General features: G+C 43.1%; 4 protein-coding genes across 4 annotated transcripts in view; 1 reads left to right on the top strand and 3 right to left on the bottom strand.

The window, feature by feature from the left end:
* Positions 1-1,398: 1,398 nt before the first annotated feature.
* On the bottom strand, positions 1,399-45,156 carry LOC120536347. The gene is made up of 22 exons (XM_039764673.1): positions 43,975-45,156; positions 40,439-40,534; positions 39,980-40,213; positions 39,733-39,889; positions 38,888-38,947; positions 37,864-38,387; positions 31,037-31,132; positions 30,498-30,695; positions 30,284-30,404; positions 29,203-29,448; positions 27,092-27,163; positions 22,077-22,657; positions 20,840-20,935; positions 16,938-17,171; positions 16,684-16,843; positions 14,668-15,039; positions 10,455-11,035; positions 9,075-9,170; positions 7,597-7,830; positions 7,353-7,512; positions 7,187-7,246; positions 1,399-2,042 (listed from the first exon to the last, which is right to left on the bottom strand). The coding sequence occupies exons 1-22, from the start codon at positions 44,560-44,562 to the stop codon at positions 1,525-1,527; spliced, it is 5,484 nt and encodes a 1,827-aa protein (XP_039620607.1). The 5' UTR covers positions 44,563-45,156; the 3' UTR covers positions 1,399-1,524.
* LOC120536515 (tripartite motif-containing protein 16-like) lies at positions 14,115-22,667 on the bottom strand. Its single transcript, XM_039764909.1, has 6 exons — positions 22,077-22,667; positions 20,840-20,935; positions 16,938-17,171; positions 16,684-16,843; positions 16,500-16,559; positions 14,115-15,039 (listed from the first exon to the last, which is right to left on the bottom strand). The coding sequence occupies exons 1-6, from the start codon at positions 22,662-22,664 to the stop codon at positions 14,498-14,500; spliced, it is 1,680 nt and encodes a 559-aa protein (XP_039620843.1). The 5' UTR covers positions 22,665-22,667; the 3' UTR covers positions 14,115-14,497.
* On the bottom strand, positions 27,250-32,530 carry LOC120536516 (tripartite motif-containing protein 16-like). Its single transcript, XM_039764910.1, has 6 exons — positions 32,085-32,530; positions 31,037-31,132; positions 30,498-30,695; positions 30,284-30,404; positions 30,098-30,157; positions 27,250-29,448 (listed from the first exon to the last, which is right to left on the bottom strand). Exons 1-6 carry the CDS (start codon positions 32,163-32,165, stop codon positions 28,907-28,909), a joined length of 1,098 nt encoding a protein of 365 aa, XP_039620844.1. The 5' UTR covers positions 32,166-32,530; the 3' UTR covers positions 27,250-28,906.
* Positions 45,157-47,271: 2,115 nt separating the features above from the next.
* The window catches only part of LOC120536514 (tripartite motif-containing protein 16-like), an 11,771-nt gene continuing 1,088 nt past the window's right edge, over positions 47,272-57,954 (top strand). The window contains exons 1-6 of the mRNA XM_039764908.1: positions 47,272-49,083; positions 53,228-53,323; positions 53,718-53,951; positions 55,102-55,261; positions 55,387-55,446; positions 57,019-57,954. The exon at positions 57,019-57,954 is cut by the window's right edge and continues 1,088 nt beyond it. Of these exons, the coding sequence (XP_039620842.1) occupies positions 48,496-49,083; positions 53,228-53,323; positions 53,718-53,951; positions 55,102-55,261; positions 55,387-55,446; positions 57,019-57,560 (1,680 nt within the window). The 5' untranslated portion in view covers positions 47,272-48,495 and the 3' untranslated portion in view covers positions 57,561-57,954. The remainder of the gene's footprint in view (positions 49,084-53,227; positions 53,324-53,717; positions 53,952-55,101; positions 55,262-55,386; positions 55,447-57,018) is intronic.

Genomic DNA, 57,954 nt, shown 5'->3' with positions numbered 1-57,954 from the left:
ACTTCTGGATCAAGCGGACATTGTATAAAACAGGGAGGTCTTTTCCTGGCCACACATAAGGACCCTAACAGGGACACCCTCCCAAACTACAAGTTCCAGGCAACCCTGCAGGTGTCCAAACAAGAACCACGCCAGAGGAACACTGCCACCTCTCATGTTGGGCGAAAAATTGTCTCCAACATCCAGATTCCTATAGTCCTTCCATTATAGCCTCTCCCCAACTGGGATTAAAACTGGGAACCTTCCTGGCTGGGCTGCATCTCCATCCATGTGCTCCCTGCTGGGTAAGGTATTGTGCTTCCTTCCAGTTGGGATGCCTGCCCATCCACAATATTGAAATCAAAAAAATAAAACAAATGAGAAGACAGGAAGTCACCGTTAACTATTGGGCCTGATCTGCTAGAACCACAGTAGCCTGCAGGAGAAACAATTTGGAGGCAATCTATTTCGGTTCCATCCTTCTTTTATTTTGTTAAATTCTGACTTAGCATCGCTACTTTTTGATTTTTGCCCTTCATGGTAACTTCCTTCATTGATCTCCACTCGAGGCCTGTTTTTTATTTCTATAGCAATCTGATTATTTTTTTTTTACAGGGTGGCATATGTAACCAGAAGCTCCACCAAAGGTCTCATCACATTAGACACCACAAGGAAAGCAGAAAATAGGCCATCATTAAGAGATGTGGTGCTGAACTTCGGAAAAAGAACTGAAGGAGACATGGAGGTCCACAGGGAAGAAGACTATGAACTGATCATTGTGGAAAGTCCTTGTGGAAGCTTCATGTGCCCGTACATTACACTATGAGTTCTGATTATGGTGACCAATGCTATTAAACAGGGATCATTCTGCGAGACCCCAACTCTTCACCTTGTTCTGCCTCAGTTCTCTTCACATCTCTACACTTGTTGATCCTTTGCCATTCTTAGCGGACACAGCAATAGGAGGCTGCTTAGATTGGCTATGCCATGATCCAGCATTTCCGACAAGTGTTTCTCCTCTAATAGTAACAAATGGCTTTTCAACAGGGGGAATAATAACAGGGAAAAAGAAGCAGGATTTGGTGTCCTCTTCTGTCCCATTTAGTCGGGTCCCATGCGTGAGGTTCTCTTCTGTCCAAAACAACCTATTTTAATGGAGACAGAGAGATGGGTTAGCAGTATGTGCCAATACAGTGGATTGCTGCACCCACAACATGACAAACCAACTCAGGATCCCAGATTAGGACCCAAGTGCAGCACCACACTATTTCAGATGGAATGGAACCAGTGTGAGACTTTTTATGGTGGCTACAGTGCCAATTCTGCCATCAACCCCCAGGCTGGAGGGCCTACTTGTAGATTAACGTCATACACAGGATGGAGCAATTGCAGGTTAAGGGCCTTGCTCAAGGGCCCAACGAAGTAGAGTCACTTTTGGCGTTTACGGGATTCAAACCTTCAACCTTTAAATTACAAGTGCAAATCCTTAGCCTCAGAGCCACCACTCAGCCATAAAGGTGACAGGAAGAATGATAATTTTGTGTTTCAGATTGAAAGGCTAGAGTTTGGTCCGACCCCAAAGCCCAGATGTACTGGTTCACTAAAGGTTACCTGGAACTTGTGCAGGAGGGTCATAGAGTCTGAGATGCTATAAAATGACAGAAAGCCAGCAGGACAGTCCAGATACATGGCAATTCTGTGACTGCTAGCAACCTCAATTTCAGTAACTTTGTCACCATGACGTGCAAAATAACCGTAATCGGAGCAGAACAATCGCCAGGACTTCTCATTGAACCCAAGCAGACTCTCCTCGCTGTTCCCTTTCCTGCTAATTCCTTTGTAGGTCACTCCTATCACAACCCAGTTGCCACTCCACTGGAGCTCCCTGTAGCAGCGAGTCCCACTCAGAGCCTCCCTGCACAGAACCTGCGGCCAGTAGTCAAATCTGTCAGGATGCTCAGGGTACGGGGACTCCGTCGTCTCATACGTCACCTTCATGTCCCCATCAGAAAAGAGAAGGTATCTGTTTGCCGTGTTGGGGTCCAATGTGAGTGGACAGGAGTCTGAAAAGACAGAAAACAGAACAAATGAGGAAACGGGCCATTCACAGACATGTTGGACCATTACCTGCAGGGCTCCAAAGGAAGTGGACAAAAGTTCAATTGCTTGGAATGGTTTTGCAATTTGTAATACATAAATCTAAAAATTTAAAACTCTGTTTTGCTGCAAGATGAGTCCACCTTGGTGATCAGACAAGAGTGGTGAAGACCTGGCGTCTCTCTCGTATCCTAGGCTAATATACAGAAACATTCCCAATAATACTAAAGTTTCTTATTCAGATAGTTGACGAAAGAGATATATAAATGAAAAGTGGATGAACTGGTGAAATTGGTTGGGGGTTTTTGTGATGGGCTTTCCCATATAAAATAATGAGTATAACTTTTCGATGTCTCATTTTTTGGTTTTCTGACCTGTTTTCCATTTGAAATCAGACAGTGATCGGTGACTGTCATTCTGTATTCTGTCAGTTCTTATTTCATGAATCAATGGCTTCCTCGAGCTATGAGGAAAACTCAATGCAGGATGAAGTGTTGGCATCCTCAGGGTGGTCCCTATTTAATCTCAGCAAAGGCAAAAACAATTAAAACACTGTGAACACAATTGTTCATTGATAGTCGGCGATCTTGGTGGGATTGCCTCTGTGGGTGGTCTGGCTACAGCAGTCACAGTCTATGGAATGAACTCTAATTTACGGTCTGATCATTGTTATGAGTTAGATGATGTTAATATTTTTTTGTCTGTTATTTCCTGCTATTCTGTCATGATCAGGGCCTTTTCTGTATCAGATGCCATTTTGCATAGCCGTTGTTAGGATCGTGTTCCACGTTTCTAGGGGCGTGGTCTCTGGGGTTGTGACCTCGAGTTTATCAGGCTCAGCAGGATAAAAGGTCAGCATTTGCACCAAGCTTATCCAGTCTACCGATAAATCCTATAAACACAAAAAGCTAAATGTTCTTCATAACTTGCGTGATTTTTGACTTTGATTCTTGCCCCTCGTCTGGGTGTATTGGTTACTTTGTTTATATTTTATTTGCATTATTTTGTCTTTTGCACGAATCTCCTGGGTTGTCTAAAAAAATGAGTCATCTGTTTCTCGCCAAGCCAGGACATATTCAGAGTTAGCAGACAAAAAAATGGGCTGGTAACACATAGGGCCCTGTAGAAACTTCATATAATGTTGACTTATTTTTAATGAAAAATACCTTAAAATGTATAAAGCTCTGTAGATCACAAAAAGGCAAAAAAAAAAAGTTGTCTAAATGGCAATCCACCGAGAACAAGTCCCAAAAAATAAAAACCATAAAATTAGAGTCTTTAGATGGAGCAAAAATGGTGAAAAATGCAATTAATCTCAAAGTATAATAGGCAGCACGTTGATGCAGTGGTAGCGCTGCTGCCTCGCAGTAAGGAGACCAATGGGTTTGCTTCCCAGGCCCTCCCTGCGTGGAGTTTCCATGTTCTCCCCGTGTCTGCATGGGTTTCCTCCGGGTACTCCAGTTTCCTTCCACAGTCCAAAGACATGCAGGTTAGGTGCATTGGCAATCCCAAATTGTACCTAGTGTGTGCTTGGTGTGTGTGCATGCGTGCCCTGTGGTGGGCTGGCACCCTGCCTAGGATTTGGTCCTGCCATGCTAGCTGGGATTGGCTCCAGCAGGCCCACATGACCCAATGATTGACTGACATAGTATAAGAGAGACCACAAAGAAACGCTCACCAAACTTGAGAAGAACCACCAGGAACTGTGGGAGACCCTCACCATTATAAGGCTGAGGGCAGCCCCTGGCGGTGATGGGCAGGTGGTCCGACCCACAAAACACATGGATTATAACAAAAGCTACCCAGATCAATTTAAAATAAGTAAAATATGTAAATAACAAGATTAACATAAACAAAAGAGCCAAAAATGAACAAAGCAGACATTCAAGAAAACTGAACTCCAGCCAAGGGGGACATTCTGGCTGAAACATGACATTAAGAGACTTAAAAATGATTAATAATTTAGGACTACATTTCATCTATTACTTGTGAGTCATTATTATTTAGGTACATATTGATTTATTCTCATTTGCTATTTTTGATATTTCTTGAATTTGTTATATAATAATATATACAGTATATTTTGGTATTGTTTGTCTTGCATTTTTTTCTTTGATCTATTGTAAAACACTTCAAACTACATGTCTTATATGTACTGGAAACATACATTTTGCTGTTGTCGTGTTTTGAAGATTATTTTCACCAGGGAACAATGTGGGAACAATTTAATTAACTATTACTGATCCTCAGGAGCTATGTGTAATTTTGTTAATGTTGCGTTTTTTTGTTTACCGCAGGCAAAGTCACTTTGGGACTACGTTGCTAGGACGTGACACTCTGTTGCTGGGATTCAGTTCCCAAAAGTCATTTATGAGGACATCACTAGTGATTCGAAAAGTTCCCTGCTACAAGTCTGAGCTGGACAGGACGCGCCCCGAGGAAGGTCACGCATGAAGAGCGTTTTTGTTCGGTTTGTGCCGCATGCTCACCGACTCTCCGTGTTTGTTTGCTCTATCCATTCAACGTGTGCTTTCAGAATTGCTGTGTGTTGCACATTGCTGGCAAATTATGTTAGTCTGTCACTTGTAATAATGAACGTGTTAGTGTCATCTGAGTTTATAAGAAATACTTTCACTTCTGTCATTTATGGAGCAATACACTGTACTTTATTGTGTTTTCAAGATTTGAATTTTGACCACTGCAGTGCCCTGCCCAGGGTTTGTTTCCTGCCTTATGCCCTGTATTGGCTCCAGCAGACCCCCGTGACCCTGTAGTTAGGATATAGCGGGTTGGGTAAAGGATGGAAAGATGGAATTTTGACCTTTTTAATGTACAAAAATGTATTAAAGTGTTGTGGGTATCCAAACAATGTTCTGAAATTGTGGTAATAGTGACACCTGTTGGGTGTCTTAAGGAATGGCATTTTAAGTTCAAAATAATTGTTCATTAAGATGACTAGAAGATGTGTCCCACTTACAGGGGGCTCACACTCCTCCACCTCCCAGGTAGGGCCTATGCCAGGATGCTGGAGAGGACACTCCATCCAATAGCTGAGTCTAAGTCACAGGATAAAACATGGATTCCATCACGGCCATGGAACAGAAGGCCAACTCTCTGCAAGGTGTATGGGAGTTTGATAACTGATTTGGAAAAAGTATCTGACCATGTCCCTCAGCACGTGTTATGGAGGGTCCTGTAGGAATACAGTGTGAAAGAGCCACTCTTGTATGCTATTTGTTCTCTATTTGACAAGTGTGTCTGAATACCTGCCATTAAATTGAATTTGTTCATTATGGGTGTCGAGTGTCAAGTGCTGCTGTTTGTGGTTTTCATAGACAGGATATCAAGGTAGTGGGTTGGCACCCTGCCCAGGATTGGTTCCCGCCTTGTGCCCTGTGTTGGCTAGGATTGGCTCCGGCAGACCCCCGTGACCCTGTGTTCGGACTCAGCAGGTTGGATAATGGATGGATGGATGGATATCAAGGTGCTGCTAAGGATGTGATTGTGTCCAGGTGGGGAGGCTAAGAGGAGCATTGTTGCTTTATGCAGATGATGTTCTCCTCTTTGCCTCATCTGACCTTGACCTTTGGTATGCAGTTAAATGATTCGCAGCCAAGTGTTAAGAGCCTGGGATTAGGGTCAACACCTCCAAGTTTGAGGTCATAGTCCTCTCTCAGAAAAGACTGGATTGCACTCGCCAGGTTCAAGTATCTTTGGATGCTGTTCACAAGTGATGGCAGAAGGGAACGTGTGATTAACAAGATGACTAGAGCAGCAGCTACTGTTCTGCAGGTGCTGTACCAGTTCATGGTGTTGAAGTAGGAGCTGAGTCTAAAGACACAATTCTCGGTTTACCGAATAATCTGCATCCCTATCCTCACCAATGGTCAAGAGCTGTTAACAATGACCACAGCAATGATTTGGAGAGTACAAGCGGCAGAAATGAGACTTCTTTGTATGGTCACTAGGCTGGAACTCCATGGTAGGACGAGAAGCTCAGCGATGATGTAGAACTTCAGAGCAGAGACCACCTTTTCCACCAGACTGAGAGGAGCCAGTTGAGGTGGTGAGGGTATGTTGTAAGGATGCACCAGGGTGTCTCCTCCTAGGCTACCATGAGGCAGACCCTGTGCACTTTAGAGGGGGATTATATCTCTAGGCTGGCTTGGTAACATCTGGGAACTCTCTATGAAGAGCTGGAATCTGTAAAGTCTGGGATGACCAACTTTGCCTGCTATTACCACACCTTTGACCAGAAAACATGGTTCAGAAAATGAGTTGAATTGAAATTGATGGTTGTAGCTACTCTTCCGAGGTAACTAATCAAGCTTCTGTTCTTACATCTTGATTGCTTATGTTTGTAGGTTTGCTGTACTCCATTGAAATGTGTGTACAGCATTTACTCATTTTTGTTTAGATACCATGCACAAATGGCTACATCAAGACATCTCATAAAGTACCTGATGCAGAGGGTTTTGACTTCTATCTAGTGTAGCTGCTGTTCTGTCTAATCGAAGAATTAGGCCAGCTGATGTACGATCAGTCAAGTGACATTTAACTTTCCCTCATAAGCACAGTGCTTTAAAAGCCAATCACAGAAACAAAGATTTCTTACGATTCTACAAACACACCTTGGGAAAGAAGAAAGAGAACTTCTCCCTCTCTGATAAGTCTCAGTTCCATGTCTTTTTCCTTTTTATTTCCCAAATTTTTGGGGTGAACATCCCGGTCTCAATAAAATTATTCTTGATTCTCCTGATTACAGTTTGGCTAATTATAAGTAGCAAGCTCAACCTCTGGTCCTTTCATGCACTCTAGTGGATTTCCACTGTCACAACAAGTGGCATATCAATTAATTAAGATGAACTTGAACTTCATTCCTTGCACTTCAGATTGTACTCCTTTAGGCACTAAGCTGCACCTCATGGCAGAAGAGAAGCCCTCAGTACATCCCAGTGATGAAATCGTTAACTGTATGTAACGGTAACACATAGTGAAAATTACACTGGATTAATCACAGCCACAAAGTCAATTACCGCTCAAGGATGGACATCAGGATCTCCTTCCAATTAAGGCATTTAATAACCCACAAAAATTGAAAAGGACTTACATTTTAATAAGTAATTTCTACTTCTCAGGTTCTGCAGAATATAATCTGGAGGGTCACAATCTGAGTAGAAAAAGAGAAAAGCAGAATGTGAGTCTTGTGTCAAGCAGAACAGCCACTTCTTCCACCTCAAGTCCTCTCTGGAGTCACTTGGGGACACACAACCCACCAGTTTCTGTGGTCTTCACAAACTCCCAGCTGCTGATCTGCTCCAAATGCTCTTTCAGATCAGTCAGTTCCTTTTTCAGGTTCTCTGGAAGCAAGTCTTCTTTAACAGTAAAGTGGGATATGCCTCCATCTTCAAGAGGAACACACAGAGATGGGAACCTCTACACAAGGAGAGATGAAGAAAGGAGAAAATGAAAAATAAAGACAAAAAGGTTCCTTAAAGTCCTTTAGGTTGACCCTCTCACCTTTAGGAAGTGGATGTGGTCGTCTGTCTTTGAAAGGTTGGCCAGCTCAATGTCTCTTCCTTTCAGCATTTCAATCTCTTTCTCTAGTTCCTCGATGAGCTCTTCAATCCTTTTAATTTCCTTCTGCTCGTAACTACGAATCAAACCAATGACATCTGACCTCAGCCCCTCAATGGACTTAAGCAGACATTTGAAGGCCTTCTCCTGTTCTTGCACTTCTCTCTCTGTGGAGGTCTGAGCAGAAGGAGATTTACATTCGGTTAAGTTAAAGGAACTACAAAACAAAGAGCCAATTGCAGTGAACACTAAGTTATTAAATTCTTTTGGCTTAGTTGTTTTTATAATTCATTGTGAAGATCACTAAATGTCCCATTAGGTTGTCGGGAGGCTCACATATCCCTTTAGAAAAGCCAATAAGCTATGCAGGGAGTGTCCACATTCATCACACACTTTGAGGTTGTGCCAGACTGGTAAGAATCCTCCTCCAGTAAGGGATGGCTGGCAGCTCAGCCCGGCCGGGACGCCCCGAGGATGGAAGGATGGGGGAAAGTAGCTACGTTTGGCACTAGATGGCAGTTTTTCTACAGCTTAACGGAGGTCCAGATTCCCTCAGGACATCATGGACTTTGGAGTTCGGTATCGCAGCCCTGCTGGGTATCGTGGGCACCACCAGGGGACATTGTGAGAAGTTCTTGGGACTCTTATTTCCTACATAGCCCGGAAGTACTATCGAATCACAAGGACGAAAGTCCAGAAGTACATCCAGGCTAATGAGAAGCTCAAGTTCTCCATCTAACCCGGAAGTGCTGGCAAGTCACATGGACGGAGGAATGGAAGCGCTTCCGGGTCGGACCATATACAAAGAACTGTTGTGAACCCAGTAAGCGAGCCAGAGTCATGAGGTAGTAGATAACGCTTGCTGGGAGGTGTGGAGGAGAAAAGGGAAAGAGAATATTGTGTTTTGTGTTGATTACATGCCTGTTTATTGGTGGCTGTGGTGCTTGAAGAGCACTATTTAAAGAAGAAAAATATTAAAACGTCTTCTTGGTGCTTTTAACCCGTGTCCTGAGTGTCTGTCTGTTGTGTTAAAAGGGGCAACAGTGCCATCTGGTGTTTACATGACACAAGACAAAATAAAGTTCTCTAGACAACTTAAAGACAGACAAAAACTCTGTTTCCTCTTGGCCCCCCATCCACTGAAGTTTTTGAGTCACCTTTTCCTTTAAATGTATTGATGAGTTTTGTTAGATTCAACTGTCTGTGCTTATCAAATGTTTTTAAATGTTCAGCGATGTTTGGTTCCGGTGTGTCATCTGAACGGGAAATGAGACTCTTGTGCATCCTCACTACATCCTCTTCATCAAAGTTAATTAGTAGTCAAACGCTGATTTCATTTTACACCTCACTTCATGGTACTCTTGACCAAATCTCGTTTCTGTCAGTTCCACTGAGAGATCTGAGTGGGACACAAGACTCACCTGAATCATCTTTATGGTTTCCTTCATCTCCTCAAGTTTCTTCTCTTTCTCCTCAATTCTCTTCTTCATTTCCTCCATTCTTTCCTCTAGCTCACTCTGTGGGGAAGAAAAGTGGAGGACAGATATCTGAGGAGTAGGCAGAAATCTTAAAAAATAATCAGGTTGGAATCATTTGAAAAGAAATAGGAGAGAGAGAATTAAGGGAGAACAGGAATCAGATGATAGGACATTGAAGAAGATGGCAATGGATTGATTGAAAAAAAGGTTAAAGTTCACTACATTTGACAGCAATGGGGACAAGAACAGAGAAAGAAGGTCTTGGAGTCATTGAAAACCAAAGCAGATGCTTAAGAATCCACACTTGTGGTGATGGTGCTGCACAGTAAGGTGAATTGGACAGCTCTGCTGACACCACCATAGCAGTGTTAAGAAGTGATCGCTGTGTGGCCGAGACTAGGAGCTCTCCAATGATTAGCGTGTGCTGAGGAGGATCCAACATTGAGAGTTTGTAGCTGATCATGGAAAGACAAATCTGCAAACTGAGATGGCCTGTGGAGTGAGTCCGTTAACTTCATGTTTCTTTTGAAGAACCTCCCCGTGTGTTGATGAATGATGGCAATGAAGAAGCAGCACAGTTAAGTGAACCTGAGACAGCCATGTTAGTTAATCAGAGCTTAAGAAACCACAGTGAGTTTCAAAACTATCTGAGTTGGAGAAAGGAGTGGACAGTCCTGGCCCAGGAGGACAACTGTGATTAAAGGCTTTCATTTCTTAATTAGATACCAACCCCTATGGTTTATGGACTCAGATATTTCATCCAATGTTCCTGTTGTAATTTTTGTGTTTTACTTTTCTTGGACAATCAAAATAAAACTTCTGGTCAAGATGCACAATGCTTGCTGGGATGGCCTCCAGCTGCACCCCCAACTACACTGCCATGGATAACAGGGCTGAAAAAATGGATAGATGGATGAATGTTAGGAGCTCAGTTCATTTTTTTACTGGGCTTAATAAACTTTTAGTATTGGACTGTTTGTTCTTTATTTGGGCTTCAAACTATGCAATATTTACTTTCACTTTCGTTTTCATTTTTATTTTTGTCGTGAATTTCTCAAACTAAAGAAACCTCCAGATTTTAGGGATTTTCATAGAGAAAACGGATGGCGACAGATGGAGAAGGGGACCTGTGCATGGAACTCATCCCAGGAGTCTGGAGCAGTGATACAACTCCTTTAAGTACTATGCTGTTTTACTTTTATTTTATTTTACTAATTTTTCTGAATATGGAAAGGATGGATATATGGCCTCATCTAAGGACAGCTAGACAGCATTGTCTCAGAACTGTAAGAACTAAAGCCCAGGTCCTAATCCACTCCTTACCTGTCTCCCAGCTCTCTCCTCATCGATCGTCACTATGTCATGAGTCTTGTGCTCAGTCGCCGCACACATTGAGCAGACGCAGAGCTTGTCGCTCCTACAGAAGATTTCCAGCATTTTCTTGTGTTTCCAACAGAGATTCTCTTGGAAGTTTCCAGTCGGCTCCATCAGTTTGTGTCTCTTCAGGGCTTCAGACTCCTGGTGAGGCTGCAGGTGAATCCCGCAATAAGAGACCAAGCAGGTCAGGCAGGTCTTCAAAGCTTTCAGTTTTCTCTCTGGACAAACATCACAGGACACGTCATCAGGTCCGGCGTAACTCTGAGACTGAACGATGTTGACTTGCATTTGCTTCACTTTTTCTATCAGGCCTTCAAGTGTTGTATTTATGTAAAGGCTTGGCCTGGGTTCAAAGTCCAGTCTGCACTGAGGACGGTTGTAGATCCCCTGTGCGTCCAACTTGTCCCAGTAGTCATTGATACAGTGCAGACAGTAGCTGTGCCCACACGGGATGGTGACCGGCTTCTTCAGGACATCCAGACACAACGAGCAGTCATACTGAGCCACAGACAGAGAAGGTTTAGCTGCTGCCATTGTGAACAGAGATCCACTCTGACACATAGGTGTTGTCACTGAAGAAGTCAAAACTAAATTAACTAAATAACGCCCTTAATGGAATGCACACGACACACCCATTTCATGATGTGTGCAGTCCATTAGGGTGAAGTCTGATTAAAGTTATAATTGATATTTTGTGATGCTGAAAGACTCACGCAATAAACAAAGCAACAAAGTCCTGGCAATTACACCTAAAAGGGCTACTTAATCACAAGCTCTGGCAGACAGGAGAGAGACCCCCCAAACACAACTCATCCGACACGTTTACAGCTGCCATCAGGCCACAGGCCCAGGTCTCCAAGGTTACAACGCAAATAGTTCAGATCCTCCTTCATTACAATACGAAGACAACAACAGCGTCTCCTTCTAATGGAACATTTAAATACAAACGATGAAGCACAACGTTAATTTACAAGATGTCAAAGAGGTAGCTACAAGCAAATTAAAGAAAAACAAATTAAAATTACATAAGAAGAGTAATGCCTAAAAAGTTTACAACAATAAATAATACACACTTACATAATATAGATATATAATTAAGAGAGATAGAGCCCTTTAACATAGAATTGTTTTTTACACCTCTAAATGACAATCAGATGATAAAATCAGTTGACCAGGATGGAGAAAAAAAAAAAAACTCCAATTATACTTGAGAAAAAAAAAAAACTAAAATCTTTAGTGTTACTTATTTTTCAATTTTTTAAGGGGCTAAAGACTACCTTGGACCACCGAAAGATCTCAGTGTTAGAGTGTCAGAGAGACGATGTGCAGCATTGTTCATAGTGGCCATCAGTTTTATCTTCATTCTCTCCTCCACTTCAACCTTCCTAGAGTTCCAATGGCGTCCCATAACTGAGCCTTAATTAACTTATTGACTCTCTTGAAGTGATGTTACCAGCCCAGCATGGTAGAGTGTGATAGATAGATAGATAGATAGATAGATAGATAGATAGATAGATAGATAGATAGATAGATAGATAGATAGATAGATAGATAGATAGATAGATAGATAGATAGATGATAGCACTTTATTTACAGCTTTTTTACAGAAGCTCAAAAATTGTGTAAAACAAGACCTTCCTCTCAAATACACACCAGAATAACTAAAGTGCAGAATCATCAGGGAATTTCTGTAAGTGAAATGGCCTGCTGTTTTACGTTTTAGTCCAAAGTGGCAAACTGTCGTGGGTCCAAGTGGTCTTTCATAAGAGGACTCTTATAGTCCAGGAACAGCCTCTCAAAGGTCTTTATGATGTGAGCCATATGTGCCACTGGTCTGTTGCCATTAGGTGAAGATCAGCCTGCCTTCTTTCGAACTGGAACAATACAGAAATACATTTTGCAGCCTTACTGACAGACCCAACAGGTGACAGAGGACACCACAAGCGTTAAGAACTTAAAGGACAGATTCCTTCTGGTCCTACAGCTTTTCTGGTGTGTAGTTTTGTCAGTTGTCTCCTCACTTGGTCATCAGCCACAGGTAACCCATGCTGATGGTCAAAGGTGGACTCATCATTGGCCATTGCAGGTGGTAGTGGTTGATGATGTAGTAGGGATGGTGCCAAGGGGCTGGTCATTGTAAGAAGATGGTGGTGATGGAAGGAGAGAAAATCCTTTAGAAAACTGGTTCAGGGAATTAGCTTTGTCCACATTCCCTTCTAGCACCTAAACCCTGGGTTGATTGAGTCCAGTAATTCTGCCCAGTCCATTCCCAACACCTTTTATGTTATTCTGATACAGTGTGTCTTCTATTTTAGCTCTAAAAGCTTCCTCTCCTTCTGTCAGCATTATGTGGTTGCCCTTTAGAGTCTCTGTGTCACCAGAGCTGAATTCTGTGAAAGGCGCTATATAACCATGGATTAAAGACACCATATGATAGATCTGCCATTGTTAAAAATCATTAACAGCTACCAAACCCCTTTACAAAATGCCCAGCTTGCGTGTTTCTTGTGTTTGCATCTGAGGACGGAGATACTTTGGTGGAGACAGGATGGAGGATGAAGGGTAGCATTTTGTGGAGTGACAATGCAGATGGTGTGTTGTAGGAGGTCAGATTGAAAGAGTTAGGAGGTAGGATGGAGTTTTTCCCAAAAGAGGATGGCTTCTTGCTGGAGGGAGGAGGATGTCCTAAAACAAACCCCATACTAGTGGAATACAACAAAGATGGCAACTCAGCCCTAAGTGCGTAGCACCTTTAAACAAAGCAGTGAGACTGTAACATTTATTATAATATTGCAATATACACCAGCAAAAACAATTATATCACAATTTTTAAAAAAAGAACTTTTAGCAAGAACATCTTTGCAGTTTAACTTAATTGCATGTCGGTATCTTTTGAAGCTGAGTTTTCTAGCACATTAAATTCAGTCATTTATTTTTTAGCCCATACACTCTCTTGTTGCTCCGTTTCATGTTTTCCTCCCTCCATCCCTACTTCCTTCACTTCTTCCCAAAGTTTACAAACAGAAGTGCCGACTCTGGATGACTACGCGGTCCATGTTCGCCCTCTGGTGGCTATCGTTCATATGACATGGAGAGCAGTCCATTTCAAACTTACAGGATTTGTGTTAGGGCCGCAGTGTCCAGCTCTGGTCCTGGTGGGCCGCAGTGGCTGCAGGTTTCAATTCTAACCATCTTCTTAATTAGTGAGCTGGTTTTTCTGCTGATTTACTTGTTTTTCGTTAGTTTTAATTGGCGTGACTCAGACCCCTTTAATTGTTTCATTTTCCTTAATGAGCAGCCAAACAATAATGAGACACAAAACAAGCAACCACATCACCTGCTAACCTGAAAATAAAGAAAGGTGAAGATCTCGACCATGTTGGTCTGCTCAGGTCACCAAAACTTCGATGGTGGTCAATCAACAGAAAAACAGGAAAATCAACAGTCTGCTGTGGCAGAACGAGAGCAGCAATTTTCATTAAGAAACTGGTCGGAGTGAGATGGTCACCTGTTGGCTAGTTTCACATCTCATTTCTGTTTGGCTGCCATTTAATGAAGAAACAAATCAATTCAGAGGGCTGAGTCCTTAAAAACAGGGCTATTAAAATGAAGGGTAAAGGAGTAAATAAGCAGTGAAAACTGATTAGAAAAAGGGAGAGAATGAAAAATAAAATGTTAGAGATAAATCATTTATGAAGTCCGATGAGGATTGATGAAACAGTCAGTGCTCCTAACATGTTGGAGGAATGAAGTCTAAAATCCCTTGCGGAGAGCGTTAAATGTCTTTAGTGATCTTCAGAGTATTGAAACTTTGAAATCGCTCCATGTTGCATAAGGGGGTCACATACCACTTTACTGTTCAATCTTTCATATTACAGATACCCCATATAAAATGAATCCACTCTCTGGTCAAAAGTCAGGAATGAACTCCATCATGGTCACTCAAAATTCAGCAGTCATGAGTGACATGAAGTGACCTATGCCACTGGTCAGTGCTCAAATGGGCTCAAAGGGCAGATTGTTACAGTGGAGTGCCATCCAACTCCAAACCCCGCATAAAGTGGCTCAGTGAAGGAGGTCTCGAACCTGTGCAGGAGGGTCATTGCGTCCGAGACACTATAAAATGACAGAGAGCCAGCAGGACAGTCTAGATACACACCAATTCTGTGACTGCAGGGGGCACAGATTTCAGTCTTCATGTTATTGTACCACACAGAGTAATGGGAATCGGAGCAGGACAAACTCCAGGACATGTCATTGCGTCCAAGGAGACATTCATATTTCCATCCTTTCCTGCTGATTCCTTCATATGCAACTCCAACTGTCGCCCCTTCTCCACTCCACTCAGCCTCCCAGTAACAGCGAGTGCCACTCAGAGCCTCTCCGCACAGGACTTGGGACCGACAGTCAAATCTGTCAGGATGATCAGGGTACTGGGTCACTGTCCTCTTGTTTGTCACCATTTTGTTGTCTTCCGAGAAGTGAAGCCACTTGTTTACTGTATTGAGATCCAGGGTTAGCGGACGGGAGTCTAAATGGAGAGAATCAAAAAGTAAACGAGTGAAGAAATTATGAAACACGAAATTTAGAACTGAGGGAAGGAGAATGTCAAGCACAAAGAATTTAATTTGTGACGTTCGTTAGTCTCTGAGTGTTACACGACAACAGCGAACTCATCAAATCGAGTCAGAAGTGTGGTGAACACCTGCAGTGGACAAGGAGAGCACCTTAGTCTTTACGTTCAGGTGGGATCTCATCAGGAGTTCAGTCCTTAAGTACTGTGAGGACAGGGTGCAAGTCTGTGTTGGGAACAACAGGGTCAAAGGATTAGTGAATAGAAGGAGAGGACCAGAGGAACAGGAGGAGTGAAGCAGCAGGAGAACGAAAGAGAAGTGAGAACAAAAGACTTGAGTGACACGGAAGAGACACAAAGTTGAATTAATGTTTTTGAGAATGAAAAACAAGAGAAGAGTAAGAAGTAACTTGGTGTGCATCCGAGGATCTCCTTGTTGGCTCATTCGAGGTAAATGGTAACCCACCAGGGTGAGAGGGGGCGCTGTCGCTAACTGTGTCTCCTTTTTCCCCGCACCTCCCAGAAACCTCCCAATGAGGGAAATTAGCTCCGCCTCTTGTTATAAAAATCCCAGCAGCCTCCACTGAGTTGTCTTTTTGAGACTGAGCGAGAGCTCTACAGAAGACCCCCTGTTATTGCTACGGCTAAAGATAAAAGCGAAATGTATTTTCTGTTGTGTACCCTGCAGGATTATGTTCTCTATTGCTAGAAGACTCTTGTTTAAGTTTATAGAAGAAAATCAGGGAATTAAACAGGACTACCTGGCTGGTGTCCCAAATATTCTTCTGTTTGGATCTGTGTTTGACCAGCTCACAATGGGAAAAAAAGTTCAGGGGTTTGATGGGTAATGATGGAGAAGAAAAAGAAAAGAAGTGGGAACAGAAAAAGAGAAGGTCAAAAGGATGAGAAGAACAGTTGAGATAGAAGTCAGGTGGAAGAACGGGGGGCAAAGAAGGTCAGGGTCATAAAAAATGAAACACACAACAAGAAAGCGTATGGGCTAAAAAACAAATGACTGAATTTAATGTTGTAGGAAACTCAGCTTTAAAAGAAGGTCAGGGTGGTGGAGGAGAATGGGATATGGGGGATAAATATGAAATGGGAAAGAAATGAGGGGGAGAGAAAGAAGAATTGGAATAATGTACAAAGCAATGATCTGAGTCGCACAGTCCTTCATCTTGATGTTATTGAAGGCCAACACTTTGTACTTCTGGTCGTCCATTTGTCTCAACGCCATAGCATTGGTAAGGACACCATTGACAAAATGGTGGTCCCCATACACAAACATTGTGGCATCACGTTAAAATGTGCAAATGTGCATTTCACAAAGCACAGAAGGAAACTTAAAAAAGAAGAAAGAAATGGAATCTTCTCATAAAAATGTTAAATAATAACTGAACAAAAGTAGAAATACTTACATTTTAAAAAGTAATTTCTTCCTCTCAAATACTGTAGAATGTGACCTGGATAATTAAGTCCTAATAAAAGAAAGAGAAAAGTCGAGTATTAGTCTCCAGAGCTCTCGATGAACAGGAAAGCTTCTTCCATGTCCGAGTGTCTCTCTGGATTGATTGAGTGGCTACCTAAGGACACGCAACCCACCGGTCTCACTGGTCTGCATAAACTCCCAGTCGCTGATCTCCTCCAGAGTCTTCTTCAGGTCAGATAGGTCCTTCTTCAGAGTATCAGGAAGGAAGTCACTGTTAACGGCGATGTTGGGTGCATCTTCATCTTCAGAGATGGAAAAGATTGATGGGAATCTCTACATGTGGAGAGCAGAGAGAAGAAAAACATGATAGATAAGGGCTGTGTGTGTGAAACAGGCCTGCTGGTGCTCTTTAGATCGGCCTGCTCACCTTTAGGAAATAGATGTGGTTGTCTGTCTTTGAGAACTCGGACAGTTCAGCTTCTCTCCTCTTCAGTTCCTTGATCTCCTTCTCCAGTCGTCCCATGAAATCTTGAGCCTTTCTCACTTCCCTCCACTCATAATCTGTGATCAAAGAGCTGATCTCTGACCTTAGCTTTTCAATGGACTGAAGGAGAGACGTGAAGGACTCCTCAAGTTCTTGCACTTCTCTCTTTGCTGAGCTCTAAATCAAAATAGGCAGACATTAAGTTCAACCCATACACTTTAGAGGAGCTGCCAAACATGGAGTCACTGATAATTATCGCAAATTCAAAGTAAAAAAGAAATGTTGTGAAAAGATGATTTTGCTGGATTGCTTTTGATGACTCATGCCATGAGATGATAAGCTCTTGGAAATACACAGACTTTTGATCTACTAATGGCCTTTCATGGAATGCAGCTTCAGTAACCCTCCAGTTTCCAGCCCCGGGTGGTCTGTACAAGTCTGTTCACCTTCCCATTTGGGCTTCACAGCACTCCCCCAGCGTTTCAGGTTATGACTGATTAAATTATTATGTCTCTACTAGCTGTGTAAGCCCGTCCTGTAAAAAGCCCGGGGTCCTAGAAACTATTGAAATCGTCAGAAAAAAAAGTTGAAATGTAGAGATGTCAGGTAATTGAAAGGAAAGACTCTGGGCGTCTCTCTCCTGGGAGGTTTCGTTTTGCCGATATGCTTGGCTCGATTCTGTATTAGTGGCTAAGCGAGTGACTATTTCTTCAGAGGTTTCGTTTTGCTGACGTGCTCGCCTTGCTTGTGTATCCTCGGAGGTGGAGCCCTTAGTCTGACTCCACCTCTCACTTCTGGGCCGGACAGACAGACAGACACACACACACACACTTCCACGCATAGACGTTTATATATAAGACACTCAACTGTCAGGTGTGTATGCGAACGATGTTGTGATTTTTTTTATCTGTTACAATATGTCCTACTTTGTTACAGTTTTTGTATATAATACATTTCTTTCTTTACTTCAACAGAAGGGGTTCAGAACATCGAGAAATTCAAATGCGCCAATACAGTATTTGTATTGTGTCCTTTAATTTGAACTACTTCTTTGTATTATTCTTATGTTTTATTAAATCCCACTTTGTCATTTTGTTTTTCTTGGTAGTTGTTATTTTGTTATTTCATTTCCATAACAGGGTGGTCTTTTTCTAGATGTATGATCCTGGAGGTCACACATTGTGATGTTAACAATAAGCTGCTGCTGCTGCATGCTAACTGGAATCCAAAATTATAGATTTGCCTAAAATGGACTCCATATCACACTTCATTTACTTCTTGTGTTTACAGGTCTTGAAATTGTTTTCCCCTTTTGCTGCTTTTTGGTGTTTTGGCTGTGGCAGATGACCAGGGACCTTCTCCCACCAGGACGCCTCAAGAAGGGAAACGCTGGGAGAGGGGCCATATCTTCCCTGGCAACGCAAGAGGGCAGCATCCCTGGATAGCCACCTGGATGCTTCCCGAGCCATGGACTGCAGCACTTCCACCACACTAGGAAGTGCTACCGGAACTGGAACCAGATACAGCTCCGGGTACAAGGGCAACACTTTCGACACACGAGGAAGTGCTGCTGGAAGATCATCAGGGAGCACCTGGAGCACATCCGAGTGTGACATAAAAGGGGCCGCCTCACTCCAGAGGAGAGGAGAGGAGAGGAGTGGAGGCAGCAGAAGGAAAAGAGAATTAAAGGAAAAGGACTGAGAAGCGAGTTATTGTTATTGTGTTGTGTTGTGTCATTGAGTTATTGTGGCTGCTTTGTGCAGAACTGAAATAAACACGTATGTTTTGGACATTGGCTGTCTCGGTGTCTGTCTGTGTCGAGGCTGATCTTCCACATGGCTCATTTAAATGTAATGGATTTTGACCCTGCTTGTTTTTGGTATACACTTACACTCTGCCACTGTGCCCTGCCTTTTTTTTTTACTAAATAATGAGAGAGCATTAGCATTGACGAGCCTTCAGGTGGCGTGAGACGCCCTGAGAGGCGCTGAACTGACAGCTAATCTTAAGGAAGATAAACTCGACTATTGCTTGGATAATGATTTAATCAAACCACAGACAGATGTTTTGCAGTGTGGTTGTTATATTTACTAATCAGAAGAGAAGGGAATTAACACAGCAGATCCAGGCTGGTACTTCAAAATAACTTTGATTGGGCATGAATCTCTACCCAAAGAAAACACAGACATGTGGAATAAGTGACCAGGCAGATTGGTAGATGAGTGGACTTTAGGAATCCTCAAGTCTTGGCTCAGAGTTATTCTGAAGAATCTCAGTGAATAGGACTGGCGAGTTCATTGGACTGAATGGTCCGTCCTCGTCACGATTGCTCTAATGTTCTAAAAACGGTTGATTCTCCAACTCCAGCCTTTCACTTGTTGAGCTCAGACAACATGTAACTGCAGGTGTTTTGTCTGAGCCTGTCGCAGAAGGTCAGCGTATGAAACGAGTGAGCATAGCTGAGGGCGAGGGTGGGACAGCTCAATTAACAGTTTCAGTTTCACAGAGTGCTGCAGAAAAAGGTACTCTTAACTTCAACTTCAAATATCCCAGCAGCTTCCTCCCGAGGTCCTTCTCACATTCAGATTCCAAATTTCATATACTATTGGGTTACGTTCTGCCACCGCTGGGTCACGTTAGCATTGTTTATGTTGGTAGAGGGACGCACATGGGCCATGAAGTGTATCATGGTGCGTTATTACTCTGATGATCGTGTTTAATTCCCTCCCATTCTGTCGACCACTTTTGATTCACCAAGGGGAGCTCCCAGATGAAATGATTGTGCTCAACTCACCAAAGAGGACTCCTCTTCTTATCTGATGATCACACTCAGTTCACCAGGAGGGGCTTCCACTTGGTGGGTCGTGAGGACACTTGTGTGGGTCACAACACCAAATAAGGTTGAGAAGCATTGCCCTGGCGGGTGATGACTCATCTCCACTGCTGACTACAATGTCTCTGCATTTTATAGAAATCAGCCCTGGCACGGAGGAGTTGGGTTTTTCCAGGAGAATTCCCCGGTTGTGTTTTATGGCTGTTTTTAAAATCACCGCCACTGTTCTGCTAGGTCTGAAACAAAATGTGTGTGTGTTGCTCACGCCTTCTCCCCTCTCCTCCACAGTTCTGATGAGTGGCTCAGAGGCCGACTGAGTTCCCAGCCTTCTCTTCCTCAGAAGTCCCAGCTCTTCCAGGCCCCACAGTTTATAAACTGACGACCACCAGGAGAGGTTGCTCATTCCTGGACCAGAGAGGACTGGAGACGGAGCTGCTATAATGTGCACTACATGAGGCCGACATCACCCGCTAGACAGCCGAGGGTCATTCAGTACCTTGACTTTTATTCACACTGCTAATTTTTACCTTTCTTTCAGTTAAGCGGCGTTTCACCACAGAGGGGCCGCATCTCTTCATTTTAGTCTTGTCTTGTAGTATTGCAGTATTCATTAAAGGGGTTCTTGTTTTTTATTGGCTGTAGCAGGGATGGAATAAGTGGAGGTGCGGCCACTTTATACATTTTCTGGGAGGACAATTTTGGTTCTAAAAATTCACTGACTAAACCCACAGTGAGCAGCAACTTTGCATACCTGTGCTAAGCTCTAAAATGCCTGCTAGAGGGCATTTCTTTAATAAAGTATAGGTACTGTAGCCTGCCTGTTGAAATGGAGAGTCTATGCAAATCTGGACGGAGGTCGCTTTGATGGTGTGGATTTTCATAACGGACAAACGCAGAAGCACACAATCAGCCATTTTTTTCTTCCTTATACAACAGCAGTCTTGACACAAATTCAATTCTCGTTTCCCTCATTCAACTCCATTGTGGTATCTAAGCAGGACACACAACTCACCTGAATTCTCACTACCGTCTCCTTCATCTCCTCCAATTTCTTCTCTTTCTCCTCGATTCTCTTTTTCATTTCAACCTTCCTGTTTTCCAGTAGACTCTGTGTGAAGACAAAGTGAAGGAGAGACGAATGAGGTGTGGGAAGATGGAAAAACAAAGTCCAGCAGGGATTGTTAGGAGGGAAAAGACCAAAGGAGAATGAGGAAGTAAAGAGGAGCGAGTGGATATCAGTGGAGCATCTTGAAGGCAAATGTGTGAGACACCTGAGGGACTGGACTGGAGGGAAGATTGGGGTCAACCGTGCAGAAGAGTCCAAGGGACAAAGCTGACACGGACCTTCGCAATGACGGCCAAGAAATGAGTTGAAATGAAGATGGAATAAGCGACCAAGTAGCATGGTAGACAGTAAGACTTTAGGGACTTTCAAAACTCGACTAGATGTTTTTTTGGAGGAAAATAAGTGGACAGGACTGGCCAGCGTTGTTGGACTGAATGGCCTGTTCTCATCCAGATTGTTCTGTTCTGATGTTCTAAAGATGGATGAGCAAGTTATAGGCAGTGCCAGTGCTAGGTTATTTTGTGCCCCAGGCCAAGTTTATTAGTGTGCCAATCGACAGTTTGGTAGATAACCAGTGCTACTGGGGCCCCCTTATGATCTGTGCCCTAGGCAAATTCCTAATTCACGTTAATGTTGGCACTGGCCTTGGTTATAGAACATCACACATTAGGAGAAAGTGGGTGGAATGGAGCTTGGTTTTATGCTTCAGAAAGATCAAGGATCATGAAGTATGAAGAATATTAGACTGGGGACAACAATGATGTCATGTAACGTGTCATCAGTGTTAACGTCACCATTCCACTCATCCATAAATACATGGAGATGGACAGCACAGGCCTGCTCTAGAGACAAATTCCAAAGTAAGAGCATGGACAATCTATTACACACACACACAATCATTCATAAAAAGCTTAGTCAGGATCAGCCAGTCATCCATACCTCTGTGTCTCGCCTCTTGTGAAAACAACTAAAACTAAGAGCTGAGACGCACAATTACCGACCACTACATGACTGTGACACCAGGTCATCTTTTTTTGTTCCTTATAAAAAACTGAAAGTATTTTGTGCCAGGTAGGCAACGTTATGCATGAAAGAGTCTTATTAAAGTCGACCTTCGAAGAACACAATGGCACCTCACTGTCCTGACCCCAGATCTTGTTCTAAATCTTAATTAACTCCTCACCTGTCTGACAGCTCTCTCCATATCAGGTGTCACCATCTCATGGCCATTATGTTCAGCCTCCTCGCACAGTAAGCAGACACAGGTCTCGTCTGTTCTGCAGAAGCTTTCCAGAACTTTCTGGTGTTTTGTGCATAGCTTGTCTTTGAAGCTTCCAGACGGCTCCTCCAGTTTGTGCGTCTTTAGATCTTCAGATTCCATGTGTGGCTGCAGGTGAGACTCGCAGTAGGAGGCCATGCAGGAGCTGCAGGTCTTCTCTGCTCTCAGTTTTCTGCCAGTGCACACATCACAGGGCACAACATCAGGTCCTGCATAACTCTGAGATGGAGCTTCACTCACCAGCACTCCTTTTAATGTGGCCGTAACTTCAGCCAAAGCAACGTTCCTGTTAAGTGGAGGCTTCATAGCAAAGGTTTGCCTGCACTGGTGACAGGTGTAAATCCCCTCTGTGCCAGACTGTTTCCAGTAGACATTTATACAAGCCATACAGAAGCTGTGACCACATGGGATAGCTACGAGATCCTGCAGGACCACCAGACACGCTGAGCAGGCGTGCTGATCCACAGACGCTGGGAGTTGAGCTGCTGCCATTGTGAAAGGAGATCCAGTTTGACACGCGGGCTTTACCGTTGAAGGAATAAAACTGCAATTACGTGCTTTCTCTTAATGGAATGTCGACACACCTGTTAGGCGACCGCCTTTTTAACGGACGAGTAACGCTTTAGCTTCATTAAATCATAAGCACCGACAATTGCATTGCTAGTGAGGAAGCAGAACAACTTTATCTGTTCACAGTTCCCTTATAAGCGAGATGAAGTGCTTCATACACATTTCAATTTCTAATTCTTCTACTAAAACACTTTCTTCACATCTCTGTGAAAAGATCATTGGACATAATACAGTTCAAATATAATCCTTTCAGGAAATATTTTTCTAAATGTGTGCTGTATGAGGACAATGGCTGCAAAGTTGTATGGTAGGCGAGTTTTACTACCACAATTGCAACCAATTCTTTCTGGAGAACTGCGCATATTGTCCTGCACCGAAGTGAATGTGTGCCATAAAAAGTGACTGTCCTGAGTGAGAATACAAGGTGACGTGGCTTCTGTTTGCAGGGTTATCATATAAAGGACAGTCTCTCTGCTCATGCACTTGCTTTTCCTTAGCAAGTTTTGGACTCAAAGGTCTCCTCATCCAACTCCCATACACACAAGTCTTCCAGTCCTCCAGTCCTCAGACCAGGCTGCCCTTCAGAGTTAAAGAAATTTCTCCGGCCTTTGTTACGGCCACGCCCCAGGCAATGGGATCCCTGCTGTAATGAGCAGAAGTTACGACCAGGTTCATTTTCTCAGTAGGTGGGTGCACGTAAGCCGAAACTTTTTGTTGAAAATTGGTGCAAATTTTGGTCCATCAGTTGTGCCAATCAGTGAGTGAGTTACGGCTGCTCTGCTTGCTGATTATGTGGAAACAAAATGTCGGGGAGCAGTAAAAATTTTAAGGTTTGAAAACCTGGAAGTTTGGTGTGCTTTAGAGCAGCGATGAAAGGGATAAGAAAAGCCCAGTGGTTCTAATTCTTTATGGTATTGTCACCCAATTTTACCAAATCACTTTCACTGAGGAACAGCAAGCGGGAGGGAACTCTGTGGTGAAACGAGTGTGATCATAAAAGATGTTGCACAATGCTGTCGACTGCTTGGGTGACCCACTGTGACCCACTTGCGCACCCCGCAGTGGAAGCCCCCGTGGCCGAGAAACACTTCACTAGAGGATGAATGAATTTGTATTCAAGGCTGAAGAAATGCATTTGGCAGGGGTGCAAATTCTCATGTGTGTATAGTTATCACTGGGGCAGCTCGGGTTTTATTTTTAGTTTGACACTTTTTGACGTGTCACGTTTACCCTCCCTGTAATTTGGTTAATAGAGCACCCTTTTTATATGACTTTCATCTCACTTGTGCTAATGTGAATTTAGGGATTTACTGAAGATTGCTCCCCTTGGTCCACATTGAAAATTAAATCAAAATAAAATAATTATCCACTGTTTCAACTCAGTTAATTAATAGACTAATAGAATACACTTTTGAATGATGAAAATGAGTCAGAAAACACTTTGATTAGTTGTGACTGAATGGTGAATTCTGTTTGATGATGCTTTATTTCAATTTGATATACTGTACTCTGTTGATCTTTTCACATGATCTTTCAGGGTCAGAGCCACGTAGACGTCTCAGCAATTCAGTTATAATGTCCATGGTGAACAAACTCTTCATCAGCAAGTCCGTCAATGTCATAAAACACGATCGTGATTTGTGCTCGAAATAATTTTAGAACAAATGCTAAATGCTAGAAATGCACACTCGAACAACTTGTCATGATGCAACTCAATACAGTGATGAACCAGACTCAGGGCACATGATACCTAGCGGTGTATTTGATAACTACGTCCTACTCCTGTGCTACTGACTGATTCCAGGTATTTTTGGATCTCTTCTCGTGTATCTTAAATTGTAGAGAGAGAAGTGCTGCTTAGATTAAATAGGCTGGAATCTAATAAATCACCAGGACCGGGTAGCTTTTATCACAGAGTGGTTAAGGAAGTTATTGAGGGCAGACAGAAAGAGTTGACGTGTATTTTTACAAAAATGCACTGCACATTAGGGAAGTTACTAAAAAATGGGTATTTAACAAATAAGATCCCATTATATGAAGGGTAATTGGGCAGATCCAAGTAGCGTAACATGCATTACAGATAAATCAATGGAAGGAATTATTAAGGAAAAGATTGAAGGGCACATGGCAAGACCAGAAGTATTAGCAAATAGGGTTCAGAAAACTTTAATAAGGTTCTACATGAGAGGTTTGCAATCTGGTGTGTAGGTTGGTACCAAATTGGCTCAAATATAGGAAGCAAAGGGCTATAGTGATGGGAACCTTATCAATATTAGATGTTGGACAAGAGATGTCTGGGTTTAAATGATGGCCTACCACTCTTTTTATGTGCATAAATGATATGGACAAGCATATAATCACTAATGATGATACCAAACTGGGAGGAACGATAGATCATGGAGAATCAGCTGGACCATTTCGGAGGGACCAGGGCAGATGTGTGGATGATGAGTTTTAATGTAAGTAAATGTAAAGCATTACATGCAGGATGTAGAAATGTTAGATATGAATACACAATGGGAGATCTGAAAATTGCAAGTATGCATTTTGGGAAGGGCGCCCTGCCCAGGGTTAGTTTCCTGCCTTGCGCCCTGTGTTGGCTGAGATTAGCTCCATCAGACCCCCGTGACCCTGTAGTTAGGATATAGCGGGTTGGATAATGCATGGATGGATAGATTTTGATAAGGATCTGGTGACTATCTACACTGAGATCATTAACAGAAGCCATTAAGATGGCTGACAGGATGTTGCATTATATGGTGCCCAGATGTGTGCAGTTTTATAACACACTCGTGAAGCCTCACCTATAGTACTGTCTGCAGATCTGGTCTCCCTATTACAAATAACACCTTTCAGTGCTAAAGAAAGTACAGAGAAGAGCAACTAGGCTGATTCCATGAGTGAGAGGTGTGAGCTGTGAGAAGAGATTGAAGGAAATGAACCTTTTTATCGATCTTAGTTGTTACTTTAAAATATATTCTTCAACAAGAACATGGAGACAATGCTGAAAAGGGCAGATATTCCATACAAATTAGAAGATTTTTCTTCAAACAAAGACCCATAGACACGAGGAAAGGTGATCAAGTACTGCAGTAGATAGTAGGACTTTAGGGACCTTCAGATCTTAACTTGATGTAATTTTGGAGAATTTGGGGGATGAGGATTGATGTGCTTGTTGGTCTGTGTGGTGTGGCCTGTTCTTGTCAAATGTGTTTTAATGTTCTGAAAACAAGTAGTTATATGAGCTACACCATGTTTACAAAGAAGTCCAAATGTCCACTTTGTCTCTCCACTGCAGAATCATTTAAAAAGTAGAAAAAAATTAACTCCTGTCTTAGGATCCCATTGATGGATGTGGTGTGCTGGAGTCATTGCAGATGGAGGGAGAGTTCTCCATCACTGTCTCATTGAGAAATTGCATTTCTGCTAACCTCATACCATTAAATCTAAACGCAACATGATCTTCTCATTACCTGCACCTGAGCTCTTTCTTCATCCATTGTCACTGTCTCAGGACTCCTGTGTTCACTGGATTGTCCAGATGCAGGTCTCATCAGGTCTACTGTGCACTTCCAGGACTCCTGATGTTTATTTGCAGATTTGTTTTGCATTCCAGGTTCCCAGTTATTATCTTTTCAGACTACCAAAGAAGCTGTAGGTGAGTCTTGCAATAGGAGGTCATGTAGATCAGACAGTTCTTCACAATTCTCTGCTTCCATACATGACAGGACACTCCATCATCCAGTTCTGGAGAAAATATGGGACAGACCACTTAGGTCAGGCAAGTCTTTAGCATCTTCCTTTTTCTCATTCAGATATTGCAGGACACATCGTCATTCCTGGTGTAACTCTGAGATGGTGAGGCACTGACTTCTGTGTCTGTTAGTTTCTCCGTAACATCTCAGTGAATCTGAGGCTTCATATTTTACAAACAACTGCACTGATGACGTTCATGATCCCCCTTGTGTATGAGTAGAGGTGCAGGTCCACATGTGCAGCTGACAAGCTCCTTCAGGATCTCAGACATCCTAAGCAAGATGACTGATCAGCAAGGAAGGAGGGACAAGCTGCTGCCTTTATAGAGAAGATCCACCCTGATACACCAAATGGGTGTTGCTTTTGCCAGACTGAAAGATGAAAAGACAGCACGTCCCTTGATGGCAGAAAGACACACCTGTTGGTATGGTGTCTTTCACAAACGCAGTTTCATTGTATTTTACAAAAGGATCTTTACTTTCAATTATGTCTCACTTGACCTGTTTTCTGAATCACAGATACCTGAAGACTACAGTACGTGGTTCCAGATGATAATTATATTAGGGACTAATGACATTTCCTTGTATACATACCTCTGTTCTCTAGTGACCCATCATATGATACAATGTGGATGCAGTTCCCCAGGTACGTCTTATTCATTTTATCTTCAATAATTTACAACAAAAATAGTTTAAAATTATTTTATTTTGATCATTTATTCACCTAAAATGTATAGGGTTGCTGGTGACCCCAAATGCGGTAAACTGTTAGCATTTTTACATGTGCATAAGAGCTGCAGAGGTAAACAACACTTGAATTAAACATGCTTTGTTCAGGATTTCTTTAACGTACGTATGTTTACTACACCTGCTTTTCTGCCTTGTTGCTTATTATTCAAGTATTCATTGAGTTTAGAGAGTCAAGAGATAAGAAGAGAAACTGCTTTGTACAAAGCAAAAGTGGACAGAAACACAGAAGGCGTCATTACAGCTGCACTTCTATCTTGTTGCTTATTGTTTAAGTATTTATGAGTTTAGAGAGTTAAAAGATAAGAAAAGAAATGTCATTTGTTTGTCTGTTCACCAATCACACAAAAAAACAACTGAACTAATTTTCACAAACACTTGCATGCGTGTTCCCATTTGTCCAACCTAAAATTGCTAAATGGCATGTTGGGGAGCAAACATATAAATGGGGGAGACAACCCAACAGCCATCTGTGACAACGGGGACCGTGACTGATGTGCACAGAGTTTTTCACCGGCCAAAGCAGGACCTCTTCACTCTCTGTGGGTTGTGTGCAGCCATGCTGAATTTCCAAAAGACTATTCTTCGCAAAGTAGTTACTACTTTGGCTAATTCCAAAATAAAGAGAAAACTCCAGTGGATTGTTTAGCCAATTTATCAATTAAATTGGAAATTTCTGATTTTGGTACAACAACTGATATTAAACATGGGACAGTGTGAAGGGAAGGGAAAATGTAGAAAAAGCCACAGAGACACTGAAAGAACTGCACAGACAACAACCAGGCTGGGGTTTGAACGGAGTAGCTGTGAGCCAGCAGGGCTAACCACTGTGCCAATGGGCCAGATTTAAAGTAAATATACAATATTAGTGAGAATAAAAATCAGGAAAAAAGAGAAGAAGACTTCCGAACGTTTAATAATTAACAACTGATCTGTTTTGATGCAAGCAGAGAGTGGTGTAGTTTTCTTAACCCCTAGAAAAAAAAGAATGAAACAGAATAATCGAGGCTGAAACTTGACCACTGTGATCATCAGGCTTTCACATGTGTCTGTCTGGGGAAGACAGTCCAGCCAATCAAAACAAAATTCTCAGAAAAGTGTGGCTGATGATATAAGAAATTAAGAGAGAAAAGAAAACAATGAATGAATACAAAACCAGACCAGAGTCAAGGAGGGAGAACCGGTAAGATTGTAACAAAATTCAGATGAGTTTATCCGTCGTTAGTGAAGTCTGACTCACACTCGCTATTTTAATGACTACAGACTGAATTAGGATTTCAAATTTTGGCTGATATGGAGTTGACTCTTGTGATGTTTGCACCCGTAGTTTTGCATGTTATTGTAATTCGGGTTGATTTTAAATTTTAAACTATTAAGAGAGTGTTGCTTTGTGCTCATTGAGAATACTCAGATGAACTTTGGGCTAAAGAAGGGGCCACCTAATGTCCAAGGATATTCAGCCTGATGTCTGTGCAATGGAAGTGCGCTCACAGTCATCACTTCTCAGCTCAGTGTATGTGTGTGTGTGTGTGTGTGTGTCATATACAAAAAATGAAATGATAAATGAACTCCAACCTGGCCCAAAGTGTTTTCCACTTCATTCCAAAATAAAAAATAAGCCATTGTGACAGAAGATATGACGTGCCCTGCAGATGCCATCAATCAGTGATCACATGGGTTCAGAGAGCAGATTGTCACACTGGAGTTTGGTGCAACCCAAAACCCAGCATGGAGAGGCACAGTGCAGAAAATATCAAACCTGTGCAGGAGGGTCATTCTGTCTGAGATGCTGTAAAAGGACAGAGTGCCATTGGGACAGTCCAGATGCACGCCTATCCTACCGCAGGTTGGGGCTATGATTTGAGTCTTTGCCTTATCGTGCCACGCAGTGTAACCGGAATAAGAGCAGGACAAACTCCAGGACTTGTCATTGCGCCCAAATAGACCCTGGTAATTACATCCTTTCCTGCTGATTCCTTTATATGCGACTCCAATCTCGACCTTCTCTCCACTCCACTCGACCTCCCAGTAACAGTGGGTCCCACACAGAGGCTCTTTGCACAGAACTTGGAACCACCAGTCAAATCTGTCAGGATGGTCAGGATAGGAGGACACTGCTTCCCCAAATGTCACCTTCTTGTTTCCCGCAGACAGATGAAGCCATATGTTAGCTGTGCTGGGGTCCAAGTTGAGCGGGTGGGAGTCTGAATGGAGAGACAAGAAAACGAGTGAGGAAATCAGCTGACATTGTGACACCTGAGACTTGAGCTGAGGGGAGCAGAGAATTTTGTGAACCTCTGAGTGTCACATAACTGCTGCAATGTCATTGACTAAAAGAGTCAACCAACCATGAACTTGTTTTTTAAATGGATAGATGAATCTTGGCTGTGAACCTGTGAAATTCTGGTGATAATGTAGACTTCTGTATGGGGTTTGAGGTTTAAGTGTTCTGCTAGCAGTAAGATATGTCACACCTTTGAGCACAGAAAGTGTCTTGTGAGTATTGACATAAAATTACATAATTATTGACATAATAGATAGAGGAAGGATGAAGGTGATGCAGAGGCACCGAGCTCATATCCATTTCATTAGTTAGAAAATAGGAGAAATCACTAGAAGATGTCTGAAATGACTTCTGCACCAACATCACAAGCTTCTCTGTGGCCACCACCTTCCAGTTTTCCCAACCTCAGTATCAGGAAGCGTCATCTGGTGACATCAAGCAGTCCATTTGCTGTCCTCCTGTTTAACGACTGGATCTTTGAGCCACTAAACACTGTGACACAACTGGCATCCACTAAGGGAGTGCAAGCCATGAAAACTTTACCTCAAGAACCATAAAAGTAGACTTACACTGCAAAAGTTGATCTCTTTCTCTGACATTTTGCATGCCATAGCATGGAGTGTTGACCCCTGAGATGTGAAAGAGAAGAGCAGAATGACATCAATGAGTGCCTGTGACAAGCCGAACAGCTTCTTCTCACGTTGTAGGGTGTCAATGGGTTCACTGAGGTGGTTACCTGAGGACACATGACTTACTGGTCTTATTTTTCTGCAGAAACTCCTGGTTGCCATTCTCCTTTGGACTCTGATTCTGTAGAGTCTTGGGGAGCCCAGTGGGGTTTTCATCTCCAGGTGGAACACAGAAGTACAAGAAGTTCTGTAACAGAAGAGTAGAGGAAAGAAGAACATAAGAGACCAAGACTTGTGCATCAAAGAAGCCTCCTGATGCCTTGTAGATTGGCCCTCTCACCTGGAGGAAGTGGGTGTTGTTGTCTGCCTGTGGTCTCTCACCCAGCTCAGCATCTCGCTTCTTCAGCACCTCGATCTCCTTCTGCAGTCGCTCAATGAGCTCTCTAGTCTTTCTCACTTTCTTCAATTTTTGAACTGCCATAGACAAGGGGATCTCTGACCTCACCAAGGGGATCTCTGACCTCACACTCTGAACGATCTGATGGAGAGACGTGAATGACAATAAAGGTGGTGTCACACTTTTGGTTTCTTAATCTTATAAAAGGTCTTTTGAGTGGGGAGCTACTGTATTTTCAGTTCCTACACAACAAGGAACATTGTTGGTTAAAGGAGCTTTGGAGAAAACAAAAAGAAATATGGAAAGTCCTCAATCTCGACCAACATTAAGACCCCATAGACTCACATGGGGTTCACATTCATTGTTCTGCATTTTTCTCATGCTGGACATTATTTCACAAACTAATTTTCTACTTGACACTAGTTCAATCATCATCTGAAGCTTGGTTACATTGTGGCATTTGAGCAGGACACAGGACTCACCCCCAGGCTTTGTAATGTCTGCTGCTTCTCCTCCAGTTTCATCTCTTTCTCCTGAATTCTTTTCTTTACTTCTGCCCTCATGTACTCCAAATGACTCTGCATGGAAACAAAATGGCCAAGACGGGGATGGGGAGCGGACAGAGAAGAACCCTTGTAAATAAGACACCGGGGAACAGTAGAAATGAGCATTGCATTTAAAGATCTGAAACTCGGAAGGACGTATGTGCTTTAGAGTAGCAATGAGAGGATAAGGAAAGCACTGGAGGACGGCTGAGTTTGTGTTCAGCGTTGAATAAATGCATAGTGTGGGGCAGCAAATCTGCGTATACTGCAGTTACCGGTAGGGCAGCAGGGTTTGGTTTTATATTGTCATTTTTGGACTTGTTATATGTTTATCTCCGTCATTGTGTCCTAATTTTGATTATTACAACGCCCATTTTCTATGACTCACTAATGCTGGTCTGCTTTTGGAGATCAGCTGAAGATTTTCTTCTACAGTCCACATTGAAAATGAATCATCCAATCGGTACAGTAGTAGAGGAATTCTTGTATAATTTTAATTATGAATACAAATCAATTTCGATTAAATTGACTTTACTTAAAGACTAATAAAGTCTGAATTAGTATAAGACATCCTAATTTAGGGTGTTCATAAGAAATGTAATGATTTACTGCAACCAGCAAAAGAGCAACAGCCTTCTGGAACAACTGCAACCAGCACATCAGGGATGTGCTGATCCCAGAATACAACAAGTTGCAGTAATCAAGCTGAGAAAAGATGACAGCACGAGTAACTTTCTCAAGATGTCTAGGATATAAAAAAAAGCAAAGCAGCAGTAGAGGAAGTCCAGAGGACAGCAAATATGTTGATTTCAGGACTATAAGAGACTACAAGAGACTGAAAGAGTTGAGCCTTTACAGTTTAAGCAAACGGAGACATGAAGGTCTCATTGTTGGATGCGATGTGCTGCATCCGTTGCCTAAAGTGGGAGAATTCTCCATTACTGTCATATTGCATTTATGGGTTTATTCATAATCCTCTGCTTACCTGCCTCCGAGCTCTTTCTTCATCCATTGTCTCTGTGCCAGGACTCCTGTGTTCACCAGACTGACCAGACGCAGGTCTCATGGGTTCTCAGCAGGGCTTCCTGATGTTTATTTTTTGCAGATTTTCCCTTCCAGGTTCCCAATCAGCTCCTCTTGTTTGTGTCTTTTGCAGCCTTCTCTCACCGTAAGAAACCAAGCAGGTCAGGTAGATCTTTACAGCCTTCCTTGTTCTCATTCACACACTGCAGGACACATCATCAGATCTGAGATGGTGACACTGACTTTTGTGTCTTTTAGGTTCTCTGTAACATCTCAGTGAATCTCAGACCTCGTATTAAATGACCACTTGCACCAATGACGTTGTCGATCCTCTCTGTGTCGGCCTCGTTTGACGAGCCCTTAATAGAGTCCAGACAGCGGTGTCCACATGTGAGGATGAGCGGCACCTTCAAGATCTTCAGACACACTGAGCAGGATAACTGATCGACATGAAGGGAAGGATGAACTGCTGCCGTTACTCGGGAATTCCATCCTGACTCACCACATGGGCGTGACTTCGGAAGAATTGAAAGTCAGACAAACAACATGGCTTGTCATAACACATAAACACACCTGTAGGCATGGAGTCTGCAGCTGATCATCACAGTTTTGTATTAGCTTATAAACAAATCTTTACTTTCAGTTTACTCTCATTAAATCTCTTTTCTCACCTCATTACTCTAAATCACAGACAGCTGAGACCTACAGGGTCCCAGCTGATTATTACATCGGAGATTTCAACTTTTGTTTTCTAGTGAGTTCTATGGAAGCGGAGACAAACAACGGCCTGCTTTAAGCAAAACAAAATGAGACCACTGAACTGGTGAAGTTTCGTGATGATGGCTGAATAACAAAGGTTGAATTTATTGAAAGTGTCTTTCATAAATGTAAATATAAATGTAGCGCTTTCTTTACCCTTTAGCCATAGGATAGCACCCTAAGTTCCTAAACTCTATTTCCTTAAACTGATTTATGAAAACCCCTTTAATTTTAAATATGTATTTTTAGAGGATAAATTAGATTCCGTTAACTGATACCGACTCCCCAGTAATAAGCTGCCAGCTGTTTCACAATTAGTAACTTGTAACACAATTCACAATACAAATATGTTCCCAAAATATAACAAAATTTATTGACTAAATTGGAAAAAATATCTAAAAATAAATAAATAAATAAATAAATATAACTATTTATACTTAAGTCCAATCAAAATTCCCACAAATCATAAATTACAGAAATTAGAAAAATCACACAAATTGCTGTATATTTACCCTTCACATCAAATACCTCAGGCTGTGAACTTAAACCTTACAAATGTACTTTTAACTGTTTGTTTTTTCCAGCACTTAAAACATCCCACTGTTAAAGAAGAACACAATAACCAAATCTATAATATGAGCAAACGTAATCACTAAAACCTCACTTTAACTTCACAACTTTAGGGGCCCACAGACACACACACACACACACACACACACACACACACACAAGCCAGTGGCCACAAAAATAAAACATTAACACAAACCCAAACTCTTTTATTTTCTCAAAGTCTCCGTCTAGTCCTTCTCTTATCAGAGTACGAGCCCCGCCTGTCCTCTCGCCCACTCAGTCACATTACAGAAACCTGATATAACTGGATAAGAATTAATATTTAAAAAAAAACAACCAGTAAACATTATGAAGGGGAATATTATATTATATGAGCCTAGGGCTACATAGAAGACCGTAAATCCTCATTCTATATTTCTAGTGGTCTCGCCCCCTCAGTTTTAGACAAAAGGATTTTTGAACACTTCTTCTCTCCTAAATCACACCGCATGAATCCAATGCAACCGTTCACTTCACACTGACTCTGCGTTTCAACGTTTGCAAAAAGGAATGCGAACAGCAGCGGCCGCAGTTTGGGTACCGTCCTTTCAGATGACTTCTCAACGCTCTTAGATCAACGCTCATTTAGTCTCCTAATCAAGTCTCTATTGTTTCTTTTGTGGGGCGGCACGGTGGTAGCGCTGCTGCCTCGCAGTTAGGAGACCTGGGTTCGCTTCCCGGGACCTCCCTGCGTGGAGTTTGCATGTTCTCCCCGTGTCTGCGTGGGTTTCCTCCCACAGTCCAAAGACATGCAGGTTAGGTGGATTGGCGATTCTAAATTGGGCTTGGTGTGTTTGTGTGTGTCCTGCGGTGGGTTGGCACCCTGCCCGGGATTGTTTCCTGCCCTGTGTTGGCTGGGATTGGCTCCAGCAGACCCCCGTGACCCTGTGTTCGGATTCAGCAGGTTAGGAAATGGATGGATGTTTCTTTTGTAGAAGCGTTGAGTTTCAGTTCACAACAGTGGTTTACACTTTACACTGTGTATCACTAATAGGAACGTTTATACAAACTGCTGCTACTCTGACCTGTGAGGAAACAGGCAGGTGGACATCTGTAAGTGGTGGAGTTAAGGAGCTGAGGGGCACAAATGAGCTACGCTGTGAACAGCATGGTGAGTGGGACTGGAGAAGAACAAGAAGATGGGACGGACAGACAGCGAGGATGGTGACAAGTCGGGAGTGAGTCTCGATCCCTGTCACAAAAGAGCGAAGAGGCCTTTAAGCCTGTGTGTGCGTGTTTATGTGCGAGTCCTTCCTTCACCAAATCTTGGATCATTCAAATCCATTCATCTTATTTGGATTATTTATTTATTTATAATGGATGGAAACCTGTATTGCACTTTGGCTTTAGGACACGGCCTTCTTCATTTGGAATAAAAGCACAGAGCACAGCTTGTGCACCATTCTTGTTGTTCTGTCCTCATTGTCCGGCTCATCTTGGACGCGAATGTTGAAGGTCCCGGGTTTAAGGAGGTTATGCCAGCTGCCAGCCGCACTGGGCTGTCACAAGTGGGTACTAAGAGTGTGTGCTTTGCCCAGCTGTAGCTCACCCAAGTTACCAACTGAAACAAATGTGGCATTCTATCAGGACAATGGCCATGGATTGGCTAATAGATTAACTGATTGTCCTGCTCCTTCTACAATTGTGAACGCGGACTCGGCACTTCCTGTCCTTGTTTCTGCTGCATGTTGTCCTGCTCACTTCTCTAAATAGCGGCTCCGTTATACGTAGAAAGCACAATGTTTTTGGAACCTGCGTGTGTGTTTGTTAATTTAGGTGAACTTTAATGTAACACCTGCTGTTAAGGAGTTGGATTTCTATTAAATCTTAACCATTTCTTTCTTTCTTTTTCTTTGCTATTATATTTCAAGGCTTTTTACAGAAACTCTATCTATCTATCTATCTATTTTTGACTTTATTATTTGCTAGGTCAGACAAAACTAGCAACATTAAAAACTAGAAGAAACAAAGTAAAAAACACATTTACAACTGACAAAGTACTAGTGTTTAAAGTGCTAGTTAGAAGTAGATTTAAAATTGAATTTGCATATTATAAACTCATCAATGATATCAGTACATTTACGTTTCTTATGTATAATATTTGTTGTATTTAGGGAGTTGAAATGCTGTGTTCTACTTGGGGTTTGATTTGTTTTGGATCCCTTAAATGTATGTGTGGAGTAGGAGGTGTGCACTGAGGGAGTAACGATGGACTAATGTAATTATTTACTGTTTATTTCTTGTGAAACTGTGGATTATTAATTATCTATATATATATTGCTGTGTTGGTATTTTCTTTTTTTGAACACAATAAACTTTAATATAATCTATCTATTATATTGTCTTTCATATTTATCTATTTAATTCTGCCAACTACACTAATAAAATCTATCTATCTATCATATAGTGCCTTTCACACTATCTGTCTATTTGTGACATAGTATCTGTCTGTCTGTCTGCCCATTTATTTATTTAGTTATTTATTACACTTACTTACTTTCTAATAAATATATTAAATCCCTGGTTATCATGCACACATATAGGAAATAAGCATGAGACTAAAGTCTACAGAAATGATCCCATTTAATTCTAAAATAAAGACAACACTCCAGTGAGCTCTCATCTTGTTTAGTCGATTTATCAATAATTATTGTAAAATGCTGATTTTGGAACAGCAATTCATATTAAACACAAGACTCCGGGATCTGGAAGGGAAAATGGAGTCAAATCCACAGGGACACCGGGAGAGTCGCCCAGACAGCGAACAGGCAGAGACCTGAACTGAGCAGCAGTGAGCCAGTGGTGCTAACCGCTGTGCCACCGGGCCAGGTAACAATGAAATAAATAAGATTTTTAAAGAGTAAAGTCACGGAGAAAGGAAGGAGCTTTTATAAGTTTTAAAAATTCAATTTATTAAACTAATTGTCACTCAAGACTACATGAAAAGGGAAAAGTCAAACAACAATGACATTCAATGAAACCTTCAACTTTTAAATGGACCAAATGAAAAGAATAACAATAAATAATAATAAAACAAACAAGCAAAAAAAAAAAAAACCTTAAAGTAAAACACTTTTTAAATCAAAATAGGAATCATTTCAAAAGAATGAAGGTGTAGACGAGTCAAAACAGGGCAAATGTGTTAAGACCAAAGTCAGAATGCTGGACTCATTAGAACAATGTGTTCCTGTTTGCTGTTATCGGTCACCGTTGACTTTTATGTTGTTACAGAAACTTCTCCATTCTGCATGAAAACATACAGTAGGGTTAATTTTTTTCTCTGCCATCACTACAAACTACTATACACGAGGTATTTAACATACAGTGAGTAATTCCTTTGAACAGGGAGTGCACCACAGTAGCTTCAAACGTTTTTATTTGAGGCTCAGGATGTAAAATCGCTGTCCACCTTGACCTCGATATTTAGAGTAACAGCAAAGTGTGTCATGAAAGACGGTTTGTGAAATCCTCCAGTCTAGCACAGAGAATGATTCATCTTCTATAAGTCAGGGGAAAAGTGACGTTCAATGTTATCGAAATCAATCATAAAGAATAAATATGCAATTTTAAAGATTATGGAGTGGAGTTCATTATTGTAATTCTAAAGTAAGCTTGCTGAGGTTGTGCTGAAGCATTTCATTGTCTCTGCTGTTTTCTCCTCAAGGAAGAGCCTCTTGAGAATATTCATTTTAAAATGGCATTGAGTAAGCAAAGTGCAGATGCAATTAGAAAGGCAAATAAGACGTTAGGTTTCACTATAAAAAGTGCTGAATGTAAGTCAAGGGACGTTGTGCTCAGATATATATAATGCACTCGTATGACTTCATCTGGAGTGCTGTGTGCAGTTCTGGTCACCACACCACAAGACCGACATAGCAGCACTTGAAGCAGTGCAGAGGAGACCAGTCAAGTGCATCATGGGACTTGAGGACGTGCCCTACTGTGACAGACTTTGAGAATTAAACCTCTTCAGTCTCGAGCAGAGGAGACAGTTTGGAGACCTCAGCCAGGTCGTCAGAATTCTCAAAGGCATCGATAAAGTTCGAGAAATCGAGATTCAACATCTTAAGGGTGAATCACACACTCGAGGACGTCAGTGAAAATGAAGGGGAACTGCCTTTGGGACTGAAGCCAGGAAGGTCTTCTTTACACAAAGAGCAGTGGGAATCTGGAACAAACTACTGAGACATGGAGTTGAAGCAGAAACGATGGACAACCCTTAAGGAGAAGGAGCTTGAGATTTTGAGGCAGCTTAGTTTTAGCTAAACAAACGAGCTTGATGGACTGAATGGTCTCCTCTCGTTTGTCAAATTTCTTATGTTCTATTGACAAAAAACATGAAGTGACCGGCAGAAGACGCCAGTCAATGTTCAGACAGGGCAGATTGTCACACTGGAGTTAAAGTTAAAACCAAATGCCGGATAGAGAGGCTCAGTGAAGGAGGTCTTGAACTTGTGTATGAGGGTCATGGTGTCTGAGATGCTATAAAAGGACAGAGACCCAGAAGGACAATCCAGATAGACGCCTATTCTGTGACTGTAGGGGGCGCTGATTTGAGTCTTCAGGTTATTGTGGCGCACAGAATAACTGGACTCGGAGCAAATCAAACACCAGGACTTCTCATTGACTCCAAACACACACTCATCACTCCGTCCTTTCCTGCTTATTCCTCTATACGTCACTGCCATCGCCACCCCGTCGCCACTCCACTCGGCCTCCCAGTAGCAGCGAGTCCCACTCAGAGCCTCTCTGCACAGAACTTGGAGCCAAAAGTCAAATCTGTCAGGATGATCAGGATACGGGGTCTCCGTCTCCTTATGTGTCACCTTTTTGTTCCCTTGAGACAGGCGGAGGCGTCTGTGTGCTGTGTTGAGGTCCAGGGTGAGCGGACAGGAGTCTGTAAGGACACAGAGAAGACAATGTTTGCTGACATTGTGACATAGAGGACTTGAGTCTAAGAAGAGCAGAGCATCAAATACAAAGAATTTAACTTGTGACCTTCATGGACCTATGAGTGTCACGTGACTGCTGTGATGTCACTGAGTAAACCACTCGACAAACGTCCCTAACCCTAACCCTAAACGTCTGACAGCAATACGATGAAATGATTTATCACCAAAGTGCTGAGAGTTTGGATTTTTATCCCCAAAGGGCCTTCTAGAAAGTACTGAATGAAGGATCTAAGAACTTCTAGGAATGAGAGTCCAGTTTTTGATTTTTTTCTATAAACATGTTTGTCATTATGGGATATTGAATGTAAACTGATGGGTGAAAATGGCAATTCATCAAACTGAAATTAACTCTACAGCAGAATAAGGTGTGCAGAAAGTGACTGTCTGAGTCCACTGTATAGTGCAGATCATTGAGACACAAACTCGTCCTTCTTTACAGACTCACGTTTTAAAAGGTAATTTCTACTTCTCAGATTCTGCAGGACTTGACATGGATCATCAGCCTCTGAGGAGAGAAAGAGAAAACCAGGATGTGAGCCTCAGGCACTCATGGTAAGCCTTGCAGCTACACCTCTCACCTCAGGGCCTCCACAATTGAGGACACGCAACACACCAGACACACTCTTCATCTTCTTCGTCATCCTGTCCATCCTTTCTCAAACTAGGATCAATGAGCCTGACCAACCTTCTCCATACAACTCAGTCTTGCACCTTCTCCCCTCTCAACCCATTTTCTTTCAAGTCATCCTTTACTTTATCCATCCACCTCCCTCATCTTCTCTTCTCCTCTACTTTTGCCCTCATATTCCTTGCCACTCCTGATCACTTGACCACACCACTTCAACCTACTTTCCAGTATCTTCTCATTCACTTCTTTTGCACCTCTCATTGTCTCATTTCTTATTCTGTACTTTTTGTAGCTCCACACGCTCATCTCAACTTTCTCATTCCTGCCACATCCAACTCCTTACATCATCACTACCACAGCCTTAAAATCCATACCGCTAACCTACGCCTAATTATTTGATCACACAATATTCCTGATACCTTCTATCAAGTGTTCCATCCTTACTGCTCTCTATGGATTATCTCTGCATCTCCGTCTCCATCTTGGACTACCACTGATCCCAGAGTATTTACACTTTTCCACTCTTTCCAGCAGTTCTCCTTAAAGGCTAACTTCTGAATCCTGATCGTTCCTAAACTTCAAATCTTATTGTCTTCTTACTTTTTAACTTCAGCCCTCTATCTTCTACAGACCTTTCTCCATTCTTCTAACTTCCAACCCACCAGCCTCACCACTCTTCACAAACTCCCAGCCACTGAGCTCCTCCAGACTCCTCTTCAGATCAGAAAGGTCTTTCCTCAGAGTCTCGGGAATAAAGTCTCCATTAGCAGCGATGTTAGATGTGTCTTCCTTAGGAGTGTCGCAGAAAGATGGCAACTTCTGTATGAGAACAAGAGGAAGGAGAACATGAGAGACCAGGATGTGTGCATCAAACAGCCTTGATGATGTCCTTTAGGGCAGCCTTCTCACCTTCAGGAAGTGAATATGCTCATCAATCTTTGAAAGCTCGGCCAGCTCAGCATCTCTCCTCTTAATCTCCTCGATCTCCTTCTCGAGCTGCTCCATGAGCTCCTCAGCCTTTCTCACTTTCTTCTGCTCATAATCTCGAATGACCTCTGCAATGTCTGACCTCAGCCTTTTAATGGACTCAAGTATAGACGTGAAGGTCTCTTCAAGTTCCTGCACTTCTGTCTCTGCAGAGCTCTGATTAGAAAAAGACCGAAAGTCATTTAAAGCCCTGTGAGCTTCAGAGGAGACCCTGGGAACTCCTGCCATATTAATACAGAAGAGAACTGGAAGGTCAAAGTAAGCAAATATGAAGGGAAAAGCATCCCTAAGTCATCCCTAATTTCACAACACACTTGACACTAATTAAATTCTTGTCTCTTTTTTCAGTTTGTTTTCCTAACCGGAGACACCGAGACTTACCTGAATCCTCACAATGGTGTCCTTCATCTCCCTCAGTTTCTTCTCTTTCTCCTCAACTTCCTTTTTCATTTCAGCTTTTCTCTTTTTCAGCTGACTCTGGAAGGTGAAAAAGCAGACGTTAGATGTCACGAGGAGCGGTCAGAGGTGGGAAAGATGGAGCACAGCAGGTAAAGAAACAGACAGAAGGAGGATGAGCAAGGAAAGAAGAGAAGGTGAACGTCAAGTTATCTCTGGAGCAGAATGTACGAGAGACCTGAGGGACTGAACTGGAGTGGGGGGATTGTGGATGAATGGAAAAGAAGGGGAAGGAAGGAGAAATGGACCTCCAGAGTAATCAATTACCATGAAAATGGAGGAGTGAAATTGGGAGATTAGGAGAAAAAGAGTGGAATGGAGTTTGATGTTATGTTTAGAAAATGTAATCTTCATCATGAAGCTTGAAACACATCAAATGAAGAGAAGAACCTGAAGAGAAAGTGAGGTGAGCATTGAGAAAGTCAGGGAGAGGAATGCTTAGCATCTGCAGTGATGTTGATAGGTGAAAACATAGTAATGGTGGGCGGACGATGGGTGGGGGGCTTCAGCAGAGTCAGTTATAATTTGTGATGGTCAAGATGATTTTAAACCATCATCAGGAACTGTCCGTTTTTATCAGTGCATAACGTTTTCATCATATCATCTCAAGCACATTTCGACCAAAGAACGGAATCCTCTGAACAGTGAGGGTCTTTGAGAGGGCATCTGCAGGTCATCATTTGTGTGTCCTCCGACGGGAAAACAGAGGGCTGGATTTGAGGTTTCAGAGCTGACACACTGAGTGTACTGATGGAGCTTTGTGTCTCATTCTGCATACCCCTGCCCCAAAAATGAGGGGGGTACTCAAAGGGTTTCTTAATATTTCAGGGGTTCTACCCTATAAATCAATGCCACGTTGCCAGTGGCTTCAAGCTCATTTCAGTGAAGTTCAAACTGAGAAATCTGTGTGGATAAACACAACTCTCTGATCTTCTCATTCTGTCCGTAGACAACGACATGACCATTAAGAAGAATGAAGTCACTGCAATCTATCAAACCTTGGGGTCCAGAAGTAGGATTGAGCCATAAAACCCACAAACTGACAACACTTAGAAAGCACTGGGGTCTTATTAGTGTTCTTTTCTTTTTGTTACTGACAGATCTTCACACCTACAGTGGATTCGGAAAGTACTGGGACCCCCACACTTGATTGTGGTGGACAATTTATTTTAAATGGATACATACGACATTTTTGGCCTTTGATCTACACTCAATAACCCATAATAACAAAATGAGGACATGTATACAGAAAGGTTTACAACTTTATTAACAAACACAAACTGAAGTCTCCTGTTCCTAGAATTACTCAGACCCTTTTCTGTGGCACGCCAATTTGCCCATAGGTGCCTCCTGTTTGACCCCTGAGATGTTTCTAGAACGTGATTGGCGTCCACCTGTGGCACGCTGAATTGACTGGACGTCATTTAGAGAGGCACATATTGACCTCTGAATAGAGGGTCCCACAATTCACACTGCATGTCAGGACAAGAACCAAACCGCGAAGTCCAAGGAACTCTCTGTAGACAACCGCCATCAAATGGTGGTGAGGTATAAATCAGGGCACTTCTAAAGCTTTGAGGGTCCCAGGAGCACAGTGGCCTTAATAATTGTGAAGTGGAAGAAGTTAGGAACCACCAGAAGTCTTTGTAGAGGTGGCTGATCAGCCAAACTGAGTAACCAGACAAGAAGAGACTTGGTCAGGAAGGTGACTAAGAACACAATTGTTATGCTAACGGAGCTTCAGACGTCCTTGCTGAGATGGTAGACCCTGTTGGAAGGTTGGCTATCTCAACAGCACTCCATCAATCAGGAGATTATGGCAGAATGACGAAACCCTGCTTCGAGTTTTCCAAACAGCAGTTACAGGATTGAGAGCATGAAGTAAAAGGTCCTGTGGTCTCAGGAGAGGAAAATTAAACTCTTTGGGCAGAACTCTAAACACCATATCTGGAGAAAACCAGACACTGCTCATCACCAGCCAAGTACCATCTCTATGGTGAAGGACGATGGTGGCAGCAGTAGGGTGCAGCGACAGGTAAGCTGGTCAGAACTGACAGTAGGATGAAAGCAGTCAAAACTAGAGGGGCCTACTGCGAGGGGCTTTACCACCTCAGACTGGGACGACAGTTCGATGATCTGAAGCATAGCGCCAAGATGACACTGCGGTGGCTTCAGGACAAATCTATGAGTGGCCTTGAGCAGCCGAGCCAATAACCAGATCTAAAAAACATAGAACCTGAGTGAGGAGACCCGAGGATGGCAGCCTACAGATGCTTCACATCTGTGATGGTGGAGCTTGAAAGGATCTGCCAGGAAGAATGGGATCAGCTGCCCAAATCCAGGTGTGCAAAGCTTGTAGAGACGTACCTGAGGAGACTCAAAGCAGGAATTGTTGCAAAGGAGCTCCTAAAATGTACAGAATTAAAAGTCTGAATGCTTCTATGAAGGAGATATTTCAGTTTTTGATTTTAATTTACAAAACTTTCTGAAAACATCTTCTTCACTTAATCATTTTGGGCTATTGAGTGTAGATTGATGGGCAAAAGTGGCAACTTTATTAATTTCAAATGAAATTGACAACACAATTAAATGTGCAAAAGGCAAAGGGGTCTGGAAACTTTTTGAACCCACTGTAAGTAACATCATTTAACACTACAATTCAGTGTTTAGGATCAAATCATTTTCATTTCCTTTGTTAGAAGTCAAATGAACACAAAAATAAGTGGTGACCTGTGCCACCAAATTATGAGATCTGGTGGCTTTGAAAGTATTTGACCTGCAGCAGACACTTAATGAGCACAGAGAAAGCTTCATTTGATTTGCTGTGATGTGAACGCTTGCCATTAAAGTCGTATTTCATATAACTAGATGGGGATTCTTTTATTTGCTTTTGTCTTTTTACGATTATATTAAGAAAATGAAGGCTATGTGCAGTGAAGTGGTGTGATGTCTTTTTTGATTGTCCACCAACATCAGCAATCGTGGACATATTTGAATATTCTAACGCCACTGAGGTTTCATGGAAATGTCCAATGAAATTAAAATTTGAAAAAATAAAATGTGGCTGTGAGTCCCAGTTTAAGGTTCACATCTTAAGGGCTGCATTCTGTCAGGTGATGACGATCTCAGAGGGCATCACGATGATCTGATGCCAACGGAGACCCACCAGCAGTGCAGTGTTGAGTTTTGATTTCTGTGTCATTAACTTGAATAGTTATTAGCAACATGACAGACATGATTAGTTAAGAAAATGAGTTTTCACTTTAGAGAAGTTTATAACAATCCAAATTCCCCAACCAGAATCTTCAAGCCAATAAACCCCACTGTTCACGTCCCCGACTATTGAAGTTTGAATATCTGGTGACAAGCAGACTGCAGCTTCAGTGAAAGAATTCCATTCCCTTCATTACTAGAAGACCACCAAAATAGCTTCCGGTCGTGACCCCAGCTCAGCTCCTCACCTGTCTCTCGGCTCTCTCCATGTCCAGTGTCACCGTGTCGTGGCTCTTATGTTCAGTGGCGGCACACATGGAGCACACGCAGCTCTCATCGGTCCGACAGAACATTTCAAGGACTTTCTGGTGTTTGGGGCAGAGCTTCTCCTCCAGGTTTCCAGTCGGATCCTCCAGCTTGTGTCTCTTCAGAGCTTCAGACTGCCGGTGTGGCTGCAGGTGAGCCTCACAGTAGGAGGCCATGCAGGTCAGGCAGGTCTTCACGGCTCTCAGTTTCCTCCCCGGACAAACATCGCAGCACACGCCGTCAGGTCCCGTGTAATTGTGAGACGGGCTCACGTCGGCCTTCGCCTCCTTCAGTTTCTCTATCAGTTCTGCTAAGATGGTGTTTCTGTTCAGCTCAGGCCTCACGCTAAACACCCGCCTGCACTGAGGACATCTGTAGATCTTCAGTCGGTCTGTCTGGCTCCAGTAGCGATTAATACACTTCAGGCAGTAGCTGTGCCCACACGGGATGGTGACCGGCTCCCTCAGGACCTCTAGACACACCGAGCAGGTGCATTGATCCATGGACATCGAAGGCTTAGCTGCGGCCATCGCGAAAGGGACTCTAAACTGGCCGACAGACAGACATCGAAACTGAAAGCGGAAAGTGAAAGTGCCGTTGGTCACTTACGGGAAAGAGCGACCGCTGATTTGAGTTTCGCGTTCAGTCAGTCACACGACGGTCTATTTAAATCAACAACTTCAATCCTCCACTCACGGTTACTCTTCCCCCAGAGAGATCGTGGCAGCGTGTCGTTGTGTTACTGGATGGTTGCAAGTGCGATCCTCCACGCTGACGAAACCCGATCTCAGATTGGACAGGTGGCACTGAACTAAAGGCAAAGCGGGGCAGAAGAAAGTAAGAAAGGCACAAGAAACAGAAAAGAAAGTCAAGAAACAGGGTCGATCACCGGAGGTGCTAAGTCGCTTTTCAAAACGTGTTATTTTTGGTCGTTTAACTCCGTCCAAGTTCATGTGGTGCGTATTTACAATCGTCTCTGTAATATCTTTAAATAGCCACAAGATGGCGCTCAAGGACAAATTCCGTGCGGTCGAGCTTTGACTTGGCTGCTCTTCAAGGCCACTTCGTCTTACAGGGGAGGACGGGGATTTATCCATTAATCCAGGGGTTCTCAAACTCGATCCTAGGGGACCCCGTGGCTGCAGGTTTTTGTTCCAACCAGCCTCTGTTTTTAATTGGAGTACTGGGCTGATTAAGTGAACTGTTGTTTCACAGATTCCCAGTTTTGGGAACAATATACAAATTAGAAAAGTTTGGTAAAAAAAAAAAAAAATAAATAAATATTAAAATGTACTAAGCAGTTAAATGTATTTTTTGCTTTTTAACAGTTTTTTCATCTTGATTATCATTCTACTTTTCTAGGTGTTCTAATTGTTTAATTAATCCATTATTTACTACTTTCCCCGTGACCCTGTATTCGAATTCAGCGGGTTAGAAAATGGATGGATGGATGGATGGATGGATTTACTACTTTGTGGGGCTGACGCTAAAGTAGTTGCAGCCTTTCACGACTGAGTGTTGTTTGCTTGGGTTTCTGCTCTGCTTGTTTTTAATTGTCATTATTGAGATTCAATGAAGGGAGAAAAATGCACAGAGAAAGGGCGAAATATAATAAAAAGAGAGTTAAGCATTGAAATCCATAGCAAAAACAGAAATATTTCTAAGTTTCTTATAAATGTAAAAATCATGCGGCTGTGCTTTTCTGAATGTACAATAAAAGATAAATAATCCCAGCTAATTAAATGAGCTCAGTGCTATCAGGTGTTGTCACTGATTAGGAATCTGGTTGGAACAAAAACCTGCAGCCACAGGGGTCCCCCAGGACCGAGACCCCTGCATTAATCCATCCATTATCCAACCCGCTAGATCCTAACTGCAGAGTCACGGGGGTCTGCTCGAGCCAATCCCAGCCAACACAGGGTGCAAGGCAGGAAACAAACCCCGCACAGGGCACTAGCCCACCGCAGGGACGGGGATTTAAGAACCAGGCTATTCAAAATGAAAGAGCAGATTTCAAAAATGTATTTCAAACAAACTGTATAAGACAGAAACACGTTTTTTCATCACTGGATAGAGGAAAATACAAAGTTTAAAAGCCATCTTACCAATTAATGCCATCAAGCGCTTTTTCTCATTTATAGTAAAGAGTCACAGCGTGAAGTTATGGGAAAGAGTAGTGAAAGCTCAGTTAAGAAGTGAGGTGATGATTAGTGAGCAGCAGGATGGTTTCATGCTATGAAAGAGCACCACAGATGTGATGTTTGCTCGGAGGATGTTGATGGAGAAGTTTAGAGAAGGACAGAAGGAGCTGGAGAAATTATATGAGAGGGTGATTGAGAGGAGTTGTGGTATGGTATGAGGAAGTCGGGAGTGGCAGAGAAGTACGTAAGAGTGGTACAGGATATGAATGAGGGAAGTGTGACAGTGGTGAGGTCTGAGGTGGGAGTGACGGAGGTGGAATTACATCAGTGATCGGCTCTGAGGCCTTTCTTATCTGCAATAATGATGGACAGGCTGACAGACAAGATTAGACGGGAGTCCCCGTGGACTGTGATGTTTGCTGATGACATTGTGATCTGTAGTGAGAGTGGGGAGCAGGTTAAGGAGACCCTGGATAGGTGGAGATATGAGAGAAGAGGAGAGGAATGAAGGTCAGTAGGACCATCAAGACAGAATACATGTGTGTGAATGAGAGGGAGGTCAGAGGAATGGTGAGGATGAGGGAGTAGAGTTGGTGAAGGTGGATGAGTTTAAATACTTGGGATCAACAGTACAGAGTAACGGGAATTGTGGAAGAGAGTGCAGGCAGGGTGGAGTGGCTGGAGAAGAGTGTCAGGAGTGATTTGTGACAGACGGATATCAGCAAGAGTGACAGGGAAGGTCTACAGGATGGTAGTGAGACCAGCTGTGTTATATGGGCTGGAGACGGTGGCACAGGAGACAGAGCTGAAGATGGCAGAGTTAAAGATGTTAAGATTTGGAATTGGGAGACAAAGTCAGAGGGGCGAGATTGCGTTGGTTTGGACATGTGCAGAGGAGAGATGCTGGGTATATTGGGAGAAGGATGCTAAGGATAGAGCTGCTGGGCAAGAGGAGAAGAGGAAGGCCTAAGCGAAGGTTTATGGATGTGGTGAGAGAGGACATGAAGGTGATGGGTGTAACAGAACAAGATAAAGAGAACAGAAAGGTATGGAAGAAGATGATCCGCTGTGGCAACCCCTAACGGGAGCAGCTGAAAGAAGAAGAAGAAGTAAAATGGCGACAACACCATAAGAGAAATCGTTTTGCGTGCTGCAATTTGCCAAGTGTGAGCCCATTGTTCAAGTGCAACTGGCCTGGAAGAGGTGGACAACAAGATCTTGCTCATCGTCTATGCCCCCCAGGTCTCCAGACCGTACCTCCTGTGATTTTTATCTATAGGGGTACATTAAAGAAAGTGTTTGTTCCACCTATGTCTGCTAATCTTCATGATTTGCAACATCGAACTGAGGAAGCTGTGAATTCAGTAACTAAGGACCCGTTGACTCGTGTGTGGCAAGAAATTGTCTACCGTTGTGATGTTTGTCGCGCTACACGTGATGCTCAAGTCGAGTGCCTGCAACCTCAAAGACCACAAGGAACAAACTTTGAACTTTCCTCTGTCCACTGATGTGCGGAATGTGTCATTGACTTATACAGTTTGTTTGAAATTTATGAAATCTGCTCTTTCATTTTGAATAGCCCTGTATTAGAAAAATAAACGTCAGACTTGAAGATGAATGACATATTTGAAAAGCGAAATTGACATTGGTGTTTGTGGAACACAGTGTGCGATAACTTCAACTTTGTAAATACCTCCGTTAATATTCATTGCATTGTGTTTGTATCATTTTATTATTATTATTATTACTTTTTCTTTCCTTTATCTTTATTGTCGTTCACATCTTTTCGATAACAATCATCGGTCCCAAAACGGCAATCGGCCAGTGAAGTTAAACGCTCCGCCGCACCTGAGTTTAGTTCTACAGCGCCATCTTGTGGAAGGAAATATTTTGCAACGAAGAAAAGTTTAAACGCCGCCAAGAATTTGTAAGGACTTAAAAAATATTTTTGAAAAGATGAAGAGTCAGCTGATTGTCGCTGTTCTACTCATTTTTTCTCAATTATTTCTCTGCTTCTCTTCTGTTCTTCTTTTTCTGTTACTTGATCTCTCGTATCCAGCGCCGCTGCTCGTAATTCGTCCTTTTGCAGATCGGTACGTATTTTTAATCACGAACCACACTGAAATAAAATAAAAAATAAAAATAAAACGCCAGTACAGCTACCGTATGAAAAAGCGGGCTTACATGCAGAATGCTTGTTTCTCTGTGCCCGCCACGTGGTTGCTAATTAAGCCCACTTGAGCCCCGCCCACCCGGAAGTGACAGGCGAGTCTTCACATTCGAATTTCAACTCCGAACTGGGAGTCGGGATCGCCGATCACGATGGCGGCACCTCCGCTGTCTCTGTCCGCTGATCGGTACTCGTGCTCGGTGTGTCTGGACGTCCTGAAGGAACCCGTCACCATCCCGTGTGGACACAACTACTGTATGCGCTGTATTAATAACTACTGGGACCAGTCAGATAAAGAGGGGACTTATAACTGTCCTCAGTGCCGAAGAACATTTAACGTGAGACCAGAGCTCAGCAAAAACGCAATGTTAAAGGATATCATAGAGAAATTAAAATCCATGGAAGTCGATGTCGACCCGCCTCAGTGTTCTGCCGGACCGGACGATGTCCCCTGTGATGTTTGTCCAGTTAGTAAACGGAGCGCCGTGAAGACCTGCATGACCTGCATGATCTCCTACTGCGAGACTCACCTGCAGCCACACAAGGAGCATGGAGCCTACAAAAGACACAAACTGGAGGAGCCGACTGGACACCTGGAGGGGAAACTCTGCTCCAAACACCAGAAAGTTGTGGAAATCTTCTGTAGGACCGACGAGACCTGCGTCTGCTTAATGTGTGCGGTGACCGAGCACAAGAGTCACGACACGGTGACACCTGAGGAGGAGAGAGCGGAGAGACAGGTGAGGTGATGGGGTCACGGAGAGTGGGTGTTTACTTTAGTCCAAAATGTCCAGATTCTCAGAAATTAACGAAAGAAAACACAAACACTGGGCAAAGACGGTCACGCAGTGATGGTCAGAGGTCCTGTCTCACAATTCTTCAAAAACCTGCTTTAGATGGTAGATCTGTGAGAGGTTTTTGTATTCTAAAGAGGTGGACATTTGGTTTTATTGGGTAACCACGAGTGTTTGTGTGCACCCCGTCTGAGGGAGAGTGGCATCCCACCCAGGACTGCCAGGACACCCTGAAAGACAGCCGTCTGATTGATTCCAAGGGTGCAACAGCCCAGTCGGGCATCACAACCCCTCTCCTGCTGCACCTGAAATGATGGCCGATGAAACAAAATTTGTGGCATCAGTCGGCGTGCCAGAATCGCACAGCTCAGCTTCAGTGGCTCAGCCATGAAGATAAAAGCAGCGAGCGGTCCGTCTGCTGGCAGTTTAGTCAGTTGGCTGTTTTCAAACACATGAGGTTGTTAAGTCAAGTAATGGAGGACCCCACAGTTCTCAGGCCCGTCTCCTCACATTCAGTCTTCACCATCGATAACCTCTGCTTACAGACATCACGCTTCTCTCTGACAGGTACAGTAGTCCAATTTGTCGCCCACGTCTGTGTGAGTTTTCTTCAGGCATTTTGTTTTGGTATTATAAAGATGTGGGCTTTTTTTATATTTTATTTTATGAAACTCAAAAAAACATTCCATACATGCAAGTGAAGTTTAATTAAAACAAGTCGACCCTCACCCATGACAAAGAGAGCCAGGTCAGCAGAGTAGCACTTGTCACAGACTCGGCCAAGAGCCATAGCAGGATTTGTGCAGCCACCCGTATGTAATAAACTGACACTCTGAGGTGTACAGAACTGAGGGGAAAGGTGGCGGCTTTTAAAGGCCAGTATAGGAAGTCACCTCAAAAGGGGTCTGAGCCGAAAGGAAGGAAGGGTCTTCATCCATAGGCTCGGACCTGAAGTGATGTCAGAGGGGCCAGAGCCGGAATTGATGTCCTCGGGGCCAAGCGGAATTTCCTGTGAATGGTCTGCAGAAAGACGAGAAAAAGAGTCGGTGCACTCGGCTACCTCCCGGCATCCAAGCCCTTTAGCTGCCTTCAGGGTGCACGTGAGTGACACACTTTAATAATAATAAAAATATGTAAAGAAATAAATAAAGATAGATAGAATAGAAAAAGAAGGGAGAGAATCCACTTCCTCAATTTAATCTAAAAGATGTGGGCATTTGATTCATTGGGTAACCACAAGTGTTTGTGTGCGCCCATCCTGTAGTAAAATGGCATCCTGTCCACGATTGGTAGTTTAGGCAAATTCGGCCGAGGCGGTCAAATAGGGCAGCCCAGTCTGGGAAGGACGTCATTTTTGTGATCATCACAGACACAACACCAGGGGCTACCCACCCAGTTGCTATTAGATGTCCACACTCGAAACACCACATGGGTGGTACCCGCCATACCCCCTCCCCGGCATTGCTGTTTGATCCAATTTACGACAATCTGTGAGCTCGAAACACCAAGGACACCCATCAGTTTTCAAAGTTAATGTTCATATTCTTGAATACTCGACACGCCAACGGGGGGGCCGACCCCTCCTCTCCATTTGATAAGTGTCTGTATATCGTCACACTCGACACACTAAGCGGACCCACCAGTATTCAGATGTTATATACATTGGCGCACATGCGCGTCTGACAGCACAGTTCTGTTTGCTAGTCTGTTCAGTTTCTGACGTGACAGAAATTCTTCTGATCATACGACAGCCCAATCGGGCACCACAAGCCCCCCTTACTGCACATGCAATGACAACAACATTTATTTCTGGCGCACATTTTCATACAAATAATGAGCTCAAAGTGCTTTACATGATGAAGAAAGAGTAAGTAAGAATTAAAATAAGACAACACTAATTAACATACAATAAGAATAAGGTCCGATGGCCAGGGAGGACAGAAAAGACAAAAAAAAACTCCAGACGGCTGGAGAGAAAAAATAAAATCTGCAGGGGGTCCGAGGCCATGAGACCACCCAGCCCCCTCTGGGCATTCTACCTAACATAAGTGATCAGTCCTCGTTGTATTCGGAGTTTTTATGGAAGGACTTGATGACGACGGTCACATGGACTTCTGACCTTTAATCCATCAATGGAGGAACATCACGGTGCGTTGATCAGGTGGTGGTGGCGCAGAAAACCGAACAGTAGAAGAACAGTAGAAAGAGTTGGGGGTTAGTGTGGATTTTGGAGCCACCATGAATAGGAATGATAATTAATTGAATATACAGAGCATCAGGATTAAACTAAAATGAAGTTATGGGAAAGCCATGACGGCTGATGAAGCTGAAATTCAGGCTCACTCTGTAGTACTGGGGTGTTGTACTATGTTAGCCATTATGGATGTAGTGAGAAGTCGAGCAAAATGACCCCTTTTATTGGCTAACTAAAGAGGGTACAACAACAACAACATTTATTTCTATAGCACATTTTCATACAAACAGTGGCTCAAAGTGGTTTACATAATAAAGAAAACACAATAAAAAAAACAAAATAAGTCAACATTAATTAACATCGAATAAGAGTAAGGTCCAATGGCCAGGAGGGACAGAAAAAACAAAAAAACTCCAGACGGCTGGAGAAAAAATAAAATCTGCAGGGGGTCCAGACCATGAGACCCCCCAGTCCCCTCTGGGCATTCTACCTAACATCAATGAAACAGTCCTCTTTGGATTTAGGGTTCTCATGGAAGGACTTGAGGATGATGATGGTCACAAAGACTTCTGCCTTTTAATCCATCCATTAATGTTGGAGCATCATGAAGCTTTGAGTAGGTAGAGGTGGTGCAGGCCACCACCACAAAGAAACCAGAAAAAGAGAGTAGGGGTCAGTACGGATTTTAGAGCCACCATGAATAGTTATTATGATGAATTGAACATACAGAGTATCAGGATTAAGTTAAAATGAAGTTATAAAAAGGCCATGTTACAGTAATGTGTTTTCAGCCGTGTTTTAAACTGCTCTACTGTATCAGCCTGGTGAATTCCTATTGGCAGGCTATTCCAGATTTTAGGTGCATAACAGCAGAAGGCCGCCTGCCCGCCTCACCACTTCTTTTAAGTTTTGTTCTTGGAATTCTAAGGAGACATGTCTTTCTTCAGGCAAGATGTAAGCTAGATGATTACTAGAAGATTACAATTTTCCTGAAGAAAGGGCCTGAGTCGCCTCGAAAGCCTGCATATTGTAATCTTTTTAGTTAGTCAATAAAAGGAGTCATTTTGCTTGACTTTTCACTACAGGCTGACTCAGGAAATAAGCCGGCGACTGCAAACCGGACTTAAGATTGTGCCAACATTGTACATTATCTGCCCAGATTTAGGGGCCCAGCCAATAAGAAGAAGCAGGGGCCTCACATGCTCTGATTTTAGCCAGTTTGGTGTCAGTAAATGCTGCAGATTAATGGTGGATCGTACAGAGCTCAGCCGTCTCAATCATCAGTGACCTCCGCTTACTGACATCTCAGTTCTGTCCCACAGGCGGCTGTTAACGTGGAAACAAAAAGATGGAGCTTATTGGATTGAGGACTCAACAAAAGTCAGGCTCGTTTACTTTTATTTTTAAGTTGGGTAGGAAGCCTCTGAATTCCTAAGGCTACAACCACACTACATGTACTTCATTTTCATTTGAAAACTGCCTTTCGTTTAAATAAAAACCAACTCCATCCACACTTGTGCTTTCACATCATTTATGAAAACATCTCCATCTACACAAAAACGACCAAACCGCCTGCACTGGGCATTGTGGGAAAAATACTTGAAAGGATGGTAAGGCTGCCGGCCAGGGGATTTATTACAGAACTGTAGCAAGCGTTAAATTATTTGACTTTTGCACGCATATGCAGCACTCGAGGTGTACAAAACGTGATTTAGATGCCTACAGGTAAGCAGCACAGCAAGCGCCGTGGAAAGCCCATTCAGCTCCAAGATGCCCAGCTGAGGTCCTCTCGCTCCTCTTTCCTTCTTCATTCCTCTTCTATCCTTTCCATCTTTTATTTATGCTGGGCTCCATCTCATCGATTTGTGTTCATTCCTTCATTTTGGCTCCTCACAGACTCGGCTGGAAAACACAAAGGCCGAAATGAAAAGTCAAATGGAGGAAAAGGAGAAGAAAGTGGAGGAGATCAAGAAGACGGTGGTGAGGATTCAGGTGAGTCTCGTGTGCTGCTCTTATGACACGATGAAGCTGAGCGACGGGCAAGAATTGTACAATGAGGGGGGCTAAGAGGTTTTTAGTATATCTCTGTGCCTTTATTAAATTAAAAAGTTAGAACCTTTGACTAAAACTCCCAACATGCACAGTAAAAGTGCAGGCGTTTAAAGCAGAACATCAGCACTTTGAGAAACGTAACCCGGCATATCAAGGCAAACCTGCTCCTTGTGCTTTGCTGTCTGCTCATCAAGTCCAAACTGACTGCTGGCAGCTCTCCCTCTTCACGTTTCCTCTTTGCGATTCCTCTGCGTTTATGCTGACAGCAGTCCTCAGTGTCTCCATGTTCTGAAGCATGTGGGCCTCAAACTGATTTCTGTCATCTCGTTATCAGCGCTCTGCTGAGAAGGAAGTGCAGGAACACGAGAAGACCTTCAGGGCTGTGCTTGAGTCCATTGAGAGGCTGAGGTCAGAGGTCACTGAGGTCATTAGAGAGTACGAGAGGAGGGAAGTGAGGAAGGCCGAAGAGCTCATCGAGAGACTGGAGAAGGAGATCGAGGCGCTGAAGATGAGGGACGCTGAGCTGGCCGAGCTCTCACAGACAGACGACCACATCCACTTTTTAAAGGTGAGAGGAGCGACCTAAAGTAGGAGTCCTCAACTCCAGTCCTGGAGGGCCGCAGTGGCTGCAGGTTTTCATTCTCACCCATTTCTTAATTAGTGTCCTGTTTTTGCTGCTAATTAAATTCTTTTGAATTAATTTTAATTGACTTGCTTTTTAAGAAACGTTTCCCTGAGTTTCTTCCTCTTTATTTCTTCATTTCTTTCCTTAAATGGCACCCAAACAGAAATGAAGTGAGAAGTGAGGGAGCCAACAGAAGACCAACTAAGTCAGGTCCTCAAACTCCAACCACTTTCACTCCAACCCGTTGCTTAATTAGACGCCGATTCTTGTTGTTAATTAAACCCGTTCTTTAATTCTATGGCTTGTTGCTGCTCTCATTGTGCAATAGCAGACATTTCTGCAACGGTTGATTTCCTCTTTTCTAAGAGCTCTGGGGACCTGAGCAGATCAGCAGTCCTGAGACCTTCATCTTTCTTTCTTTTCAGATATTGTGTGATGGTTACAGTTTGCTGGTTATATTTTGGTTCATTTTGTATCTCACTAGCAACACGGTGGCACAGTGTTAGCGGTGCTGCCTCGCAGTTAGGAGACCTGTCTGGGTTCGCTTCCCGGGTCCTCCCTGCGTGGAGTTTGCATGTTCTTCCCAAGTCTGTGTGGATTTCCTCCCACAGTCCAAAGACATGCAGGTTAGGTGCATTGGCGATCCTAAATTGTCCCTAGTGTGTGTGTGTATATATGTGCCCTGTGGTGGGCTGGCGCCCTGCCCGAGTTTTGTTTCCTGCCTTGCGCCCTGTGTTGGCTGGGATTGGCTCCAGCAGACCCCCGTGACCCTGTAGGTAGGATATAGCGGTTTGGATAATGGATGGATGGATGGATCGATGTATCTCACTATTGTGTGGGAAGCTAATTATGAAAAAAAAACAAGGTTTCCGAGTCTTCAAGAGCAAGTCAATTGCAATGAATTCAAAAGACGTTAATTAGCAGCAAAAACAGGTCACTAATTAAGAAAAGGGTGAGAATGAAAACCTGCAGCCACTGCGGCCCTCCAGGACCAGACTTGGGGACCCCTGATCTAAAGGACACCGGCAGGCCTGTTTGACACAAAACCATTCTTGGCTCTTATGTTTGTCTTCTTTCTCCTTTCCTGTTGTAGAAGTCTCTGTCTTTCTGTGACCCTCCTAGAGAGGAAGAAGGATCTGACATCACCATCAACAGAGATTTTCTTCCAAAGACTCTGAGGACACGAATGTCCGACCTGAGGAAAAGTCTGGAGGAAGCCAGTGATTGGGAGTTAGTGAAGACCAGTGAGACCGGTGGGTTGGATGTCCTCATGACACCTCCTCATTGAACCCAGCTGAGACCTTAAGGTGGGAGATAAGCTGTCTGACTTGCCACGAGTACTTGAGGCTCACATTCTACTTTCCATTTCCTTTTTCAGGAGCTGATGGTTCAAGTCACATCCTGCAGAATCTGAGATGTAGAAATCACCTTTTAAAGTGTAAGTCTTGTTCTTTTGTTTTTGAGTTTCAGTTATTAAAGTAGAAGGTTTTTCGTGATTTAGTACACCAGGAAAAGGCCCAGCAGTGTAGCAGCATCAAGAAGGCCAAATGTGTTCACAGGGCACCAGTGAAAGTGGCAAGGTGTTGCTTTTGTTTTTGCCGTGAGGTCAAGAGGATGAACCAGGAGAGAAACGGGAGTCAAAGCAAAGCAAAAATTATAACTGAAAAGACAAGAATTGTAAGTGAAAAAACCCAAAATGGAGTTGTCACTCATAGTCAGAAGCGGTTGGGGGGACACTCGCTATAGAAAGGCGCTATAGAGATTTAAACGCCATTTTTATTTTTTGTAATTTAGGCTCCTCAGTCCTTCACGTGTCTATTGGTTTGTATGGATTAGTATGCCATTAACTCTTTCAGGGCAGATGTTGACTTTTGTGAAAAGGAGGGGATGACGGTGGTAATCGGCTGTAAACGGTGACAAAACCCTCCGTTATGTTTTAGTTGGACTCTAATATTATTGCTTTGACCGAGATTCCCTGCACTTGTGTAAGTAGCGAGGAGCATACAGTGGCAAAAATAGCATTGGCATCTGGCAAGAGATTGAAGTGAATGCATAAAGCAAAATACTCTGTAAGTGACATTTTGTATAGTGTCACTAAAATGGACTCTGGCTTTGTCGAACTCCGATTTTCATACAAGTGATTGAAAACGAATGTGAGGTACCAGGTTTGTGTAGGTGACGTGCCTATGGAAATGTTTGCCTGGGAGGACAGCCACTTACAAGGACACGAGGTACAAACCAGATTTTGATACGCTGCTGCCACCCCCACCACACGTAAACAGCCTGGCAGCCAGCCTGCCGTGCATTCCTGGTGCACTGGCAGCCATGGCAAGCAGCGACAAACATTTTAAGTTGATTTCTGTGTGAAACCTTGCTTTGTGTGCGTTTGAGAAAACTGCATTTTTTGTGAAAAAAAATATTCAGCCCTCAAAGAGTTAATCTTTAAGTATTTCTTCTGGCAATTTTGAAAGTCACATGAATGATTGTTCCTTTGACTTTATTTTTGGTCATTATCTGTGAAATTCTCCCTCCGCTTCCTCCTTGACCCTTTGTGCCTCTCTTGCTCTCCACATAATTCATGGCCCTTGCTCCCACTTCTCAGCTCTTTCCTTATAACCCCAGGCTCACTGTTTTTGATTTTTGTCCTGTTTTGGTTCTTCATGCCAGTTGGTCACAGTCTTCACAGTCCACTCCATCTGTTCTGCACCCTCACCACATGTGGACTGAAGGACTGACTCACAGACAGTGGACCAAAGTAAAGATGGAGGTGCTGCTATCTGCTCGTCCACATGAGCACTGCACCTCTGACTCATCATTTAATTTTACTCATTTCTGATGTTTGATTCCAAATTGACTCGTCACTGCAGTCATGTGACATTCGAGGGTTCATGAAGGTCTCAAGTGCCTTTTATTGTGTTTGATGTTCCGTTCCCCTCACTTCAAGTCTCATGCCTCACAATATCTGCAGCAGATTTCTTCACTTGTTTTCTTATTTTTTCTCTCCATTCAGACTCCCGTCCGCTCACCCTGGACCGCAACACGGCACACAGACTCCTCCGCCTGTCTGAAGACAACAGGAAGGTGACATGTGAGGTGACGGAGAGCCCGTATCCTGATCACCCTGATAGATTTGACCATTGGTGCCAAGTTCTGTGCACAGAGGCGTTGAGTGGGACACGCTGCTACTGGGAGGTCAAGTGCAGTGCAGGCAAGACAGGAGTTGGGGTCGCATGTAAAGGAATTGACAGGAAAGGAGATTGTAACAAGAGCCGCTTGGGGTGTAATGACAAATCCTGGATTTTGTGCTGCCGTGATTCCGTTTACTCTTTCTGGTATAACAACATATATACTAAAATTAGCGCCCCCTGCAGTCACACAATAGGCGTCTATCTGGACTATCCCGGTGGCTCTCTGTCCTTTTATGGAATCTCAGACACAATGAACCTCCTGCACAGGTTTGAGACCACCTTTGATGAGCCACTCTATCCATCGTTTGAAGCGGTACCGGACTCTAGTGTGACAATCTGCTCTGTCAAGCCATCTGACCATTAAGCAGCGTCATCTTCAGGTCACCTCGCATTTCTGGCACACAGGCTATCTTGTAACTTTGAAGACGAGGACAATTCCAGATGTCATGGTGGAGTTCATTTGTCATTTCCTACTTGGTACCTGACTCTCACACATACAGTACACGAACACATTGGATTTTCTCCTACCAAGGTGACGCTTCATAGCCATGTTTGGCAAAGCCACCATCCTTCAACGTGAATATCATCAGCAATTAAAACGAAGAGAATGGACAACGGGCAGCTACGTTCCATTCATGGATCATCAAACTGAAAGCCCCACCCCATTTGGAGACCCGCTCTTCACCCCCAGTTTGTGTTCAGTACTCTCGATGACCACAAGGTGTCAAAACTTAATAGTGTAAAATTAAAACTCTGCC

This window comes from Polypterus senegalus, chromosome 10 (assembly GCF_016835505.1).
Source record: "Polypterus senegalus isolate Bchr_013 chromosome 10, ASM1683550v1, whole genome shotgun sequence".
In the NCBI taxonomy this organism is placed as follows: domain Eukaryota; kingdom Metazoa; phylum Chordata; class Cladistia; order Polypteriformes; family Polypteridae; genus Polypterus; species Polypterus senegalus.
The sequence above is the reverse complement of the archived record's forward strand: the minus strand, read 5'-3'. Positions and strand labels throughout refer to the sequence as shown.

Coding starts and splice junctions, on each gene's coding strand:
- LOC120536347 (XM_039764673.1), bottom strand. CDS start 44,562: ATGGCCGCAGCTAAGCCTTCGATGTCCATGGATCAATGCACCTGCTCG. Junction 29,449..30,283: donor TCTGCAGAAAAATAAGACCA/GTAAGTCATGTG, acceptor CTCTCCATTCAG/ACTCCCACCCGCTCAACTTG. Junction 7,247..7,352: donor TGTGAAGACCACAGAAACTG/GTGGGTTGTGTG, acceptor TTTTCTACTCAG/ATTGTGACCCTCCAGATTAT.
- LOC120536516 (XM_039764910.1), bottom strand. CDS start 32,165: ATGAGACCTGCGTCTGGTCAGTCTGGTGAACACAGGAGTCCTGGCACA. Junction 31,133..32,084: donor AAGAAAGAGCTCGGAGGCAG/GTAAGCAGAGGA, acceptor GTTTCCATGCAG/AGTCATTTGGAGTACATGAG. Junction 30,158..30,283: donor TCTGCAGAAAAATAAGACCA/GTAAGTCATGTG, acceptor TTCACATCTCAG/GGGTCAACACTCCATGCTAT.
- LOC120536515 (XM_039764909.1), bottom strand. CDS start 22,664: ATGGCAGCAGCTCAACTCCCAGCGTCTGTGGATCAGCACGCCTGCTCA. Junction 16,560..16,683: donor TATGCAGACCAGTGAGACCG/GTGGGTTGCGTG, acceptor TTCTTTTATTAG/GACTTAATTATCCAGGTCAC. Junction 15,040..16,499: donor AAGAAATTACTTTTTAAAAT/GTAAGTATTTCT, acceptor CTCTCCATTTAG/ACTCCCGTCCGCTAACCCTG.